The 72,089-nt window shown below is 38.6% G+C and overlaps 2 long non-coding RNA genes across 3 annotated transcripts; both read right to left on the reverse strand.

Moving 5' to 3' along the window:
• Positions 1 to 11,604: 11,604 nt before the first annotated feature.
• On the reverse strand, positions 11,605 to 31,480 carry LOC114261016 (uncharacterized). Of its 2 annotated transcripts, XR_014337018.1 has the most exons (4): positions 31,341 to 31,480; positions 31,179 to 31,253; positions 30,988 to 31,102; positions 11,605 to 12,404 (listed from the first exon to the last, which is right to left on the reverse strand). It is a non-coding gene; the product is annotated as an uncharacterized LOC114261016 (long non-coding RNA). The 2 variants fall into 2 exon arrangements; XR_014337017.1 differs by lacking the exon at positions 11,605 to 12,404 and having other exon boundaries at positions 30,774 to 31,102.
• Positions 31,481 to 34,883: 3,403 nt separating this feature from the next.
• Positions 34,884 to 35,974, reverse strand: LOC145796547 (uncharacterized). The gene is made up of 3 exons (XR_014337020.1): positions 35,866 to 35,974; positions 35,622 to 35,753; positions 34,884 to 35,138 (listed from the first exon to the last, which is right to left on the reverse strand). It is a non-coding gene; the product is annotated as an uncharacterized LOC145796547 (long non-coding RNA).
• Positions 35,975 to 72,089: the final 36,115 nt, after the last annotated feature.

The raw sequence follows: 72,089 nt of genomic DNA on the forward strand, positions 1-72,089 counted from the left end.
CTCCTGGAGTTATGTCGTTGGGGCTCCAAGTCCGCCATGGGAGGGATAGAAGGTAATCCTTCACGCCTTGCACCCCCATCTGGTGTTTGCCCGTCGATGGCGGACTGTGGTAATTCTTCAATGTGCGCCATTGTTCCTAAAGAGGTAAAGCTTGATCAAGAGGTTTTGTCCTGTCTGTTTTTCCCACAGATGGCGCCAATTGTACGGGAAAGGAATAAACCTTCTCGTACAATCCTGTTGATCAAGTCTGCGCTCCTCCATACGTCATTACTTTATCACTTGAAAACACAAACGTGAGTTAGCCGGGGGGTGTGTGCCGGAAACCTCTTCGATGCCTAAGTCAGTAAGCTTGACAAATAGACAAAAGCTCTGTGTATTCAGAAATCAAAGTTGTGTTACCTTTCCAAAGGTGATGTTTGTGAGCTTTTATAGGTTTCGTGTAGCACAATCCTAGTAGGACTTTTACTTCTCCATGCAGAGTCCTCCTAGGATTCATACTCCTGAAGGACAATGCTTATCCTTCAACACCCCCCTCACTGCTTAAACCAAGTGAGATGGTTTTTATCATGGCCGAACTCCAATATAACCGAAGTAATTATGATCACGCCGAGCCACAGAGTAGACCGAACCGTCTTTAGTTCGGTTCTCCTTTTCACTATTCCTTACTTCGGTTCCTCATGTACAAAGAATGGCGTGGTTAGACCGAGCTACCGAGTAGCAAAGTTCTAACCGGTCTAACCACAATACGTCATGACCGGGCTAACTCTGAGACCGGTCTAACTTCAAAGCGTCTTCCAACCGGCCTAACTCCAAGTCGCTTCCGGACCGGAGTAACATTACATTTCTCTCGGGCCGGAGTAACTTTGTACCTCTCTCGGGCCGGAGTAACTTTACGACCTTTTTACTCAGCCCTTCGTATTGTGGGCCATAATGACCATTTCCCAGCTCGGCCCAATTTTCACATAAATTACCCTCTCAATATCATAACATATGTTGGTACATGCATATAGCACGACTTAGTTTTCAAAAAACATTTTACACCTTGCTTAATATTAAATAATGCCTAAAGACACTTGTTAGCATTTTCCTCTTAATAAAGTGCCCCATGATTAAATCTAGAAAGTGGTCTAATTTTTTAGCTTAAATATTTATATAAATATAAATTAAGTTAAAAAGCTGAAAATGATTACAATTATTCAGAGCCTCTCATCTTTGTCTCTCTCCCAAACTGCAAGAAGGTATGTTTTACGATCTGTAACACAAAACTGTCTGATTTGCCTTTTTTTTATCATATGAATTCATAAGATTGATTTTGCCCCAAATTTTAATTTAATAGGCACATAATTTTGTTTATAACTATAATATTTAATAAATTAAGCACAGAATGTTTCCTCAAAAAATTTCTTCCCAAAATTTCAAACGAAATGTCCAAAATTTTACCTAAATTAAAATTCCCTCCTAATATTTTTTTAACAAAACCCTAGCCATCTCACTCCCTCTTTCTCTTCAGTGCCTAACCCTTCATCAATGGACGAGATCACACAAAATGTGACGCGTGCAGTTAAGTCTAAGTTCTCTTCGAAGATTGAGGAGCTAACAAATCGTGTTGCATTCTTAGAGTCACATGGTGCAGGTGGGACTACGAGCCCTAGACAGATGGGGTTACATATTAATTTATTAGCAAATTTATATATATACACATATGAGAATGTTTAAGGCCATTTCCAACGGTTTATTAGAATCATCACCAAATTTGAATTTGGTGAAGAAGGATACCTTTTTGGTTTCAAACGGTTTTATCAAAACGATATCAAATTGAAGGTCTCAAAATTTCACTAAACGACTGGCCAAACGTCCAGCCGGATGTCTCCCGGATAACCACATGAAGGCAAAAATTTATGAAAAATTTATATTGATCCGTCAACCGTCCGATCGACCGCCCAAATGACCCCCTCTGTATCTTTTTTTTGACTTGTACACTATTAGTGCTACTGTCATCATGTTCAACATGTATGAATTGAACACCAGAGACCAAAGTAGCCATTGTTGGGGACTTCAATATGCATCACTTTGAGAAAACCCAGACGGAGAATTTCAATCTCTTATGAGAACACAGCAAAGCTTAAGGAGGCATTGGAAAACAAGGGTTTTCACCGAGAAAATGAATCTTGGCAGGTAGTAGAGATCAACAAGCTACAATTAATAATGACCTATGGTAGAGAAATTCAAAATCAGAGAAAGTTCAAAGAAAGACTAAGAAATGTGAAACAAGCACTAACGCATGTGAAAACACAAGGTGTTCTGGTCGAGTCCTAAAAAAGACTAGGAATATTATGAGCTAAAATTAGGCAAGTGTGAAAGAAAATGGAACAGAGAAACCAAAAGGAGCATTTTTATTTATTTATTTATTTATTGAAATTTGTTGTGATATTCAATGAAACTGTAAAACCTATTGAAAAGTGAGACCAAAAACAAAACAGTAATCAGAGAATGTTTAAAGAAAACAGGAAACCAAAAAGGGCAATTTAAAAAAAAAAAAAATGTTTTGTGATATCGAAACAAGATTGTAATTTCAATTGAACCCAAAACAGGAGTTGAAAGTAAATAAACCCAGAACACAGAAGGACAAAAACTGGTACCAATGATACATACCCATCAATTGAAAAGGGGTTCCTAGTCCGAAGAACAAGAAGAACAAGATTTTAAAGATGTTTTTGGCTTACCATAAAAGAGAAGCTGAAGGTTGTCAGAGATCTTTGGTTGAGACAGAAGAGAGAGCTGAAAAGCAAAGGCACTGCAGCAACCCAAAAGAAGCCAGAGAGAGAGAGAGAGAGAGAGAGAGAGAGAGAGCATGCTCAAAGAACTTCCACAATCACACCCAGAAAAGTTATTACAGATTTTTCGGATTACACTTGCCGGACGACCTATGTTTTGCGGACAACTAAAAATGCACCATTAGAGAGCTTGATATCAGATAGAGGAATTTGTTAGATTTTTATTCAGATTTAATGAAATATTTGGTAAACTGTTGGAGATGCCTTAACAAGTTATATTGATATATTGTAGGTGCCGGATGCATCTAGTGTGCATCGAGAATTCAGCAAGTCTGTGGCTACTGAAGGGGAGTTACTGCATGATTTACAAGTTAAAGAGCAGGTATATCTCCTACACATTGATATATATATATACATACATGCATATTCATGTGCACAATCACACAGGCGGTTGAGGTTAAGGGTGAGCCTATTGAAAACCTATAGTGGTGTTAGGTGGTTGAGGGTAAGCCTACTGAAAACCCAGATATGTTATATTTGTTCTATGAGTTGCTGGTAGGGGTTTGAAAACCTAGATATATTGTTTTATTTATTGTAGCATTACTGATATGACCACTGCTTTATGAATTTTATTAAGTGTTTGTTGATACAAAGCTAAAAAGAAATACTTTATCTTCTACTTTTCTTTTCTTAAATTTGTCTTTGTTTGTGGGTTTTAGTGTTACCTTGTCTTGTTGTTGTATTTTCTTCTAGCTGCATTCTTTTGATTTTTCATGTTCTTCTCTGTTTTTTGTTGAGAAGGTTCTGGAGCTGCCATGATCTTTCTTTTCTTTCTATTCTGGTTTTGTTCTTATACTTTTTTGTGTCTATGTTCTTTGGGTTTCCCTTGAGTGGTGTTTTGAGTCGTTCATGGCTACTAGCGTCCAAGAAATTCAGATGCACTGTGATCGCTTTAGTCTTTTTGTCGCTTATCACGGCTATGAAGGTACGCGAGGGTTGTGAGTGGTTGTTTTGGATGTTTCTACTTCTCTGCTTCTCTTCTTTTCTCAGTTCATGTTTGCTCTCTACCTCTCTGCTTTTGTTGCTACTATATTGGATTGTGTGTTGTTGTTTTGTGTTGGGTTAGTTGTTTATTTCTTTTCCTTTTTTATTTTTCTTTTCCTTTGGTTTTTGGGTGGGTGGCCTGCAGCTTCAGTTAGTTTGGGCTATTGTTGGTGAGTTTATTTAATTCTTTGTTAGCTGAGTTTGGGTGTATTTTGATGGATTTTATTTGTGGATTAAGACTGAGATTTTGATTAACATTGATATTTTTCTACCAATAAAACTCTTATTTTAATTGGGTACTTGGAATTACATATGTTTTTGTTCGTTGGATTTGGATATATAACTTGGTGGAAAAGTATAAAGTCTCATATTTTCAATTGGGATTTTTGAGTGAGATTTCATAATTTTTGATGGAATTTCTTAATTTAAATTGAGATTTTATTTATCAAAAAAAAAAAAAAATTAAATTGAGATTTCATGGCATCTATGTTCTGTTTTGATGATTAATTTGATCTCCTAGCTTTGTAATTGAGTGGACAAGAATTTGCTGCTGGAAACTATGTCTATAGCATAATTGATTGTTGTTATAGAAAGAAAAATATGAATTTGCCTTTACAATAGGAAAACATTGCATCCAAACAAATTGCACAATTGATTGGTAGTGGACAATCCTTTCAATCGATTGTTGAATCGATTAGTGGTGGCCAAGCCATCCAATCAATTGGACAATCGATTAGTTAACTAATTTTGCTAACTTGTAGAAAAATGATCTTTACAGTGCCGGTGGCTATCAATATTACGATAGGATACATGGCCATGTTTGGGATTGAATGAAAGGTGTGTTCGGTTGCTTATGGTTTGAGATTTTGCTCATGAAGATTGCTTTTTTTCTTTTTCTTTTTCTTTTTCTTTTGGTTTCAAAGTGGAATGTCAGGTTATCTCTTTTTCAGCTTCAATGAAAATGATGTTGCGGATCGGGGGCACACCAGGGAACTCAAACAAGCAATAACACACAAGATTTAACGTGGTTCGGCAAGTCGCCTACGTCCACGGGCAGCGGATTCACTATATTGAACAAAATGGTAAGAATTACAACACTCTCTGTAATTCTCTCTCTCTTTGCTCTCTAAGCTCACACCTCTCTGTTATCTCAGCTGTACATCTCAACTCTCCTTAGCTTCTCTATATATAGAGATTACAAATGCAAGAGAAAGTCTTTGAAATGAGCTGGCTGCCAGCCCATTGTTGTGCTTTCGGTGGCTTTCCAGATTGATGCTTCACATGGCTTCTCATGGCCTCATGGCCAACTCACATGGCCTCATGGCTTCCCCACCATGCAGCTGGCTGCCACTTTCCATCACATGGCCAGAATCTGTAGCCAATATTCAACAAATCTCCACCTTGGCGAGGATTCTCTTATCCAACATAATGATCGATCAACACTGCCATGCACCCGAAGGTGCTCAGTTCCGAGAGATGTTGACCAAGTCCAAACAATGTTGGAACTTGATCCCAGAAACTACCTTTGTGAGCATATCGGTCGGATTATCTGCAGTACCAATCTTTTGAAACAGAATATCCCCTTCATTCACAATTTCTCGGATGAAATGGAAACGGACATCAATGTGCTTGGTGCGGGCATGATGAACCTGGTTCTTTGCCAAACAAATGGCACTCTGACTGTCACAAAACACCTCAACGTGCTTCTGAACAATTCCCATGTCTTCAATCAACCCATGTAGCCAAATAGCTTCCTTAAAGGCTTCTGTCACTGCCATGTAGTCTGTCTCTGTAGTAGACAAAGCCATCGTTGACTGAAGTGTTGACCTCCAACTTACCGGCCCTTTAGCAAGCGTAAATAAATACCCTGTTGTTGACCGGCATTTGTCTAAGTCACCAGCATAATCTGAGTCCACATATCCTTCCAAATTCTGCCCGAGTCGGTTATCTCTCTCGAACTTCAATCCCAGATTGACCGTGCCATGTATGTACCTTAGGATCCATTTCACTGCCTGCCAGTGATCTTTTCCTGGATCATGCATATACCTGCTTACCATACTCACAGCATGCGAGATGTCAGGCCGTGTACAAACCATAGCATACATTAATGCACCAACTGCATTTGCATATGGAACCTGTGCCATATGCTTCCGTTCTTCTTCTGTGCGTGGAGACAACGAAGCACTAAGCTTGAAATGAGGGGCCAATGGTGTACGTACAACTTTGGTTTTCCCATTGATGCCAAATCTGTCTAACACCTTTTTCAGATACTGGGTTTGTGTCAGACAAACCGTGCCCTTCTTCCTGTCTCTCTTGATCTCCATGCCAAGAACTTTCTTTGCTTCTCCCAAATCCTTCATTTCAAACTCCCTTGCTAACTGTGCCTTGAGTTTGTCAATCTCCACCTTGCTCGTAGATGCAATCAGCATATCATCTACATATAAGAGCAAATAGATGAAGGAACTGTCGGGAAGCTTACGGAAATATACACAATGATCAAATTGACTTCTTGTGTATTCTGTCTCCATCATGAACCGATCAAATTGCTTGTACCACTGTCTCGGGGATTGCTTCAATCCGTACAACGATTTATTCAGCTTACAGGCCCAATTCTCTTTTCCAGCAATTTTGAAACCATCTGGCTGGGATATGTATATCTCCTCTTCAAGATCTCCATGTAAGAAGGCAGTTTTGACGTCGAGTTGGGCGAGCTCGAGATCAAACTGTGCAACCAAAGCTAACAAGATGCGAATAGACGTGTGCTTCACAACAGGTGAGAATACCTCATTGTAGTCTATTCCTTCCTTCTGAGCATAGCCTTTAGCTACCAATCTAGCTTTGAATCTGATGTTGTCTCTGCCTGGAATGCCTTCCTTCTTGGTGTAAACCCACTTACACCTAATTGCTTTCTTGCCTTTTGGAAGTTGCACCAACTCCCAAGTCTGGTTCTTGTGAAGTGACCCAATCTCTTCATCCATAGCCTCCTTCCATTTGACACTTTCTGCATTATGCACGGCTTCTTTGAAAGTGCAAGGAACATTGTCTTCAATGATTGGAAGTGCATAGGCTACCATATCGGTCATCCAACTGGGTTGCTTAGTAACCCTTTTTCCTTTCCTGATTGCAATGGGTTCTGATTGTTGCGGAGCCTCTGGATCTTTATTTTCATCTGAACTCTCTTCAGAGCTATCCTCTGAGACTTCTTCAGGATGGTTGATTGGCTGACTAGTCTTTGCTGGAGTCTCAAACTCCACCTGCACTGACTTCTTCAATGCTTCCTCATTCTGTTGAGGATCTGGTTGCTTCAGCATTGCAGACTCATCAAAGGTAACATCTCTTCTGATGAGAACTTTCTTTGATTCAGGGCACCACAGTCTGTATCCCTTGACACCGTCACTGAAGCCCAAGAAGATGGCTTTCTTGGCTCTTGGATCCAACTTAGATTCTGTAACATGAAAATATGCTGGACATCCAAAGATACGTAACTGATCATAATCAGTAACTGGGACTCCTGACCATACCTCCATGGGAGTCTTCCCATCTAATGCTGCAGTAGGTAGTCTGTTGACAAGATGACGAGCATAGTTCAATGCCTCGCCCCAAAATGCCTTGCTCAATCCAGACTGTGACAGCATACACCAGACTTTCTCCACTAAAGTGCGGTTCATGCGTTCTGCAACTCCATTCTGCTGCGATGTTCCAGGAACTGTGAAATGTCTCACTATCCCTGCATTCTGGCAAACCTCAAAGAAGGGATCTGATGTATATTCTCCACCATTGTCAGATCTGAGCTTCTTGATCCGTCTGCCTGTCTGGGTCTCAATCATCTTCTTCTACGTAAGAAAGATGTCTAAGACTTCATCTTTGTGTTTCATTGTATAAATCCAAACTCTTCTAGAGAAATCATCAATGAACGACACAAAGTAGTGTTTACCTCCCAACGAAGCATTCTTGGAAGGACCCCATACGTCGGTGTGGACGTAGGCTAGAATCCCTTTGGTACGGTGAATTGCAGTACCAAACTTAATTCTTGTTTGCTTGCCCAATACACAATGCTCGCAGAACTCAAGCTTCCCCGTCTTGGCGCCTTTCAACAGGCCTTGCTTTACCAACCCTTGTAAAGCCTTCTCACCGACATGCCCTAGGCGCATGTGCCAAAGTTTGGAAGTGTCTGATGCATCATCTTCTGAGCTGGAACTGGTGGAGACAGCCACTCTCCCTGTGACTGTAGAGCCATCTAGGAAATATAAATTTCCCTGTCGAGTACCCTTCATTGCAACCAATGCTCCTCGAACAACTTTAAAGACTCCACCTTCCATGGTTACTCTGTAACCTTTGGAGTCTAAAACTCCCACTGAGATGAGATTCTTGGTTAGATCTGGTACATACCGTACATCTTCAAGAATTCTGATTGTTCCATCATGGATCTTCAGTTTAATTGTTCCAATCCCCTTTGTCTGGCAAGCTTGGTCGTTGCCCATCAGCACAACTCCTCCATCGAACTCTCGTAAGCTCGAGAACCACTGCTTGTTAGGACACATATGGAATGAACATCCGGAATCTATTATCCATTCATTAGACTGGCCATATGATGAAACTGTGAAGGCTCCTCCTTCATCATTATCTCCATCTCGTGCAATATTCACCTTCTCTTCTGTCTTGTCTTTATTTGGAATATCTTTTGCCCAATGCCCCTTCTAGCGACAAGCCGCACACTTGTCTTTTGCAAGACGTCTTTTGTCTGAAGGTTTCCCCCTGGATTTTGAGCGAGACTTTCCTCGCCCTGTATTTCTTCTGTTATTTGTTCTGCCTCTGACTGTTAATGCCTCGGATGTTGAGTCCCTGTTTGCAGACTTATCTTTCCTTCTGAACTCATTGTTCACCAAGGCGTTTGCAACATCAATATACTTGATCTTCTCTTTACCGTACAGTAAAGTAGTAGTGAGATGATCATACGAGTCAGGCAAGGAATTTAACAATAACAGTGCTTTGTCTTCATCACCAACTTGATCATCCAAATTCTTCAAATCCGTAATAATTTTGTTGAAATTATTTAGGTGTTCGTTCATCGAAATACCTTTAATGTAGTCGAAACGAAACAACCTCTTCCTCAAGTAGAGCCGGTTCTCAATGCTCTTTGTCATGAACTTATCTTCCAGCGCCTTTCAAAGCTTCTTCGCAATATCATATTCTGTAAAGGCATACTTCTCCTCTTTTGCAAGGCAAAGTCGGATGGAACTGCAGGCCAGGAGATTCACCCTCTCCCATTCTATCTCGTCCAGGTCATCTGGTTTGTCTCCCAGAGTGAAGTGCAGGTTCATTTGGACAAGCATATCCTTAACTTCGCATCTCCACATGCCGAAGTTGCTGCTTCCATCGAACTTCTCTACCTCGAACTTGGCATGGGACACCGGGGTCCAATGCCTAGAAGTGCTTGTACTGGCTGAATTACTTACGGACTCGGTTGATCTAGATTCTGCCATTTTTTAGAAACTTCAATTCAAAAAACTAACCGTACAGATGTGTCCGGAATACTCCAAATAGTTGGGAAGTACTATTGGATCGTCAAAAACGGACTCCGAATGGCTCCGATCTGGCAAAAACACTTTGGACGGGTCAGATCTGCAGAATCTGGTGCGCTGAAATGCACCGGATAGTTTCTCCGGTCAACGGCTCGGTCAACGGCGCAGGTGGCATGGTCAACAGAGGATCGGCGGCACGGTCAACGCGGCTTGACGGCTGGTCAACGCGGCTTGGTCAGCGGCTCAGGCTGACTGGGCAGGGCACGTGTCCGACACGTGGCTAACACGTGGCTGACACGTGGCTGACGTGTCGGCTGACTAGGTCGTCTTCTTCACTGAGCGGCGCGTGGGGCGCGTGTGGCGCGTGGGTTTCACGCGCAATCTTCTCCTGGCGTGTGATGGCGCGTCGAAGCTCCTCTGGGCTCTGTTTTTGCGGTTCTAGACTCCTTTCGGGGAGTTCTTCCTCCTGGTATGGTCAAAAGTGGATTTTGAGCACTTCGAAATCTGGGCACTTTCGGGAAAAATTCAATTTTTCGCAACCCGAGCTCTGATACCAATTGTTGCGGATCGGGGGCACACCAGGGAACTCAAACAAGCAATAACACACAAGATTTAACGTGGTTCGGCAAGTCGCCTACGTCCACGGGCAGCGGATTCACTATATTGAACAAAATGGTAAGAATTACAACACTCTCTGTAATTCTCTCTCTCTCTTTGCTCTCTAAGCTCACACCTCTCTGTTATCTCAGCTGTACATCTCAACTCTCCTTAGCTTCTCTATATATAGAGATCACAAATGCAAGAGAAAGTCTTTGAAATGAGCTGGTTGCCAGCCCATTGTTGTTCTTTCGGTGGCTTTCCAGATTGATGCTTCATATGGCTTCTCATGGCCTCATGGCCAACTCACATGGCCTCATGGCTTCCCCACCATGTAGCTGGCTGCCACTTTCCATCACATGGCCATAATATGTAGCCAATATTCAACAAATGACGCACAGCTATAGAAAGTTAAAGAAAGATTTGGTGCAAGCATCAAGATATACACAAGTCGAACTGGGAGATAGATGCAAAAGCATTTTGAAGAAGCCGCACAAGCGCTGAGGCTAGATCCATGAGTTGACATTGTCGTTATTTGAAAGCTGCATTATTTTATTTTTTTTTGTGCTTTGTGTAAATACTATTACGGAAATTGTTGTTTATTTCCTTTTTCTTAAAAAGACATTAAATAAATTTGTGTATAACCTCTCCTAGTTTTTGGATGTGGAGAAATTTATCTACGTGGGATGTGGATATAATGATTTAATCTTTATTGGAGTTTATGTTGAATGAATTGAATTTTTATACTTGTTAATTGAGTTTTTCATATAATTGGATGAAAATAAAATTCTGAAGGGAAAATTAATTGTTGTTTTCCACAAAATAATACAATGGTTGTTTTTAAGAAATGCTATTAAAAAGATTTCATTTTATTCAATTATAAAAGACACTTAGTTGGACTTGATTTTATGAATGGCACGCACGAAATTGATTGGCTTGTAAATTTGGATTGTGGTTTGTATGCATAATCGATTGAATAAAGTTATATGTACTAATTGATATATCAATTAATGTATTAACATATGATGTGATATAATTTTATTGACTTTAAATTTTTGTAATTTGCACAATAGATAAGGTTCATAGTTTTAAAATTGTAATGTTATAATATATGTTAGTATATTAATTGGTATAGTAATTGATGTGTATAGCATCACTCAAGTCAATTTCAATCAAAACTTGTTTGTATGCATAATCAGTTGTACAATCAATTGACATAAAAAAAAATATATATATATTATGGTTTATAGTATTGGCATTCTTGTCTTAGCCTAATGCAATCTCAATCAATTTTCGAAGAGATTAACCAACATCAAAACACAACCACACTTAATTGATGGACACTAAATATAGGATAACACAAAATACATTAACAAACACAAACAAGATTATCAAAACCCATGTAGCCATTTAGAATACCAATTAAAAAAAAAAAAAAAAAAGATGTGGCAAACTCATTTTAAACAAATCATAAACATTGTCAATACAATACACCTGTTATAAGGAAACAATTGCCAAGAATCACAACCCATTCCGAAAGCTCATCATTGAGGAGTTATGAAGTTAATTTGTGAAGACATGGAACTCGTGCATAGTTACATTTGCAAATCTAAGAAATGACATGAACTTGTGCTTATTTAATGCCCAATTTGATGTCAGCGAGCCTCTTCTAGTGCTCCAACAACCTTTTCGAATCATAATCTTTGATCTTCTTGCATACCATTTCTCTTCATCTTGTTTTCACAAAGCCACAATGATTAAAAATCTAAACGTTTGCTTGATATATTTTGATCACTCTAGTCAAATGTAAATTCCTCAACACAAATCAACCTAGCGCATTCAAGTGTTCTAAGGGTTTTTTCCAATGAAAATGTTTTGAGTTTTTCTAATTGGATTGACTTACAAATTGCAAGCATGATTGGAACTTGGGGCCACTATGTGGAAGACTCAACAATGCATTGAATTGCTTATTTTTTTACTGTTAGAACTATAATCTTCATTCATTTTCTTCAAAATAAGCAATTCATTATAGACTTCCAGGAATTTTTATTCACTCCATTCACTATACACATAATAATGACATACATATAACTACTACTTTCCCTTTTATTTTATTTTCTTTTGAAAATCTAATTCAAAGACTTTTGATATGGGAAAAAAAATAACAAAACAAAGGTTTCGTCACTCATCACTATTACTCCTTTTTTTACTAAATAAAAGAAGTGTAAGGGAAAAAAAATCAAATGAGAAAAAATCGAACAAAGCAAAAATAAAAAGAGACTTGTCAATAAATGAGACAAAAAAGAAAAATAAATAAATAAAACACATGGTAAATAAACGCTTCTCCAAATTGCACTCATGAGTCAAAACTCCATTCTTGAATTCTTTGATCACACTTCACTTCTTTTGGACTGTGACTCTCTTGCTTGGTTGGTTGATTCAGCATCTTCTCGACATGTGGCTAAGACTAGAGATAATTTTGTGAAGATGAAGGTGAAAGTCAGCGATCACAAATTGTACATGGGAAATAATACTTATTGCGATGTGCTAGGAGTTGGCACAGTGAGGGTGCCACTGTCTAGACAAACCAACCTTCTCGACTGATGTGCTTTATGCACCTAATATGAGGCATAATCTTCTGTCTGTGTCACATCTAGATGAAAAGGGTTTTAAAGTTCGTTTTCGATCATCAAAGGTTTCCACTGGGAAACATGGTTGTATTCTTGTATGGGGAAGAAAAATTGATAGACTTTATCATTTGCATGCTTTGATAAATAAACAGACTTTATTGAAAATGTATCAAGATGATACAAAGAATACAAAAACAAACGTAACAGCTATCAGCAAACATAAACCAAAATAGCACTAAACAGCAAGACAAAACAAACAAAATAACTACTAAATCAAATCCTCTACAAAATCAACAAAGGTCAAAACATCAAGGTCCACTGTAAACGATATCCAACTATGTAGCACAATGAACAAACTCCTCTCCAACCATGCCACCGAACGCATCTCCCAAAAAAAAACTCGCCTGTTACGCTCCAACCAAACTAGCCACATTAGACAATGGCTAGCCAACTTCCATGCTTTCTGACGTCTCTTCCCAACCCATTCACTAGCCTAACTTTGTAAAACCGTCCTCATTATCCCTGGTTGAACCCAAGCCAAACCAAATATAGCAACAATAAACATCCAAAGACATTAAGCAACCGGACAACCAATAAGCAAGTGGTCCACCGTCTCCGCATCCCCACAACACATGCAACACCAGTTTGCTAAAATATGCCAACGACGAACCAAATTATCAATCGTCAAAATACGCCCTAATGCTACTGTCCACACAAAGAAAGCAACTTTGGATGCACAACCCACCACTTAAACAATTTTCAATAGGAACAACATCCCATCCCTTCCCGTAAGCATATGGTAAAAAGAAGACATAGAAAATATCCCTTTGGACTTCGAACCATCCCACCTCAAAGAATCCTTCCCAAGCTCCCCAAACCGAAGTTCGTACAAAAAGCCCAACAAATCCAATAACTGGCCCACCTCTCCACTACAAGAAAATGGGGTTTACAAGACGGAAATTTTTGCCACAGCACAACTTGCCGTCGCAAAAAATGTGACTTTTTGAGACGGCACGTCTTGCCGTCGCAAAAATGCGACTTTTTGAGACGGCACAACTTGTCATCGCAAAAAAATAGAGTATTTGCGACGACATAAAATGCTGTCGCGAAAAAGGAGAGTATTTGCGACGGCAGAGATTGCTGTCGCAAAAAAAATAAAGTTTTTGCGACGACACCACTTGCAATCGCAAAAAAAAAGGAGTTTTTTGCGACTGTAATAGGTACCGTTGCAAAAAGAAAAAAAGTAAAATATATATATATATATACATATATATATTGTGGATTTGAGAGGGCTTTATATATATAGTCACAAAATGGTTTAAATAAATGCAACGGCATTTTTCTGTTACAAAAAAAAAAAAATTAAAAAAAACGACATCATCTTACTCTTTTGAACATTTCTCTTTTCACTTATTTTTTCATCTTCCTATCTCTCTGTCTCTGTTTCTGTCTCTCTTCTCTTTTTTTGTTTCACTTATCACTCTTCTATGTCTATTTGTTTTTCTCTCTCTCTCTCTCTATGTGTCTGTCTCTCTTCTCTTTCTCTTTCTCGCTCTCACTCATCACTTTTCTTTGTCTGTCTATCTGTCTCTCTCTCTCTCTCTATCTCTCTCACCCATCTCTCATCTCTCTTCTCTCTATCGCTCTCTTCTCTCTCTATCTCTCTTCTCTTTATCTCTCTCGTTCATCTCTCTCTATCTCTCTCTCATTTATCTCTTTTCGCTCTTTCTTTCTCTTTCCATCTCTATGTCTATCTCTTTTCATCCATTTTTTTTTCATTTCCTCTCTCTCACTCATCACTCTTTTCTCTTCTCTGTCTATCTGTCTGTCTATCTGTCTCTCTCTCTCTGTGTCTCTCACTCATCTATCTCTTCTCTCATCTCTTTTCTCTCTTTGTCTTTTTTGCTCATCTCTCTTCTCTCTATCTCTCTCGCCTATCTATCATCTCTCTATCTCTCATCTCTTTTCTCTTTATGTCTCTCTCGCTCATCTCTCTTCTCTCTCTCTCTCTATCTTTTTCCCTCTATATTTCCCCTATTTTTTTTCCTTCTCTCTCACTCATCACTCTTATCTCTGGTTCTCTCATCTCTCTCCGCTTTTTATCTCTCTTGTTCATCTTTCTTCTCTCTCTCTCTCTGTTTATCTCTCGCTCATCTTGTTTCTCTTTTTTTTCCTCTCTCTCTGTCACTCATCACTCATCACTCTTCTCTCTGGCTCTCTCTATCTCTCTTTATCTCTCTTGCTTATCTTTCTTCTCCCTCTCACTCTCTCTATATCTCTTGTTTATCTCTTTTTATTGTCTCTCTCTCTCTCACTCATCTTGTTTATCTCTCTCTTTTTTTCTTTTTCTCTCTCTGTCTCTGCATCTCTCTGTCTCTCTCTCTCTCTCTCTCTCTCTTTCTCTCTCACACTCATCTCTTTTCTATCTCAATTGTTCATTTCTCTCAATCACACTCATCTCTTTCTCTGAGCCCATTGTTGTTGAAAGAGGAAAAAGTCAAAAAATGAAATGGGTCTCTCTTTCTCTTTGTGTCTCTCGCTCATCTCTCTTCTCTCTCTCTTTCACTCATCTCTCTTCTCTATCTCTCTCATCTCTTTTCAAATATTTATTTTTCAAATATTTTTTTCAATTATTTTTTTTTCTAATTATTTTTTTTCAATTATAATGTGTATGATCCCATCGTCATAAATAATAAAAAATATATATATAAATATTTTAGGCCGAGACAAACATGTTTTTTAGTTTATGTTTTTAAATTTTTTTAAACATTTTATTCAAACCAAATGCGTTTGTAATTTATGTTTTTCTAAAAATAAACAAAAATCAATTTATAAAATTTATGGAAAATATTTTTCATTAAAATATTACCCCTACTTCTACCAAAGTAATTTTTTATTCATTAAAATAAAAATGAAACAAATAAATTTTTAACCTTAATAACTAAAAAAAAATAAAGAATCAAAAAAAAAATTCATTAACCATAAAAAAAATTTATTTTAACAAAATAATTTTTTTTTAAAAAAAGAGCCATTTTGTTATTTAAATATTACCAAAAAACAAAAAAATATTCCCGCTTGATTTTCCACCCTTCCCCATCTCTTGAACCAAAATCCCCAATCTGAAAAACCAAAAATCCCTAATTCTTACGGCTCCGCCGAATTAGAGAAGATCTGACTAAGAGGGTATCCAGGCTCCAATCTGTGGAGATCAAAGCCATGGTCATTTGCCACTCATTTTCCACGATTATACTAATGGTTGTAGCCACGACTACTGCCGGCAAGTGAGGAAGAGAAGAGATGGGAGGCGAGCGTTTAGAGATGGAGGTGCAAAAAGAAAGTGAAGAAAAGGTGTGTAGCTTTGAGAAGTTGTTTTTTTTTTTTTTTTTGGAATTGGAGAGGCAAGATAGAGAGGAATGGTGGTCATCGCCATTGTTGCAATTGCAGAGCTGTATGTGTGTGCGCGCGCTGCCGCGATCTACCTAGGGTTAGGGTTTCGCACCACCCCCTTCTCTCAGATATGCCCTTCCCGTCATCTCCATCTCTGTCTTTCTCTACATATATGTTGTGTTTTCTGTTTGATAGTTGCATCAGACCTTGGTTTTTTATCTGTTTGTTCATTGATATCTATTTGAATCTCTCTGAATCTATATATATATATATATATATATCTTGGTTTTTGTTCTGTTTGTTCATTGATATATGTTACTTTTCTGTGTAGTCTATTTCATATGCTTTCTTAGAGAAGGATGATAATGGTGTTAGGTTGATGATGATAGATCATAGATGCACCATAAGTGCTTATAGTGTCCTTTACGTTTGTGTGTGTGTTTGTGAAGACCATGTAAAGCTTGTTTGAGAATGAAAAGTACTTCAAAGCTTACTATCATTCTATGTTGAATCATTTATCAATGATGATGTATTGCACATGTGCTTGTGAATTATGACCTGTACATTTTTACTCGAATCGCCTCCTATAGCTTTGATGTGCTTCTCTCATCTAGGAGTGAAGCTACTACATTGTCAATTTCTATTGAAATATGGAATGGTGTCCTCTGCATTTGCCGTGCAGCATCCCCTTTTTAATGAGAACAATTGTAGATTTAGAATGTTGGGAACACTGACAGTGTCCATGACTTCACGCTTTATTGTACTTTGATTAGGTTCCTATAGTAGATAATATATGTTCCTTGTGGGTTATTTGGTGCCATTTGAGAAATTTACGACTGGACTTGTAACAAAAGGGAACTTCCAAAGGGAATTGACAACCATTTTTGATCTATTTCCTCTATTGGCTCATGCTACTTCTTTTAAAAATGGTATTGTTAATGCCTCTGTGATATTTCCTCTATCATTGCTAATTTCTTAAAGAGCTATTTGTCACAAATAGCTTACCGAAAAAATTGTCAATTAGGACTAGTTTGCTAAAATTGTTTGTATTTTTTTTAAAAGAGATAGTTGGAATTAGGTATGTATTTTTTTTTTAATACATACCTAATTCCAACAATCTCTGTGGGAAATATGACTATTGCTAGTCAATGTGAATTAGAACGTATTAAGAACTGCACTTGCGTAGCTTATGCTTACACTAATGTGAGCAGTGAAGCAGTGAGTTGTATGCATTGGTTTGGGGATCTCGTAGACCTAAAGGGTAATGACATCAATGGCAAAGATCTTTATGTCCGCATTCATGACTCTGATCAAGGTATGTATGATATCTTGCCCAATTTATGTTCATACATCTATGATTGATTAATATTAATTGAGAATAATTTGATGTGCAGTTGGTAATGGTAAGTTGACACATAAAAACAGAAGTGTCATTGCAATTACAGCAGCTGCCATCTGTACTGGACTGCTTCTTATTTGCAGCTTTGGCTATGCCTTGAGGGGAAGGATGAGAAGCCAAGGTATATTACATGACCGTCTAGGCACGAGGTACTTGTGGGAGAAGACGGGACTCCAATCGGGTTCCCAGTTTGGGAGTTAGAGCTAGATTTCAATATAGGCAAACTAGCTCCTTAAGAAACTTGAATTGGAGGTGTTGACGCCCCAAATCACCAAACGACGTTCGTTTAGCATGAAACTTGGCATACACGACTGCCTAGGCACAAGAGACTTGTGGGAGAAGATGGGACTCCAATCAGGTTCCCGGTTTGGGAGTTAGAGCCGGATTTCACTATAGGCAAACTAGTTCCTTAAGAAACTTGAATTGGAGGTGTTGACGTCTCAAAATCACCAAACGGTGTCGGTTTAGTGCAGAACTTGCCACACACGACCGTCTAGGCATGAGAGACTTGTGGGAGAAGACGGGACTCCAATAGGGTTCCCGGTTTAGGAGTTAGAGCTGAATTTCACTCTAGGCAAACTAGTTCCTTAAGAAACTTGAATTGGAGGTGTTGACGCCCCAAAATCACCAAACGGTGACAGTTTTGTACGAAACTTGGCACACACGACCGTCTAGGCACGAGAGACTTGTGGGAGAAGACGGGACTCCAATCGAGTTCTCGATTTTGGAGTTAGCGCCAAATTTCGGTCAAGGCAAACAAGTTTATTAAGAAATTTGAATTGGAGGTGTTGACGCCCCAAAATCACCAAACAGCGTCTGTTTATTACAAAACTTGACACACACGACCACCTAGGCACGAGAGACTTGGGGGAGAAGACGGGACTCCAATCGGGTTCCTAGTTTAGGAGTTAGAGCTGAATTTCGGTCTAGGCAAACTAGTTCCTTAAGAAACTTGAATTGGAGGTGTTGACGCCCCAAAATCACCAAATGACATTGGTTTAGCACGAAACTTGGCACACACGACTGCCTAGGCACAAGAGACTTGTGGGAGAAGACAGGACTCCAATCGAGTTCCTAATTTGGGAGTTAGAGCCGGATTTCACTATAGGCAAACTAGTTTATCAAGAAACTTGAATTGGAGGTGTTGACGCCCCAAAATCACCAAACGGCGTTGGTTTTACGCGAAACTGGGCACACATGACCGTCTAGGCACGAGAGACTTGTGGGAGAAGAAGGGACTCCAATCGGGTTCCCGGTGTGGGAGTTAGAGCTAGATTTCGATATAGGCAAGCTAGTTCCTTAAGAAACTTGAATTGGAGGTGTTGACGCCCCAAAATCACCAAATGGCGTCGGTTTACCATGAAACTTGGCACACACGACCGCCTAGGCACGAGAGACTTGTGGGAGAAGATGGGACTCCAATCAGGTTCCCCATTTAGGAGTTAGAGCCAGATTTCACTATAGGCAAACTAGTTCCTCAAGAAACTTGAATTGGAGGTGTTGAAGTCCCAAAATCACCAAACGGTGTCGGTTTAGTACAGAACTTGCCACACATGACCGTCTAGGCATGAGAGACTTGTGGGAGAAGACGGGACTCCAATCGGGTTTCCTGTTTGGGAGTTAGAGCTGGATTTCACTCTAGGTAAACTAGTTCCTTAACAAACTTGAATTGGAGGTGTTGACGCCCCAAAATCACCAAACGGTGTCAGTTTTGTACGAAACTTGGTATACACGACCGTCTAGGCACGAGAGACTTGTGGGAGAAGACGGGACTCCAATCGAGTTTTGGATTTTGGAGTTAGCGCCAAATTTCGGTCAAGGCAAACAAGTTTATTAAGAAATTTGAATTGGAGGTGTTGACGCCCCAAAATCACCAAACAGCGTCTGTTTATTACAAAACTTGACACACATGACCACCTAGGCACGAGAGACTTGGGGGAGAATACGGGACTCCAATCGGGTTCCTAGTTTAGGAGTTAGAGCTGAATTTCGGTCTAGGCAAACTAGTTCCTTAAGAAACTTGAATTGGAGGTGTTGACGCCCCAAAATCACCAAATGACATTGGTTTAGCACAAAACTTGGCACACACGACTGCCTAGGCACAAGAGACTTGTGGGAGAAGACAGGACTCCAATCGAGTTCCTAATTTGGGAGTTAGAGTCGGATTTCACTATAGGCAAACTAGTTTATCAAGAAACTTGAATTGGAGGTGTTGACGCCCCAAAATCACCAAACGGCGTTGGTTTTACGCGAAACTGGGCACACATGACCGTCTAGGCACGAGAGACTTGTGGGAGAAGAAGGGACTCCAATCGGGTTCCCAGTGTGGGAGTTAGAGCTAGATTTCGATATAGGCAAGCTAGTTCCTTAAGAAACTTAAATTGGAGGTGTTGACGCCCCAAAGTCACCAAATGGCGTCGGTTTACCATGAAACTTGGCACACACGACCGCCTAGGCACGAGAGACTTGTGGGAGAAGATGGGACTCCAATCAGGTTCCCTATTTAGGAGTTAGAGCCGGATTTCACTATAGGCAAACTAGTTCCTCAAGAAACTTGAATTGGAGGTGTTGATGTCCCAAAATCACCAAACGGTGTCGGTTTAGTACAGAACTTGCCACACATGACCGTCTAGGCATGAGAGACTTGTGGGAGAAGACGGGACTCCAATCGGGTTCCCTGTTTGGGAGTTAGAGCTGGATTTCACTCTAGGTAAACTAGTTCCTTAAGAAACTTGAATTGGAGGTGTTGACGCCCCAAAATCACCAAACGGTGTCAGTTTTGTATGAAACTTGGCACACACGACTGTCTAGGCACGAGAGACTTGTGGGAGAAGACGAGACTCCAATCGAGTTCCCAGTTTGGCAGTTAGCGCCGGATTTCGGTCCAGGCAAACTAGTTTATTAAGAAATTTAAATTGGAGGTGCTGACGGGCCAAAATCACCAAACGGCGTCCGTTTATTACAAAACTTGGCACACACGACCGTCTAGGCACGAGAGACTTGGGAGAGAAGACGGGACTCCAATCGGGTTCCTGGTTTAGGAGTTAGAGCCGAATTTCGGTCTAAGCAAACTAGTTCCTTAAGAAACTTGAATTGGAGGTGTTGACGCCCCAAAATCACCAAACGGCGTCGGTTTAGCACGAAACTTGGCACACATGACCGCCTAGGCACAAGAGACTTGTGAGAGAAGACGAGACTCCAATCGAGTTCCCAATTTGGGAGTTAGAGCTGGATTTCACTATAGGCAAACTAGTTTATCAATAAACTTGAATTGGAGGTGTTGACACCCCAAAATCACCAAACGGCGTCGATTTTGCACAAAACTGGGCACCCATTACTGTCTAGGCACGAGAGACTTGTGGGAGAAGACGGGACTCCAATCGGGTTCTCGGTTTGGGAGTTAGAGCTAGATTTCAATATAGGCAAACTAGTTCCTTAAGAAACTTGAATTGGAGGTGTTGACGCCCCAAAATCACCAAACGGCATCGGTTTAGCATGAAACTTGGCACACACGACCACCTAGGCACGAGAGACTTGTGAGAGAAGATGGGACTCCAATCAGGTTCCTGGTTTGGGAGTTAGAGCCGGATTTCACTATAGGCAAACTAGTTCCTTAAGAAACTTGAATTGGAGGTGTTAACGTCCCAAAATCACCAAACGGTGTCGGTTTAGTATAGAACTTGCCACACACGACCGTCTAGGCATGAGAGACTTGTGGGAGAAGACGGGACTCCAATCGGGTTCTCGGTTTGGGAGTTAGAGCTGGATTTCACTCTAGACAAACTAGTTCCTTAAGAAACTTGAATCGGAGGTGTTGACGCCCCAAAATCACCAAACGATGTCGGTTTTGTACGAAACTTGGCACACACGACTGTCTAGGCATGAGAGACTTGTGGGAGAAGACGGGACTCCAATCGAGTTTCCAGTTTGGGAATTAGCGCCGGATTTCAGTCTAGGCAAACTAGTTTATTAAGAAATTTGAATTGGAAGTGTTGATGCCCCAAAATCACCAAACGGCGTCCGTTTAGCACAAAACTTGGCACACACGACCGTCTAGGCATGAGAGACTTGTGGGAGAAGACGGGACTCCAATCGGGTTCCCAGTTTGGGAGTTAGAGCTAGATTTCAATATAGGCAAACTAGTTCCTTAAAAACTTGAATTGGAGGTGTTGACGTCCCAAAATCACCAAACGGTGTCGGTTTAGTACAAAACTTGCCACACACGACCGTCTAGGCATGAGAGACTTGTGGGAGAAGACGGGACTCCAATCGGGTTCCCGGTTTGGGAGTTAGAGCAGGATTTCACTCTAGGCAAACTAGTTCCTTAAGAAACTTGAATTGGAGGTGTTGACGTCCCAAAATCACCAAACGGCGTCGGTTTTGTACGAAACTGGGCACACACAACCGTCTAGGCTTGAGAGACTTGTGGGAGAAGACGGGACTCCAATCGAGTTCCCGGTTTGGGAATTAGCGCCGGATTTCAGTCTAGGCAAACTAGTTTATTAAGAAATTTGAATTGGAGGTGTTGACATCCCAAAATCACCAAATGGCGTCCATTTAGCATGAAACTTGGCACACACGACCGCCTAGGCATGAGAGACTTATGGGAGAAGACGGGACTTCAATCGGGTTCCCGGTTTGGGAGTTAGAGCTAGATTTCGATATAGGCATACTAGTTCCTTAAGAGACTTGAATTGGAGGTGTTGACGTCCCAAAATCACCAAACGGTGTTGATTTAGTACAGAACTTGGCACACCCGACCGTCTAGGCATGAGATACTTGTAAGAGAAGACGGGACTCCAATCGGGTTCCCGGTTTGGGAGTTAGAGCTGGATTTCAATCTAGGCAAACTAGTTTCTTAAGAAACTTGAATTGGAGGTGTTGACGTCCCAAAATCACCAAACGGCGTCCGTTTTGTACGAAACTTGGCACACACGACCGTCTAGGCACGAGAGACTTGTGGGAGAAGACGGGACTCCAATCGAGTTTCCGGTTTGGGAGTTAGAGCCTGATTTTCGGTCTAGGCAAACTAGTTTATTAAGAAATTTGAATTGGAGGTGTTGACGCCCCAAAATCACCAAACGACGTCGGTTTAGCACGAAACTTGGCACACACGGACGCCTAGGCATGAGAGACTTGTGGGAGAAGACAGGACTCCAATTGGGTTCTCGATTTGCGAGTTAGAGCCGGATTTCCGTCTAGCCAAAATTATTTACTTAATTATCTTTGTAATTATATAGTAATTAATTTTTTATGTTTTTTTGTAATTAAAATATTAACATATAATTATATTGTCGTTAATTATTTTTATTTTTTGTTTTCAGATATTTCCCGAGTAGCAGTTTGCTTTTGTGGAATACAGGCGTTTGAAGATTGTGATTTACTTTTATTTTTGTTACCCACGGAAGAATCATGAGGGAAACTTTTGTTTTTTGATTTACATTATTTTGAATTGTGAACAACATTATGTATTTAAACATTATGTATGTATTATGCAATATTGTGTAGTGGGATAATTTTGCTAATGTGTTGTAATAAATGAATGCAAGAAAATTTTTATTATGGATGAATTGTTATTTTTATACTGAAATTTTTATATTATTATGTAATTATTGGTTTCTTTTTCAATTATTTTTCATTTAATACAGGTAATTTTCATCTTTTTAATAATTTTATTGGATTTTTTTTTTTTTTTTTTGAGACAGCACCACATTGCCGTCGCAAATAATATTGGCAGAATTGAGGTAAAGCCTTTTGCAACGGTACACTTAGCCGTCATAAATACTCTTTTAGCGACGGGCATCGTGCTGTCTCAAATATTGTTTTAGCGACGGCAGGTACCCTGTTGCAAAAAATTCTTTAGAGATGGTTTTTTTGCTGTCGCAAATAACACCTTTAGCGACGGGAAAATAGTGTCGTCTCAAAAAATCTCAAATTTTTCCATATTAATGGCGATGGAAAAATTCCGTCGCAAAAAAGGCAACTTGCCGTCGTAACCTTTTTGCGACCCCCTTTGTAACAACCCAGATTTTTAATTATTCTGTAGAATTTATACTAATATTATTTAATCTCAGTTCGGAAAATATATAATTTATTATATATTATTATGCGTGATTTTGTAAAATAATATAATTATTAAAAGTTTAGGGGTCAAAATAATAATAATAATAATGGGTGTGGTACTAAAATAAATAATTAATTTTATATTGGTATATGATAATGTGTAATTTAATTAAGAATGAATTAATTTACACAATTATATTAAAATATTGGGTCAAAAGATAATTATCTTAAATATCTATTAAGGATAAGAATGAATCTATATAATTATGAATTAAATCTGAGCGAAAGCGACGCGCTGCCACGTGTTGAGCGCCTGTGGCGTCCTCCTCCCTATTTAAGGGAGGAGTTGATCAACCTGCGTGAAGAAAAAAAAAAAGAAAGAAGAAAGGAAAGAAAAGAAAGAAGAAAGAAAGAGAGAAGGAAAAGAAAGAAGGAACGAAAGAAAGAAAGAGATGAGAGAAAAGAAAGAATAGTGGAAATTAAAAAGGTCTTTGATAGTGGAAAGAAAGAGTAAGGTATTAAAGTTAAGGTGAGTTATATTATACCCTGAGTCACCAAAATGTATTTTACGTATGTTTTGACTTACCAAAATCTGTTTTATACAAGTTATGTTTTTAATAAAAGTTATGTTTTATAAAGATTTTAGTTACGTGGTTTTATTTCTGAACCTTATTTGCTTAAAAAGAAACCCATGGATATGTTTGTTTTACTTTTAAAGAATATTTGACTATGACCTTATATAAAATTATGTTTTGTAAGTACCACCACGGGAGTCCCATGCCTTGGGGGACTTAAATAACCATTGGCCTCTGTTTGGTTACTTTGTGGCCCTCTGATCTATTGACCTCTATTCTGTGCGGAGCAAAATGCTGTGTGGAGCTAAGTGTTACACTATTGTGGGAGCCACCTCTAGAATCCGTATGAGCCACCTTTTGAATCCGTACCTCTGTTCTGTGCGGACCAAAGTGTTGTGCGGAGCTAAGCGCTACACTATCATGGGAGCCACCTCTAGAATCCGTACGAGCCACCTCTTGAATCCGTACCTCTGTTTTGACTGTCACTTCTATGACCTCTGCTCTGCTCTGTTCTGTTCTGTTCTGTACCGTGGTTATGGTGATATATTTACATTATATCTGTATTTCAGTTTCTGCCACTTAAATAAAAATAATCTCAGTTTTGCTACTTAACGGATTATTTGTTCTGACTAAGTTATCTTAAATATGTTGGCCTAATTAACTATCCATAGTTATTTCGTGTCCCTTATACTCTTGGTATAATATTTCTCACTCTGCCATGTGCTTATAGTTGTTTACCAATTTTCAAGAAACATGCAATTTAGAAATAGCTTTTGAAAACTCTTAGATGCGGGGCTGCAGAATAGACACACGCAGCACTTTTATTTCAATTTTATATGTAAATATCGGCCTTTTTGGTCAATATATTTTGTAATAAAAATAGAAGCTCCAATGATTATTTTGGTACCCTTATTTAAATATTACTTCCGCTCGCGTTATTTGATTTGTTTAAGAATTGGCCGTAGGTAACCTCAGTTATTGGCCATCACGATGCTTAACTCTTGGGTACGGGGAGCGGGTCGTGACACCCTTTGTTGTGACCCCCCACTTGCCGTCACTAAAAGTCATCTACCATCGCAAAAGACCTTTTGAGACTGCATTTTGCTGTCGCAAAAAGTCAATTTTTTTGTAGTGCTCAATCCTGCACGTCAGGATGTAACCTAACATTCCACACCACCATCTGGCCTTGTACCTGAGCATAAGAAGCCACCGTCGCCTCCCAATCAATCACAAGATGAAAAATCAACGAGAACATCACCTCCAAAGCCATCTTACCATACCACCTATCCATTCAAACCGAACTCTATCCCTCACCCCTACCCTAAAACTAATTCTTTTCCAAAACTCCTTTAGGCCCAACCAAATTCTTTTCCACAAACTACGCCTATGCGATTGTCTAACCTCCTCAATACTCTAATCCCCTTATCCCCAAACCATATTTAGCCTCCACCATTTTCCTCCACAACCACTCCCTCTCTACCCCAAACCGCCATAACCACTTCCCTAAAAGAGCAAGATTGAAGGAAACCAAACTTCAAAACCCCAAACCCCTCATCAGCTTAGGAGAACAAATTTAATCCCATGCTACTAAATAGTAATGAAAAGACTCAGACTTGCCACCCCATAAGAAATCCAGCTGTAACTTCTCTAACTGTTTTGCAACAAACACAAAAATGACATGAACTAGCATAAAATAAGTCGGTATGGTTGAGAGCACACTCTTCATCAGTGCCACTCGCCCCCCTTTCGAAAGATATTGGCGTTTCTAGCCAACCAAACATCGTTGCACCTTGCCTGCCACCCCATCTCACATCCCTTTTGCCTTATACGAAGCACCCAATGGTAACCCCAAATAAGTTGTGGGCAATGCGGCCACCTTGTACCCCAAAATAGCAACCAATATCAATATACATGCCACCGCACCAACCAGAATCATCTCGGACTTCCCCAAATACACCCGAAGCCCCGAAACCGCCTCAAAGCATAAAAGGACACACCTCAAGTAACCAATCTGACCCTTATAAAACAAACCACCAAGCTAGTATGTTGAACCATGCCCACCTTGAAACCTGTCAACAAACCCCTCTGAAACGCACTAGATAACAAATGCCCCAAAGGCTCCATAAACAAGATAAACAATAACTGAGACAAAGGATCTCCCAGCCGTAAACGTCTATTAGTTGGGAAAAAACCTACTGGCATCCCTTTCACTAGGACATACATCCTAACAGTAGATACACAAAACTGAATCCATCTCCTCCATAACTCTCCAAACCCCACCCTCTCCAACATATACATCAAGAACCTTCAGTTCACCTGATCATATGCCTTTTCAATATCCAACTTGCAAATAATGCCTGCTTGCCCCTGCCGAATTTGCAAGTCAACACACTCGTTTGCTACCAACACAGCATCCAAAATCTGATGACCACCCACAAAGGCATTGTAGGACTCTAACACCACCCCCTCCAAAACCCCCCGCAATTTATTAGCCAAGACTTTAGCCAAAAGCTTGTACACACTCCCTAACAAACTGATGGGTCGAAAGTCCCTAGTATCCTTTGCCCCTCATTTCTTTGGAATTAAAGCTATAAAAGTAACATTAAGACTCCTCTCCAACTGTCTTGTTTGATAAAACTAAGCAAACATAGCCAACACATTTGTCTTCACCACTCCCCAACATAGCTGAAAATGGCCCTAGACATCTTCTGCAAAGCCCCTAAAACCTCCTCCTTTGAAAATGGCCTTTCTAATATCTGTCTATCCGCTTCTAAAATAGCATTAAACTGAACACCATCCAACCCCGGCCTCCAAGTCTAACATTCTCCCTGAAATAAGTATGGATAGAAACTCATTATGCCAGCCCCCACCTCATCCTCCGACGATAACACCACACCATTAACATGCATCTTTCCAATCTGATTCCCCCGATGATGAGTGTTCGTCATACGATGAAAAAAATTTGTATTTTGATCCCCCTCTTTAGCCACAAACATTTAGATCTCTATCAATATCTAACCTCCTCCATGTGAGCCACATGACCATACTCCTTCTTTGCCCCTTCTCGGGCCGCCAAATCGTCATCGGTCAAGCTACTCTCAACTTCCTTCTCATCCAACCCCTGCAACACCACTAGAATATTTGTCTTCTAAGTTTCCAACGGACCAAAAACCTCTTTGTTCCACCCTCCGCAAATCAGACTTAAGAAGCTTTAATTTCTAAGCCAAGTAGTATCCTTCCCACCACAATCGAACTATATCCACAAAACCTTCTAACTGCAACCATATATTTTCAAACCAGAATGGCATCGGTCCACTCCGAATCCCACCACTATCCAACAACACTGGCCAATGATTTGAAATAGCACGCTCCAATCTTTGCTGAACTACCTGAGAGAACTGCTCATCTCAATCCCTAGAAACTAAAAAATGATCAAGGCGAGAAAACACCCGACCTCCAAACAAAGTGAAGCTCCCTCCCTGAATCAGCAAATCAATCAACTCTAGATCATCAATCAACAATGAAAAAGTCTGCATTAATCCCACTGACGAACCCAATCCCATCTTTTCCTCTGACCGATGCACCACATTGAAGTCACCCCTTACACACTAAGGCCCCAACCACCGAAAAACAATACTCTATAACTCTTCTCAAAAGAGAGCCCACTTTAACCCCCGCACCGGCCCATAAAACTTCTGTAAACACCCACCGAAAATCATCCTCAATATAGTGAGAAAGACATGATATCGAAAAACCACCCATCTCCTCCTTCTCTTTTTCAACCACCCTCCGATCCCAATATAAAAAAACCCGCCCAGCCACCCCAACAGCCAGCAAATATGTCCAATCCACGTACTGACCCCGCTACACCTCCCTAACCACCTCTCCATCAACGTGCACCATTTTGGTCTCCTAAAGACATACAATATTTGCATTTTCCTTCCTCAAAACGGCCCTCAGCGTCACCCTCTTTCCCCTATCATTTAGTTCACGCACATTTCAACATAAGATTTTTAAATGCATGGCAACAGAGATTGGCTAGCACATTTCGTCCTTAAGGCCTGCCCCCTTCTTGTGAATGCCTATCATAATTAACAATACACTCTAGATTCCCCAATTCCCTTGCACTATTACCCTTTTTCCCAATAACTTGTATCTGTTTCCCTAAAGGAGCACTCCCCCTCCATGATGCCTCAATAGCCGAAAATAGCTTCATTGTTTTATCCTCGTGCCTAACAAATGATACCCCAAGCAAACAACTTAACTCTTTAATTTGCGACAGCACCCAGTCAGACACCTCTCTTGGACCAAAAGGCTCCTCTCCCTCAAAACCAATCCTCGTTGTCTCTCTGTCAGTCCCATACTCAGCTGTATCAAACTGCCATGCCTCCATCGCCAACGGATACAGAACCAGAGACAAATATTCACCCTCATCCGCCCAATGACCTCTTGTTGCACCACAATCCATCCCAAATTCAGGGTCGACGGTACGGTCCGACCTCTGTTCCTTCTCGCTTCGAGCTTCTCTCATCAGATCCAGCATCTAATTAAGTACAAAGGCGACCTCGAACCATCTCATTCCTCTATAAGATTGGGCTTGGAATAGCGTCGCGATGAGCCAGTAGTGGGGCTAGCATGATGTTCCATCAGTCACAGCTTCGTCGTCAACAAACTTTTCTCTTTCCCTACCGGTGAAGACACCTCTATGAAGATCGAGCCTACACTCTGATGTACTAAATCAAAAACCCGCTTCACAAGCGGGTCATCCATTTTAACCGACTGTTACAAGTCTGGCCCAATAGAGTTAAGACCCAGCCCAACCCCAGTGCCTTAACCCAAAATACAATCTTTTAAATTACCTTTTGGCCCCCCTTCAAACAAGCCCACGTGCCCAGCTTCCTCAACCTCTCTGTGTGGCTCGGTTTGGGCCTGAACTCTCATCTCTGGGCCTACTTGGACCAACTGTTACTGGGTCTGTGGTCTTCCAGCAACCCTAAGCCCCTGCCCTTTAAACCCAATCCTCTGTTGACCACCACTCTTAAATTCCCTAAATCACTGAAGATTAGGTCGAGATCTCCTCTGACCTCCCAATCTCTGAGAATGATTTGTCCTTCGCCATCTTCACCACTCATGTCGCCCTAAATTTGCACCTTCCATACACAGCCGATTCTCATTCTACATGGCAACTGACGTGGGAGCATAAACCACCATCGGCCCAGTTTTCGACTAGATTGGAAGTGTGTAATGCTATGAACCCCGTTGGATCAAAATCTCCAACGGCATCCCACTAACCATGCCTTAGACCTTCATCCGAACACACCCTAGCAACTCCATCGACTCATCGACTGCCACAAATCCTCCGCATCTATTTCCAATCGCTCGGTACACCTCAATGCCTCAAAGATGGATTGGGAGGCCCAAAACCTATATCTAGTAGCTTTGTGCCAAAACAGGTACCCTTTTATCAGCACAGAGTGAATCCAGCGACCACCAGCTGGGAATCAGGTCGTGACCAACTATCGTTTACCTCCGACGCACCACAACATCTGCCTCTCGCCTCGACCAGGAGACAAATAGGTAAAACTGGCCACCAATTCGAAAAACCTATATTTCCCCCGATGACTTCCACCATCGATGCACTCAATCGATGACAACCATAGTTTCCAAACCTTTTTCCCCCAATACTGCCACCCTCTCCACTACTGCTTTCCCACTTAAAAGTTTGGGGTAGCTCTGCCCATGTAAAAATTCTAGTACCTAACAAAGGAAAGTTAGATGCAAAATCAATAAAATGCATTTTCATTGGATATTGTGAAAATTCCATAGATTATAGATTTCTTGTTCACCATAATAATGGTTCGGTGGGTGTAATTGAAAGTAGATATACTTTTTCTTTGAAGACGATTTGGATAAAATTGAGAAAATGGTTGAATTGTTTGAAATTACCAAGGAAAGTGAAAGAATACAACCAATTGAACAAGTAATAAAAGAACCTCCTCACAAAGATACTTTAACTAGAACACAAAGAGAAAGAAATCCACCAAGCTATTTAAAAGATTATTATGTTTTCAATAGTGAAGAAAATCCTAATGATCCTGTAGATTTTAATGATGCTATGAACTCAATAGATTCTTTAAAATGGAAAGAAGCAATTAAAGAAGAAATAGAATCTATAGAGAAAAAAAAAAGTTTGGGAACTAGTAGATTTACCGCAAGATAGAAAAGCCATTGGATGTAAATGGATTCTTAAAAAGAAATTTAAATCGGATGGAACCATAGAAAAATATGAAAATAGACTAGAGGCTAAAGGATACACACAAAAGTAGGGAATAGATTATGATGGGACATACTCTTCGGACCAATTAAGTGAAGACATGTCAATATAAATTGAATTTTACATAATATATATATATATATATATATGGGTTTGGTTCTCGAGTTGGTTTCCTATCAGGTTGATGATTTGAAGACCTAAAATCAAACCAATGTACTCAAAAACCAAACCGAACCAACCTAAAGATGTCAGGTTGGTTCAATTCTTCGGTTTACTAGGTATTTTGCACACCCCTAGCGGTGAGAATGAGTATCACTTCAAAACTCTAGGAGAATGGGCGGTTTAGGGAAGGATCTAAAATCTCTCCGACGGCAAAAGAGCAATCGGACCTGTGAAAGTCACATCTTAGACGCGCCTTTTAAAACACTGCTTAGGTTGAATCCCTCATTGGGTTAACTTTCTCCCCCAATCATTAATAATTTTGAGCAACTTGTTAGCTACAAGTTAAAGAACAATATGACTAGAAGCAAGCATTGGGTACTGAAAGAGCTTTTTAAAATACAATATTCATTTCACCAACCCAAAATACAAATATTGAAATTCTATTTAAGTAGAAAAATGAGTTGTACATATTGCATAGTCTTTGGTTTCCCAAATGAAATGAGGAATCATAGATAGAAACAATGCTAAAGAAAACTATTTTAGGCACAAGGAAAACTCACCAACTGACATCCACTCTAGAGGTCGAATTGTGCATTTCCCTCTCTTTTTCAAAGCGACTGCAAGCCACAAAGGTACTTGAGTTTCTATTTGCGGATGAGAAGGGCCAAAATCTCCCTATCAATTTATATATGAACATGAGTGATGTACATGTGCATAAAGAGAGAGTGAGGGTACAAGTTAAGACAAATACACGGATCAAATTGAGAGTGTCCATTCTCATGTTTGGGACAATTTCGATCATTTCGTCTTCAGCTAGAAACTCCAACTTAGATGTCGAAAAATCACGATTAGTAAATCAATTGATAAAATCTATATCAATGCAATCTATACATAGAGATTGGAGAGAGAATACCTCGTCTGCTGAAAATTCTGAGCCGTGAGGATCTAACTGGGTGGCCATATCTGTGAATTCGAGTAGACCTGGGGCTTACGAAACTCCGTAGATTTGATGATTGACTTGATACAGAGTGGGTATGGATGAAATGAGGAGATGCTGATCAAATAAAGTAAGAACCCTAGTTTTCAATGGAGGGAAATGGTGTCTTGGTACTCTATGAAGGAATGTTTTTAGTTTGGCGCTTAAAAACTTAGCTAAGGTTATTCTGCAAATTACTGTTTGGAACCTTTTAAAAGAACAAGTATGAGATACAAACAAACAATAACGCTACGTTTGGATTGAGTGATTTGGAAAGAAAAGAAAAGAAATTGAGAGATATGTATTTCTTTTACTTGTTTGGATAGTCTAAGTGGAGAGAAATAAAATGAAATTGAGAGAAAATCATTTCTCTTATAAGTCTCATTTTCAATCTTCCCAAAAGTGGAGAGATTGGGAGAGAAAAAAATCACTATTTTCATAATACCAATTTTGTCCCTATAAAAATAAAAGAAATAAAATGATTGAAAATATAAAAAGGTTATTTTGGTAATATAACATAAAATAATTTCTTTTCTTTTCTTTTCTTTTCTCTTAATTATTTCTTTTCTTTTCTTTTCTCTTAAAACTTAATGAATCATTTCTTTTCTTTTCTCTTTTAGGTTCCCAAACATAGTGTAAAAGTGGAATAACAATTCTTGAGTAAAGTGCAATAGAAAATGTTGGATAAAAACACATTTTGGAGCATTTTATTATGATATATATAGCTCTAGATAACACAATAGGCAGAATTTGAAGCAAGCACATGTATAAACACAAAGAAAATCGAGGATTAGAGTAGAGATGGCAAGTGAGGAATTAGATTAATAGTGAGGAAGATCCATATAGAGAGTGTTTGGTTGTAGAAAGTTGTGTTGGGATTAACATTTCAAAGGACTTAGTAATCCCCTTTCTTGGTTGGACTAGCATGGAAAGAAAACATACGGAATTAGAAATCTAGTGATAGGATTAATGAATTAAAATATTAAATAAAATGGATTAAAATATTTTTAATATTATTTTTTTTTCAAATAATTTATTTGTGAAAGAAATATTTAAATTTTTTAATAAATACTATAAATATATGATTTTTTTTATATTCAGTGAATTTTTAAATAATTTTTATGTAAAATTTATATATTTTTTAAGTGTCTCTAGATTAAGTGGACTTAAAAAGTATAAAAATAATAATAATCATAATATTAAAAATTAAAAATATTAATTTTATATATTAATAAAATATTATTTATAGTATTACTAATTTGATGGTATACAAACAAATACTCTTATCCTACATCTACAACCTAATATCATCACACCAATAATCTTCTTACTTAATCCCACCATACTCCTAATCCCCTCCAACTTATGGACCCAAACAAGCAAGGCCCTAGAGTCTATGGCACGCGGGCCGACCTACCCCGATTAAATTTCACTCTCTGCTCACTAATCTAGACTCAAACAGGGACCATTATGAACCTCTACAACCCGACCCGAACAGAGAATGATTTGTCCGCCCGATCCCAATCCGCTTGAAGCTAAAAAATTGGTAGGAGAGTGAAAGTCCCAAGTCAAGACCCCTAAACCACACATTGACTCTTCATGAGTATTTGGCAATATATATTTATTTTTCAGTCTATTTATAATTTTAAATCCTAAATTAAAAATAAATTGATAATATAATCATATATTTTTATAATTTTAATAGCTACATTTAATTTAGACATAATTATTAATATATTTATTATATAATTATAACATTATAGTTTGATTCCGGTTGACTTGACGATTGAAATACTAACCCTTAACCCAGCCTCTTTTTTGGTTCACTTGATGGTTTGGGTTTTAAAATATTGACACCCCCGACCCGATTCCTAGCCCCGATTCTCTTTTTCATTTTTTGCAATTCCATTTTTTGCAATTCAAAACTTTTTGTATAAAATATATAGAAAAATAAGTTTGAAAGTATAAATTTGAATTTTTTTTCTATAAAATATATATTTGAAAATATTAAGCTTGACTATCAAATTATAAACAAATAATCTACAAAATATAAATTTTAAACTTGACTATCAAAATAAATCATGCGCAATAAACCATTTGCTTATTTCTCAAATATGTTCAAAATAAAATTACTCATCTATATCTAATACTATTGTTATGCAACTATAACACATTTCTTGTCCAACATCATCAAGCCACAAAGCAAATGAGGAAAAACCTCTTTGAATGAGGGATTTGGTCCAATTGATTATGAAAATATGAAATGGAGTTAAAATCCTTTTAGAACATGAGTAATGATTGAATTAGGGTTCTTGTTGAGACTTGATTACAAATTGTGGGCTGTGGATGTTGTTGTAATTGTGGAATTGAAATTCTTTAATTATGAGTTTTACTGTTCTTTGAAAGAATGAACTGAACTTTAGGCAAATCAAACAAATTACAAATATGCGCACCACATTGCATTTGCATGTTTTTAATTCATATCAGCTTATTATTTTGGGAAGTTTAAAATGTTGAAAGGAGATAAATAACTTAGGGTTCGTTTGGAAAGTGGGTTGGCTTTTTTGGCTATTTTAGTCTGAGGCTAAAAAGCCTGAGGCTAAAAAGCCTGGCTTGGGAAGGACTATTGACTTTTTTAGTTTTTTTGATTTTTTTGTGAGAGAAAGAATGTAATAATTATGGGTTGAATGTGATATTTTGTCTTATTGGACTAAACACTACAAGAAATTGTATTTTTCGCAACGCAACACAATATGTTGCTAAAAGGGAAAATTCGTTAGCAAAGAGTTTTGCCAACACACAAAGCTACGTTGGCAACCCGTAGGCAAAAGTGAGTTGGCAAAAGTTTTTGCCGACGAAATTATCATTGCGTTGGTAAAAGTAATGCCTTTAGCGACGAACATAGTCGTCGATAAAAGCCTTCATCCATCGTCGGCAATTTACCTTGCGTTGGTAAAAGTCATTCAAATATGATGATTGTGTGGCACTTTTCGCGACACAAATTTGCATGGGCAAAAAATATACTTTTACCAACAACATATGTGTCGGCAAAAGTAAACTTTTGGCGACACATATACGTCGGTAAATGTTGCCATTTGCCGACGATTTGTTAATCGCTAAAGCTTTACTTTTGGCAACGACAAATTGGTATTGGCAAAAAATACACTTCTACCAACACAATATGAGTGGGCAAAAGTAACTTTTAGCGACACATTTACCGAAAAATTGTTTGTCGAGAAAGCTTTACTTTTTGACAACGATAAATTTGCATCGATAAAAATAATTAAAATTATTTATATTTTTTATAAGATTTACAGATTTACAGATTTATAAGACAATTTGAAATAACATAAAGCCAACCTCAGCTTTCAGAATTGGCAAACTTTATAACTCATCAGTTGATGAATATGTGTGTGTTTGCACCAGTTGACTTTAAGACTCATCCAACAATATACAATAGATGAAGCTACTCAAGTTTTCCATTTGTCTAAATATTCTTATCAAGGAGCTCATTAAGAGATTAACATATGCAAAAAGAGTTCTATTATTAGGTGATGCTCCGAGACACAGCCCTTGTTGATGTTGTTGAATCTTGCTTTCAGTACAGCCCAAATTTGGTCCGGTAAAATTCGCCATAAGATCTCCAACTGCAAGCGTTCTCATCTCCTCGATGGATGCCAAGCTAAGCACTGCTACTATCTTCAACTTCGGAGTTGTACTAGTATGCTGATCAACCTGTGCAAAATTACACTAATTAATAAACTCTCTGTTCCCAAGAAAAATAAATAAATAAATAAACTCAGTTGGAACAATCTAACTACCAATTTTGGTCTTTGTGTGCTTTCATCAGTCCAGTGATTTCAAGAGTGTAATGTAATGTAGCTCAAGGTTTTAAAAGGGGCAAGGCAAGTTCAAGATTTGTCAAAACATGAAACTTTTTTAGGTCTCATCAATCCAGTATATACAGTACCAATTGATGTGCCTAATTGATGTATAATATTTAAATATACGACATATAATAAATATATAAAATTATGCATGCATTTTTTGAAAATTGCATGTTCGTGCTTCTTAGCCTAAAAACCATTTTCTTAAAAATCCTAGAATAAAATTAAGTAATGTCTAGCTACTTTTTAACACCCCGAGACATAAGAATATTTTCCTGATAATCTTATTCTAACATTAAGAAAGATATATCAAGCAAGCAAGCAAGCCTACCAAATAATCTTTCCTCAGACACTGCTCCACTTGGTTTCTGATATTTGTTATGCTTTCAGTATGATTCTAACTGACACACTTAAGCTGATTCAAGCACAAGATAGACATGGAGTCTATCTCTTCCTTGGTTTCCTGGTCCAGCATCAGTGAATTTGTAAGTTCATAATATTTCCCACTTGAGTTCATTGTTTGATAAATAGAGGGGGAAAAAAATTAAAATTTCATATATAGGGATTTAATTAACCTTAACAGCTGCCGGTGTGTCACAGGCTTTAGCTTCATATTCTGCATTAATGGATGAGGATCTAGAGACAAATTATTCATACACACCATGGCTCGCACAAATTTTTGCCCTGTTCAGGGAGAGAAAGAACATGATAAGAAAACCAAAAACATTTTAAAAAATAAAATAAATAAAAGGTTACTAGAAAATCTGAAAAACGAGGAAACAGAAGACTTACTTTACAGTAGATTCAATCTCTGCAATACTAGTCTTGTTGAGATGGTTGACAGATAACTCTGCCTTTTCCCACTGCTACCTAGAGTAATTGACCATATTTGTACTGCAAATTCAAAGGAAGACAAAATTACTTGGCAGAACTACTAAATGCACTCAAATGTAATGAATAACTTGCAACTTTAGTCCAAAGCTATGCAATACTCAAGGTGCTAGAACTACTTTGCTTCTTTTAAAAAAAAAAAAAAAAAAAAAAAAAAAAAAAAATCTATCCATCTCTGTAATGTAATTTGACTTGTTTTCAAATGCTTTAATTAGTTGTGCATTCTATCAGAAGTTTAAATCTTGTATAGAGCCACGTATGAAGATATTCAAGTGTAACGAAAATAAAACAGATATTCAAATTACAATAGACATGGTTTGATTTTTCCTATGGGGCAAACTTTATGGGACAAGGTCTGGATCTAGGATTTGGGGTGGGATTTGTGGAGGGAAAAGGAAAGGGAAATGTGATAAAAATGTAGCTTCTATTTCATTCATTTTTCCCATACTTTTTTTTTTAATCTCTCTCACTCTCTGCAAATCCCTCTTCAAAGCCTTGATCCAAACACAACCTTACGTAATTTAGCGAAGTTTGCTTCTCTCTACAAAATTACAGAAAAAACACACAAGATTTGTTCATATCCTTAATTAGTTTCCTTGGACAGCCAGATGACTATACACTTGTGCTTTGTTTTTCAATACCCAGATTAAAGTGATAGAGCTTCAGTTCCTTTGATCATGTCAAGTTTATATAATAATAGTCACTATATCCTAGCATATTTAAATTAACTTGTGCAGTAAACCAATTTTTGAAATAAACACTAAAGTATTTTTAATTTGTAACATCTATAAAATTAAGTTCAAAAGAACTATTCAATGAATTTATTAGCTATCATGCTGAGTTGGAATAGAAACAGAACAAAAATAAAAGGCACTTCCCAAACCAAAAAAAATGATGTTCTGATAGATGCTAACAATTAGATTCCATAATAAAAAAAGACATGGGTGCACATCTAACAGCTTTGATGTTACGTGCTTTTGGGTTTTGGCAAATGGTCCTACTCCTCTCACAATTGGACTCCAGTCGACTAGAGAGAAGTTGAGTGTTTGGAAAAAGGGTCTGCCTCCTCTCTAACTTAGACTATAGTCACAGCATGGGAGAGAAGCTGAGTGCTTGCAATCACAGTATATTTGAGTGTACACTAAAAATATGAAACACCTCACAACAATGCCAAGCATCATGAAAGATTTTCAATTATATGATTGTTATTGTCAGAGTATCATTTTTTTTTACTACCATAAATGCTTTAATATCTTTTTAATTTTTGAAGGGCTTTGATTGTTTTTAGCATTGCTTTTTACCTGAAATAAAAAGTATTTCCCAAAAAATAAAAAAATACCTGATAGGCATTCTATTAATGCACTCCAAACTTAAATAGGTTCTTTTCCCACCTATTCTCAGCAACCAAACAGAGCAATAATGAAATTGATTTCTTCTCTAGATTTAGATTTCACAGTAACCTGTTACCAAACACAGTTCAAGACCTAGCAACAAGAACCCCTTGGTATCCCCCATTTAGCTACCTTGGTATCCTCTAGTTAAGTAATCAAATCAAAGAAAATCAAATAGTTGAACCAATAGAGATTTAATCTTTCTTTTTCTTGGAGTAAGAAGTTTCAAACATTATAATACTTCATAATAATGCAAAACCCTTTTTTCTATATTTAATTTCATGCACCCTATTTACCACCAAAAAAAAAAAGGCCCCAAAATCCTTTCCTCATCTTCTCTTATTTTTTTCTAGATCCAAATATTAAATAGGTACTTAGATAGGATACTTTGAATGTACTCAGATCCGAATAAATTATGTTCACACCCAAACACACAACTTAAATTTGGTTGGTCATAAATGACCAGTTTAATATATAACAGCATTTCCTATATAATAATACCATGAACTACCATATATTCCAACTTTATGATTAGATGAGAATGACATTTAAATCACAACTTGGCTCAACAGTAAGGCTAGTCATTAGTATCTTAGTGTGGTGGATTCGAATCACACAAACAACCTCTTCAAAAATGAGGATAAGACTGCGTACATTTTAACGAGAGTCTCTCGAGCACTAAGTTGTCTTTTTATTTTTTTATTTTTTTATTATGGTGATGACCTTTGACTCAAGTGTTTTATAAAATGTTCATGTTATTCAAACCAAGTACTTGGAACACACAAAAGCACCAAAGTTTTTCTTCATCTACAAGCAAAGTTTTTGAGAAATTGCAACAAATCTCAAAAGGTAAAACTATTATAGTGTATAATTTAATCCAAAAGCATGTACCTATTGCTGTGGACAGAGCAGATTGTGAAATAGGTTCATTTAACTAAAATTGAAAAAAGTAAGAAAGAGCTTTGTTGAGTTGATTTAACTTGAAAGAGCTCTCTATCTTGTTGAACTCTACTGGGCATATCCCAAAGGTGCTTCACCAAACAACAAAATCAAGAGGAAATTAACATAGAAAAGTAAAAATGTTGTCTTTATGCTAATAATGAGATTAAGAGTTTTTAACTAATGCCACAAATGATTTGCATATAACAGTTAATGAAAGGCGTTGCAGAAACATATGCATGATTTCATCATATGAACTGTAAAGATACTAACCCTTTGGAATTGATATTCATAAAAACAGCACTATTTTGACTGAGTTCTTCCAATCTTCTTTCTAACTCTTCAATTTTATCCTCAAGATCTTTCTCCTTCTCTAAAAATGAATTTGCCGAGGTTTCGAGTGCAGCTTCCTTCAGCTTTATCTGACCCTGGTTATGAAAAAAAATCTCTCATTGTCATTACAGTGCATTACATAGCATTACATTTCTGCAGATGTTGTCGTGATCAATATATCAAGCAAATAATTTCACGAGGGCTAAACATATACAATCATATTTTGAATGAATTTAAAAATGATGGAGCTAGTGACAAAAAGATTGTCCACCTTTGTTAATATACTACATTAAGTTGCAATTTTACCTTGAGTTGTTTTATTTTGCCTTTTAGATTTGCAGTCTATGCTAGAAACTGAGTACTTGGCAGCTTTCATGGATGGACTCTGGCTGCCATTGGTCTCAGCACAGCGTTCCAAACTAGTGACTTCTGTGTCTATCCCTGAGTCTGAGACAATGTTTCCATTTGATCGCATAGAAATATCGTCTTCCAGGTAACTTGAATTCCTTGTTTCACAGCTGATCTCACTGGATTGGTTGTCAATTTGCTGTAAGTTTGTAGATTTTGGTCTACATTTCCCACCTGGGGAACTCGACTCTGCTTGTTGCTTGTTGGGTTGCCATCTTGACTTGCTGGAATCAGGAGAGGTGGGCGGGCGAGATCACTTCTCCAACTCAAGCTTTTTCTGTTGCAATCTCGGGCTCATAGATCCTACGCTCTTGACTGAGCTTACAGCAATCTCGGGCTCACAGATCCTAGATTCCAGTATCTGAGTGGCCTGAGAGAAAACGATGTAAGATTAACAAAATTAACTGACAAGTTTAACATATGAAAGAGACATCAGCTTTCAGTTCATACGTCATATTTACTAGCAAGAAATGAAGAGACTTGTTCCTCCATGCATCTCAATTGTTGCTGCTGTTGAGAAACTGACCCCAAGATGGTCTTGTGCAAGTGTTTTAAGCTCTAATCAAGCTGTGAACCAAAATTCAGAAGTAGCCCTTGGTTTTCTGCTTCTAATTTATTTTTCTGATCTACAGATCTTTTAATTTTAGTGAATGCCTGAAAGCAATGCAGCTAAAGCACAAGAAAGAAGCACATTAACGCATTTAAGCAAGTACAAGTTCGAAAAATTTGTACTTAGAAGTTATGCTAGAAATTGAACCATGAAATTTGATTAGAATATCCTAGGATAGGGTATTTGTTCATCGATGTCATGACCTTGTGATCTCCAAAACAATGTTACAATATTCTAATTTCATTTCAAGCTATTTCTTGTTTACCATGGCTTTATTACCCCTCACAGACTGGCATGGCAGAAAACAAAAAACTGAATATGTAATTTTTCCTTGTTTTTCAATTGCCTCACTTTCCTATGAAATTTTATTTGCCTGTTTTTGTTAAATAACATTGATGGAAAATTGGTATTTTAATCATCAAACTCAACAAAAAAATGACATTTTAAATATTTTATGTACACCTACATTGAGTTTAATGACTAAAATAGGTGGATGATTTAGACTGAAAATAAATCAAAATATTATGGTTTAAATTGATAAAATTAAAAATTCAATGTTTATTTTGATTTTGTCACCAGAGTCAAACCTTCGGTTTTTTTCTTTTTTTCAAATTTTTTTTTGAATTTCCCCAAAAAACAAATGAATTCCATAAATTGGGCAGAATAAGAACTAGATAATATTTTAGGAGTTACATAAATTCTACAAGAAATGCATGAATATTGTGATTAGTAGAAACAAAACAATAGAATTGAAGGACCAAATCACAAGTGATTCCAACTTACAATCTGGGTAAAATGTTTCCAGCATGCTGGACGAGTTCATAGAGGTCAGAGACCGTACAACCATGTTTATCTTCCTCTTTAAAGAAGATTTCAAGTCTTCTCAATTCATCAAAGGCTTACATATCTGGCACATCACAATAGTAAACAAATAATCAATTGAATTTCGATACAGAAAACAAAAAAAAAAATCAATCGTCTACGATGATTAAAGGCTATATATATAGAGTTCAAAGTGTTTTTGTGGAGATAGTCTAGATGTTCAGAGCTCAGACAACATTTGCACCGAATATTATAGGGCTTCTCTGAGATTGTTGGAGTCCTGATGAACACACGAATCGGAGAATTAGGGTTTTGAATATGAAAGAATTGATTGAAGAAATATTGACTGATAGGTCTGATGAATTACCAATGCGCGATGCATATAGAAAGCAATTGTGTTGAATCCTTGCGATGCCTTCGGTTAACCATTTGTCCTCGTCTTCGATTCCATTCGCGATCATTCTTTCTTTCCTATGAATTGTGAAAGAAGGGTGTGCAAGAGTGAAAATCGTGGAGATTGATGAGGGGAGATCTGATGAGGGGATTTACCTATCCTGGAAAGAAAATAGGGAATTTTGAGAGGGAAATTTCACCGCCTCAGAGGCAGATCACCAAAAAACCAAACAAAAAAAACAACCCAAAATAATTTTTAGATTTGTTTTTTTGGAAAAATTAAAATTAATTTGAGAGCAATATAAATCGAAAATATCTTTTTAGAATTTTAAAAATTATTTATGACCTAAAAGATAAAATTATACAAAAATAATAAGTATTTTTTAATTTTTCACCCAATTTTTCTTTAGTTTTTTAGAAAAAAAATAAATTTTTAAACTAGTTTCTGAAAATAAAACCAAACATATTGAAATTGATAATCTAACCACATTATTTGGAAGAGTTTAAATTATCTCAAATTAGCATTCTGAACTTAAGAGTGTATTTGGACTTGATGAGTTCATTTTGTGATCTAGTTCAATGATCACTTTAATTTTACAATTCAATAACTAGAATATTTAAAACTTTCAAAAGTTATAATAAAAACATAAATTACTAAATCACCTCGTTTTACTAACTAAACTTTTACCAACGAATAGTGTTATCGTCGCTAAATGTTTAACTCTTGCCCACGCCAACTTGTCGTCGCCAGCAGTAAGCATACTAATAGCAACGCTCACTGTGTTGCTAAAAAATAAGACTTGTAGCTAAAATTTATGAAATTTTGGCGCCAACCAATATTTTTGGCGCCTAGTCAATGTTATGTTTTTTTAGCGACGATAGTAAATTGCGTTGGTAAAGGTTTTCCCAACAAAATTGATCACTGTGTCGCTAAAAATATACTTTTGGCTACGAAAAATTGACGTTGCCGCCAAAAGTAGTCGCCAAAAGTGCAATTTCTTGTAGTGAAACAACCTATTTTGTTTTTTGTGGCTAATTTAGTCAAAAAAGCCCCAAAACCCACTTTCCAAACATAGGCTTGTATTCCAGGTTATAAAGCCAAGTTTTGGTAAACAAGTTATGGATTGTATTGGTATCCACGTGGGGAGTCTATGTGCCTAATTGCCCTGTCTTGTGCTTGATGTTGGACAAATGTGGAAAAAGTTTCTGGGTGTCCATTGGTCTGCTGTATTGAGCCAACAAATGTGAAAAAATAAGTGTTTTAGGTGCCCATCGCCCTTCCGTATTGTGAGCCGATAAATATGGGATTATTTTAAAGTATAATAGTCATATGTATGTATGTATGTATTGTGACTCTTGTCTTGGGATTCTAGTGCTTATTTACTACCCTGTGTCGTGTTGGATGAAGTTATTAAAATACTTTTGAACATCATGTTTTAAAAAGAGAAAGCAAAGGTTTATCAGGTGTGGACGCGCCCCCGCGTGAGGGCCTCACCCCACAGTTCGTACTCGATTTGTCACGGTTCTTAATCTGAACCAAAGAGTCCAAATCCGGCAAATCATTTTTTAAAAAAAACAGATTTTTAGAAAAGAAGTGCCAAACATGGACTGCTTTGCCAGATACAGAGTCGCCACCTAAATATTTTTTATAGGAGAATTTAGGAAACCCTAACTCGGTGCCAAAGGCCACGTATCCATCATCACCAAAGTTGCCTCGGCTCGGGAGCTTGGGTATGATTGGGGAAGGTCAGCTATGAGCACCCCCTCTCGCCCGATCCGAAGATCGGCCTCTACTAACCGTGATATCCGTTTTTGAAAACGTTATGTGTTCTTATTCTGGTTATTAGCCTAGGATTACTATGTTATGCGCACAGCAAATAAGTATAGACCAAATCGCCTAAATTGGAACAAAACATTTCATGCTTGTTTTGAAAATGGTTTGCTACTCACAAGTAGGCTAAAAAATATAGATTTCGCCACCCTCAAGTGGGCTTTAGAAAAGATGGTTTTGCCACTATCTAGTGAGCTTAAAACTCACAGTTTTAATGCATTATTCCAATTTAGGTAATTCGACCTCCACCCACAAGCACTCAAGCAATTATATCATATAAGCAGCTAGCCTTATGGTAATCATGCTATTATGGCAACACTCACACGCATGCGGTATGCTAAAGCATAAATGCTTACCTAGTACTCCGAGCCAAAACAAAAGCTAGTTAGTAATCAATGCATGATCCTAGCTCATGTTAAGATGGCTAATGCAACACATACAAGATGCAACTACAATGGGCTCGGCTATTCTAAGATGACATGTGATGATGCTACAACTAATATGTATTCAACTTTGGAATTGAAATACAAATGCAGTTAGTATGATGCGCCGAGCCCGGTGCATGTAAGACAAATGTATGGATGCACGCATGCTATCATATTGTATGCTAATTGAAACATGCCCTAGGCTAACCATCGAAAGCTAGTAAATAAAAGGGAAGAAAGACATGGGGTTGGGAGACATACACATACTCACGCACGCTTATTATACAATTGCCCTCGCTCGGAGGGTTCGAATAAATATTACAGTCCGAATAAATAATATCAAATTAACTATTACAAAACTTCTAATTAATTAACAAATTAAATGCAGAAAGAAGGTGGCCACAGCCCCGCCTCAGGATGCGTGAATGATGCATGCTTGACTCGTCTCGCCCGGAAACTCGCTGCCATAGCACTACTGCCTCTGTTAACACTGCCTTGCTCCTCTGAGGACTGCCAAAGTCCAAGGGTATGCTCTTTGGATGCTGGGGGATACCACTGACCAAGTAGAAACACCACCGGCCGAAGGGGATGATCACCGGCCACTGAATAAGCTATCAACCACAAATTCCTGGCCGGTCCGCACTGTATTTAGCCGACTGGCCAAAACTTCCTGCAGAACCTGCAGTTGACAGCAGCAGAGGGCAAGCAGTGTATGGCATGGAATTTTTAGGCAAATGTATGCATGGACACACTCCCTGTCATGTAATGGACTCAAGGGAGCATGACCTTCGACCCTCGGGCCATCAATTATGCATTTTGATGCATGATGGCCTAAGAGGCCAAGTTAGCAACTTAATGTAAATGCATGCAAACAAAACACATGAATGCCAACGCCCTATCATGTTGAGGTCAAGGGGGTCGGCGACCGAGGATCGAGGCGCGTTACGTCACTTTGAGTACGAACGCATCTCAATTCTCATGTTTGGTTTGACACCCCAAACCAAACAATGCAATATATGTATGCAAATGTGGCTCAACTATGCAATATGAGGCTAAATTACAAGGTATGCCAAATGCAAGGTAACCTAAACATGCAAATGTAATGTACTAAGCATGCGAGATGCAATGCAATGCAACCTAAAATGTAATGTAAACATGGCACAATGCAAGCATGCAACTAAAGGTAACAAGTCAAGCATGCAACCATATACAAGAGTGGACTTAGGCTGAAATGGGAGGCCCCAGCCACACCCCAAAATAGTGGCCAAAGATGCCAAAATGATGGACAACAAGCATACCAAACAAGCAAATCAAAGGGGCATAAAGCTAAGGCATGGAGGGCTATTCACAAGAGCACCCAAAGGTGAGGTACATGGATACCAAACACTCATGTTAGACTCTAAAATGCATGCAAAAGATGGCACCAAAACATGCTAGGAAATGGATACAAAAGAGGAAGCATTCAAGGCCACTAAAGAGAGTATCCTACTACAACCACCCCAACCACTCATGGCATGCACTTTTCAATACAAATCAGAGTTTCAATATGTAAAATGAGCCCCCAAAATCCACTGGTATGGCAGCCTAAGTGACTTAAACAAAATGCATGCACCAAAGCTCATTTCTAGGCATAAAAGGACACATCCTCAGAACATGAAAGAGGTGATGAATGCAAGCATACAAGCATGGTTTGAGGACTGAAATGACATATAAAATGACTCCAAATTACTGAAATAGACTCAACAAAACATGCTCATGCCTCACACACTTAAAGCTCATAATGTCAAGATGCAAGGAGGTCATACCAAACATGGCAAACATGATTAAATCAGTACGCCACAGACCTTAAACATGGCAAAATATGACCAAGGACTTCACAAAGCAAGGCCAAAATATGAGAGCATGGTGGTCTAATGGTATGATGCACTTTTAGACAACATAGAGGAATGTAAAGCAAGTATAATATGCATGCAATGGGTCATTAATCCGACCAAGACAGAGGCAACATATGACCTAAACAACTCCCAAAACATCTGATATGGAACCGAAAACAAACCAAACATACATGTTACCCTTATGAGCCAAAACATGAACAAAATGAGAGACCAAGGGAGAGGGGTGTCCCTCCCCTATGCAAGGCCTCAAACCCCCTTCTTCACCACTGAAAATCCACTGGATTTCAGTGGTGAGAAGGCTAATACACTAAAGAAATCAAAACTTAATAAAGGAAGCACAAAAAGGGGCCAAACAAGGCCTAAGAGGGGGAGGTCGACCCCCAATGCCAAAACAACCTTAATGAGATATCTTAAGCATGCAAATACAAGACTTTTTTCAGTTATACACAAAGTCTAAAACAATGAGAAAGATAGGAAAAAGTCTAGTGCAAGATTGGGGAATCTAAAGTAAAAGAGTTACCCTTGAAGAACCCTTGATGAACAGCAAGTGCAGCCTTCTTCTTTTGATCAAAACCAGTCCAAAACCTCAAGAACAAACCTTCAAAGCCTCTCAAATTCAAAGTATGGTGTAGTAGTGTGTGTTTGTGTGCAAAACTAAGGATAAAATACACCTTAAGGCCCTCAAACACACACAAATGATGAGAGTGAGGGAGATATAGAGAGAGAAGGTATATCTCAGATGTATATATGTATATCCCTCTGGTTTTTTTGCTCAACCCCCAACAATGGAGGAGGGGGGCTCTATATATAGACAAAACAAAGGTTTGAAGCTTCTCAAAGAAGCTAAACAAAACGAGGGGTCAAAGGGGGCAAAGGGGGCAAGGCTTCCTGAGGAAGCTAGGACAGCTGGCAAGCTTCTTGAGGAAGCTTTGACAAAGGGTCAAGCTTCCTCAAGAAGCTTTGACCAAAAGGGTGCAAAAAGGGCAAAACAGCCACATGTATGCCCCGGGGCAGGTTTGGTGCATTCCAGTTGGCACAGCTAGCATGCACCATGCCTGAAAAAGATAAAAAGGTGCTACCGGCCAGAAAAGGAGGTCACCGGCCAAACAAATGGCCGGCCGGCCATACTGAGTGCCGACTAGCCAATGGTATAATTCACCAATGGCCGGTAGCCTCAAAACATGGCCGGTGGGTGTTAGGGGTAGCTAACAAGCTACTTTCTACCCTCAGAAGCAAAAACACAAGTGTTTGGTGCAAAACCAAACACAGAACAGTCGAGTTGAGAGATCCTGAGGCAAGGCGTGTAGCCGAGACCTCCGGGAACTCAAAACGAAACACAAACATGAGTAATCACCGAGTGTTCGAGCGATGATGTCCAAATCTTGAGGACGGTCAAAAATGGGGTGTCTACATCAGGGCACGTGCATAATATGATCATATTCATATCAAACGTTTATATACTCTGTTAAATGTGTTTTGTGATGCCCTAAAAATTGTGAACTTCAGAAAATATATTATCAATTAAATATAAGGTTTATCTAAGGTTAAGAGTCTAGGAAACAACACTAATGAGTCCTATTGCCAATAACCGAGTAAGATCCCAGATCGCCAGAGGAGTCAAGTTAGCCTCCCTTCTAAGTCCAGCTTTCTTAGGTAGCGCACTACCCTTTTGACAGATCTTAAAAGGCATTGACGCAAGGTCTCATAAGCAACGTAGAGATAGGCATAGGATTACAAGATAAATAATAATTACAGCGTCTCAAATTTTAAATTTACAAAACAAGTTCGATTACTATTACAATCCAAAAAGAATGAATAAAAGCACAATTAGACTAATGAGCGAAATGGTTCCAAACTTTCTCTAAGGAAAACTTAAGTCTTCAAATGTCTTTGACTCTTCGTTGGCTTCGTACGTTTCTTTGATACCTGGCATGAAATGCCATGAGCTTTGAATGCCCAATAAACGCACACACACCCCATCCCTTTTTCTCAATCCAATACACCATCACAATTATAACAAGCAAGTAATGAAGCATGATAATCATTCAATAATAAAGGATTACAAGGTTAGATGTTAGAAATCTAGAAATTCCCCAAAGAGACTTCGTCCTCCCAACCATAAGAATCGGACGCAGATTATTCGGTATGTCCCCTTTTTTGCTGCTTTGTTGCAGAACTAACCTCGGATGCTTACCAACGGTTATATACCACGTAGCACCAACCGCAGGGCCTCAAAAGAGACGGTAATAATGGGCCTTGCCCAAATCCCTCCTTACACCAAATACCTAGGGTCCAAATACAACCGCTCCGTTCTAGGGTTCCAAAAACCACTTGCGCAAGATTTTAACTTCCAAATAGGGAACGCCACCCGTCAACCAATCAATATCTTAGTAATCTTGTCCAAAAATTCGTAACCCATTACCACCCATTAAGTTTCCCGTTTGAGTTAGATAATTTAAGTCAGAGGTAGGACATGCTCTTGAAACAACATCTATTGCACAAGTTTGAAGAACTAAATAGTACAAATAGAAGGAAATAAGGTTTCAACACATGAGATTCACATATGAAGATAGGCACAAGTAGCTCTAGGCATATTCAAGTAGTTAAGGGAATAAATTCGCACATGAATAAAATTTCCAGATTTGCATAAGTGTGAGCACCATCGAAGGATTAAAATAAAATACATAAACCTATGACATGTGAAATATCATATCGAGACACAATCATAAATTAATAAGCATATTCATGAACACAAGAGCATGAAACACTAATGAAAACAGAATTTCCAGATTCAGTACTATCTAAAGATTATACTCAAAAGGGCTATTTCAGATTTATCCAGAGCCCGGCCTTCCTATGGTTCGTAGGGAAGTTTATCTAGTTTTCGGAACATTTTTCGAAAATGGAAGTGCTTTTCTAGATTTGTAGTTATTTAAAAAATACTCCAGCTCTGTCCAGATTCTTCGACCGTTACGAAAATCGGATTTTTTCACAAACCGCTCACTCGTTTTTAATGAAACCAATTTTCCTTGAAATATAACTCTTTAAGAAAGATTTTGACATAAAATGGAGGTCCATAATATTTTTATACATTTTCTACAATTTTCGTAAGGTGGCTGCAAAACAGATTTTTCTAGCACAGTTCTTGAAAATAGAAAGTTGGTGAGAAAAGAGGTCCGCTAGGGGAAATTTTCCACTTATCTTGTGATGAAAACATGATAAATAATATGTATTAAACTCAGAAATTTAAAGTGAAGAGGTGCCTTTGAAAATTTTGAGAGATTGATAGGGAAAAATGTAGTCTTATACCGATTAAGAAAAATAGAAGAAATGTAGAATCAAGGCTCAACTCCTTTCATTTTTAACACAAGAATACCATTATAACACATCTGAAAATACAATTTTAAACTTCTAATAACATGTATTTGAAAAGGAAAATGGAAGAGAGAGTTGTGTTGTGGCTTACTTGAGGGTTGTTGGAATTGCTAGCAAACTTCTTCTCCTATCTTCCACCAAGCTCACCCTCATCCCTCTCTTCTCTCACTAGAATATAGTGTGGGTGTGTGTATGGGTGTGTATATGTGCTCAACAAATGGGTTTAAACTTCTAATAACATGTATTTGAAAAGGAAAATGGAAGAGAGAGTTGTGTTGTGGCTTACTTGAGGGTTGTTGGAATTGCTAGCAAACTTCTTCTCCTATCTTCCACCAAGCTCACCCTCATCCCTCTCTTCTCTCACTAGAATATAGTGTGGGTATGTGTATGGGTGTTTATATGTGCTCAACAAATTGGGATGAGTGGTATATTTATAGAGAATTTGGTGTGAAAAGTCCCAAATGCCCATTGGTTCCAATTCAATTGAATAGTGCCTTGATTTAGTTTAAATGTAATGGAATGAGGGAGAATTAGAACCTTAATTATATTTAATTATGATCTAGTTAGGTTTAGGGCTAATTTAAATACCTTCTAGTTAGAAGTACACACATATATATAGCAAATCTTTATAGGTACCAAAATCATTATTGCTCAAAGATTTCAAGGGATTTGTTTATACTAAAGTACAATGATTATAGCCTATGAGGTATGATGGCTAGCTATGTGATGGTAAATTAATGAACTTGTTTTATATATATATATATATATATATATTTTTTGTGTACAAATCTTGGAAATTGTAAACTATAATGTTAAAAAAAGATTTTAGGGTACAAGTGTATATATAAATATATAATGGTACTTGTTTGGGGTCAATTTGTGATTTAATAAAAATGTGAGGGCTTGGACTCAACTGAAGTATCTATTTCAAGTGTAGAGTTAATAAATTAGTCTTAGGAAAATTAATTCGGTTTGTATTATCTTGCTTTGAATTTAAAGGAAAATAACCGAACGAAGACTGTGAAAACCAAAAGTTAAGGTTTAGAGCAATTAATCTAAAATTTGAGAGTTAAATAATTAATATTAGAGTGTTACAAATGATTTCTAAGCTTCCAGGGTCGATTAGGGTTTGTATGGGTTCGTCTATGATATGTTTTCGGTTCTAAGGTTTAATTTGAGAACAATAAACGAATTAAGGGGCTTTATTATAATAACTCAAAAATTTAGAGACCTAATAAGGTTTACAAAAGTTAGGGGTCTCACATGTTTCTACTACACAATCTTGCTCATTCCTATCCTGACAAACATTTCAGGACGTTGTGATATGCCTCCACCTAAATGAAGAAGTGGTAAAGATTTTTTATTGGAGCACGAAGGCTCATTTGATGTTGTACACGTCAAAGCTCTGGGCTACTATGTTTTGGGACTGAATAATCAAGGCACTTGCCTTGAAAGTTGTAAGCCGTTAGAGCATTTCATATATGTATTTCTCTAACTCCTTGAACTATACATGTGCTTGGATTGTATTTATTTTGGGAAGAATATGTAATTGTTATTGAAATAGTTCAACCAGGAAGAGATATTTTTTGTACAAGAGATAATTGAATCTAAACGAGTTTCATGTGCTATCATTTATATTGAAATTTCTCGATATATATATATATATATATATATTACAAGTTGTTAATTATAAATTGGAAGTGTAATTCGACTTAAAATATCGGGGTATTACAACTTGGTATCAGAGGTAATCAGGTTTTGAATACCTTGAGCTTATGGGATGTGGCTTTTACCACAATGGGTTTACTATGCCAGAATGGGACACTTGTTTATTTGCATGCTTTATGTGATTATGTGACTAGATGGGTATGGGATTAAACTCTTGAAATGTGACTTGTGCCTATAAAATTCTTAGAATCTTGTTAGGAGGGCACTTGATCAATGCCATTCTAATTTGAATTCTTTGAACGCTTGTGAGACAAATTGACATCTAAGGAGGGTAATTCATATGTGCTCTATGTGATTATGTCCTTATGCGGTTTGTCTTATGCGGTATAGACATGTGTATAGGTTTATGTTTAACTCGTGTGTGACGTGTGAGATGGTATGAGAAGCATAATCATGTTGTGGGTTTAATCCTCGTAACGCCACAAAATAATTACTATAAATCATCCACAATATTAATTACGCAAGAACCTATGATGAAATAGTTATCTTTCATTAATCCTAATTTCCTGTACAAAGAGTAACATATACAGATATACATTCACAAGTCTAACTCCGAATCTATAGCATGTGTTACAACAAGAGATAAGATATGAAAGTAAGCAAACAATAAATACCTTAAAGGCTTGCAACTTTCCAAGATAGTACTTGGTTATAACAAAAGTGGAATTTAAATCCAATACAGATAAAGGCCCTTGGCCTGTACAAAACATATACAAAAAAATCAACGAAATGAAGCTCTTGCTCCAAGTCTTCCCAAGTTATTGCCTTGGCGGAAGCATATCATTAGCACCTGAAATGTTTTCCCACATAGGGTGAGCCAAAGCCCAGTAGAAATATTCCAACATAGTATATGAATCTTAACAAAGCTACAAGGTGAATGCATATGCAATGTGTGTGTCAAAACATTTTATATCTCTTTCAAAAACTATGCAATGCCAAGTTAATATCATGATTCATAAATCATTTCTTTTACAATAGAAAACAGGGTAGTGAATCACGCTCTGGGAATCTCAAACAAATACAACCTTTCACGGAAATTTCATCCATGAGAAACTGTGAACCGGCACCCATGTAAACGTAGGCTATACAAACACTACTATTGCCATTTTACAGATATTTCGTCTGTGAGATCGGCACCTATGTATACACGCAGTTTTTAGGACTTTCACCATGGACACTCAGGCCAACTTATTTCAATGAGACAATACATGTTTCCTAGATTCACCCATTTTTCTCAAAATGATAAACATTTCTAATGTATAAGTGTGAGATAATGCTCAATGCAAATGAATAAGAAAATGGTTTCAATTCCCCTAATTCTCATGCAATTTCTACAACAATCATAGCTATCCTTTACCGATAGCCCAAAACAGACATTTCTAAATAGATACCTAATTCTCATTGGAGATAAACTTTCTAAATTTTCAAGATGTGAGTGATAATATATATTCAACTCCACCATTCTCATCAAAACCAATCCAATTTCATATTCCCAACACCAATTTCATAATTTATATAAAATCAACATTTGACATTATTAGGGCAAAACCCTTTTTTCTTCCAATATCAATCCCAAGTATTCAAATCAACAATTTTATCACAACTCAACTTTATTTCCAACACCACAAACATTTCCAAGAAACCATTGTGAAAACTCCTACTTTGATCTTTAACCCAAAACCTTAGATTTGTTTCAAAAATCCCCAAATTCACTATATTGTTTAGAAATTGCAAATAACTAAGTTAAAAACTCATAGAAGATGTGAAAAATCCCTATTCAAATTTAGAAGATAAGAGAGAGAGGGTAGGAAACTCAAAGACGCCAAAAACCAACTTTGCGCTAATTAAAACAAAGCCCTCGTCGAGCTCTATCTTTTTAACAATGGTACACAGGTAAAAAGATCAACGGATCTAAGCGGATTTGGGTGAAATAGATGAGTTTTAGAGAGAGAGTGAGAGAGAAAATAGGGTTTTGAAATGTTTAGAGAGAGAGAGATGAAAAAGTGACTCAGAAAAGTGACTTTACGAACTGATATATGCACAGCTCGCTCGAGTGCAGAATGTGTCGCTCGAGCGACCAGACACAATAAGTTGCACCGCTCGAGCAAAAAAAGCTTTGTTCGAGCGAAGAACACAAACTCTTAGAAGTTTTATAAACAAAATACCACCGCTCGAGTGCAAGAAGCTTCGCTCGAGCGAAGAATGCCAACTTCTAGTAGTTTTGCAGACTTGCAAAAATACTGAGAATACACAAGGACTGCTCAAACACAAGAAGTGTCGCTCAAGCAAAAAGGCAAAATCCTGGACAACAATAGTTTGAAAAATAAGCTACTAACCAGTTCCAAAAGCAATCAACACATCCCAATAGCCAACTCAAAGAGAAATAAGGGGAAATAATACATGAACAACTATATAAGATAATGAAACTAGGATCCAAAACATCAAATGGTTCAGATCTAAACCAGAATCACTATAATCTTGTTTTTATCTTCGTACAGGATGTCAGGTAATGGTGGCAGAGGCCGTGGTAGACCTTGCTGGTGGTCAGGGTACTTCAGCCTAGGAGGAAATTCCTTCCCAAGAAAAAAGGGTCAGAACAATGTAGCTGAACAACTAGGCCAAGATGCTATGGAAGCACTAGCCCGAGAGATGGCCAGGACTCTTAGAGAGTCCATGGACATACTTAGAATCGAGCAAGCGGCTAAGACAATTGAGGGAGAGACTAGAGGTTTATTTATGAATAAAGAGTTTTTTTGCTCTAATCCCGCTGAGTTCCATGGCAAATGTGAGGCCCTTAAATTTTGTAAACCCTATTAAGGCCCCAACTTTTGAATTATTACAATAAAGTTCTGAGTCCCTCATTTACTCTCGAATTAAACCCTTGTTTTCGGTTATCGCTGTTTTCGCTCGATTATTTACTTTTTATTTTAAAAGCGAAGTAGTGCAATCTGATTATCTCCATATCTCTATTTTAATTAATTTTATAATTGAAATAGGTATTTTAAATTATAAATTTAGTCCATACTTCATTAATATTGCAATGTAGCCCTAATTTCACTATTATATATATATACACACCTCATTATAATAAAATCGACAATATTTTAAGATGTATTTGTACAAAAAAAAATGTGAAAACCTTCAAAATTGGAGCACATGGCCGGCCACCCCCCATGGAGATTTTGTGGTGTACTTTTTAGATCACTATTCATGGATTCATGGAAGAAAGTTCGACAAAGACCCTAAATTATGGAGTTATGTCTTGTACTAACCATCAATCTAGTTCCATTCAAACTAAAAAAGGACTAAATCATGATTTAAATCATACTTAAACCTCCTAATCAACCTCCATTTCATTACCTTCCAACTAAATCCAAATCTATTCCATTCAATTCTAACCAAGGGCAATTAAGACCTTTCACCACCTTTTGCCTATAAATAGAACCTTTCCTCAAGCATGATTTACACATTTAAACACACACCACCACTACCCATGGTTGAGAGAGAAATAGAGAAATCAAAGTTTGAGCTTGGAGGGGAGAAAGAAGAAAGGGAGGAGGTCTTGTTCAATTCTTAGCAACACCTAGCAGGAAAGTAAGCCACATAAACACTCTATTCTTTTTTTTTTCCTCTTCTAAATACATGATATCATGTGCCTAGAATATAGATTTCATGTGTTTATATAAGTGTGATTGAATATTCATGAATAGCTTTGCTTGTGTTCAATCTATATTGAAGTAATTCTTTAATTCTAACTTATTTAGTGCATCTTTTAAAACACTTCTTCAAACTGAAATTCTAGGTCTGTGAAATGTTATTTGACCTATTTTATTACATGAGAAGTGTAGAATTACCCATGGTTATCTCTTTTTATTTAAAGTTTTGAGCACAAACAACCAGTATTTACAGTCAACTTTCAAAACTTCTAGAAAAATTTAGAAAAATCCCCCTAAGTCAATTTATGAATCAAAATCTTCCTTAAAGTGTTAACTTTCAAATAAAATTGGTTTTAGTGCAAACAAATGAGTGGTTTGAGAGAAAAATTGATTTTCGTAGCAATTAACGAATTTGGACAAGTCTGGAGTATTTCATTTGTAACTAAAAATCTAGAAAGGCTATCCCACTTCCGTAAATTGATTTTGAAACTAGACAAAATTCTCTATAAACTAGACCATTAAAAGTACCTCTTTGATAATTATTTTCAAATAGATTCAAATATGGAAATTTGCTATATTTAATATTCTCATTCTTATAGTTGGTTAAACGTGCCCTTTATTAATTGATCAAGAATTGATATATCATCTATGTATATTTGTGGTTGTATTTCTTTAAATTTATATCACGAAATGCTTATACTTGTATAGTAGTTTTTATTTCAATAACATGTTCTAACCCAAACATAACACACTTAACTCAACGGGAAACTTAATAAAGGTGGTGTTGGATTTTCGCTCACCATAGTAATTTTTATGAATTAGTGATGCACTGACTTTGTGAAATAAATGGTGGGAAGTGTTCCCTATTCAAAGATTAAGTCTTGCGCTATCAGTTGTTTCAGAACTCTTGAATGGATCGGTTGTATTCAGATCCTAGGTTGGTATTGATATTTGGTGTTATAAGGTTAGGAAAGTTTTGGGTGTTGACTAGGGCTGCAAATGAGCCGAGCTTTGCTGAGCTCAAGCTCAGCTCTGTAACATGCCCAGGGAGTACTCGTGTGCATTAAACAGTTCAGACCCTTTGTCTCTTTGATCTAGTCTCACAAGTGCAATGTGAAACGTAAACGAGAGTCTACATTTGGCAACTTTTAGAAAATCCATTTTATTGCAAAAATATTTGCCAGAAATGGACTGCCTCATCAGATCTCAGAGTCGCCACCTAATATTTATTTTAGAAAAATTAGGAAACCTGTGACTCGTGCCAAGGCTACTGTTCGTCGTAACCAAGGATGCTTAGCTCGGAACCTTAGGTATGAAAGGAAAAGGTCATTTATTGAGCACCACCGCTCACCCGATCAAAAGATCTGCCTTTACTAACCATGATATGATTTTTATTTCCTTTATGTGTTCATATTCTGATTATTTAATAAATCTTAAAAAATTATTATGTGAAGCATACAAGTATAGACTATGTCACCCACTTTGGAACAACTTGATTTCATGTAGTTTTGAAAGAGTTTTGAATATGTACAACCCAAATAAATTGAGTTTACAAACATGAAAATCAATATTATTCTAAATTAAGCGACACAACCTTCATCCACTGACATTTATATAAATATATCAAATAAGCAAATAGCCTTATGGTAAGATACTAAACATAGTAAGAAAGACACACACAAGCAGGATGCTAAAAGATAAAAACTTACATATTTACCGACGTCCCGCGAACAGCTACAAAACAAAGTTAGCTAAAATGCATGATCTTATATACAAAATCCTAATGTAATTCACACATGAAATGCAACTAAAGATTCGGCTTTTAAGATATGACATGTGAATCATCTCAAGAATATGAGGTAGTGCACATAATTACATAGGAATTGATTAAATCCACAAATGCAAAATTAGCTAAATCAAAATGCATGAAACATGAATGTACAGCAAGGATATACTTTTAAAAAAAAATACAAAACAAAACATGATGCATATCCACAAATAAGGAAAGCAAGTAAAAAAATGGGATAAAAAGAAGTGGGGTGAGAAATTATTACAATACTTTGAATAAATTATTACAAACCAAATGTGTGAGAGAGAGAGAGAGAGAGAGGGGGGGGGAATATTACAATAAAATAAAACATAACCTCACAAAACACTCAAAATAAAAATAAACAAAATAAAAGCTACATGTTCCTTGGAACCGTCGGCGAAAATTGGTCAACATTGGGAGATTATGCCATCTTGTCCAAAAGAAACTAATCGGCCGGCTGAATAAACCAGCCGGCCAACTAGACCGAGCAAAACCAATTTTGTTGCAAAATCAAGAAAATGAACAAACAAGAAATATGTAGGTGGCTCAACTAACCACTACCGGTTAGCTTACAACACAACTAATATGAAATAAGAGCAAACAAATAATAATAATAATAAATAATTATGAGCTAAACAAACCACTTTGATTATAACAACACACTATGAAATATAAAGTAAGAAAATAAATATGAGATAAACAAATCACTTGGATTATAACAAAACACTATGAAATAAGAAGTAAGAAAATAAATATGAGATACATAAACCACTTAGATTATAACAAAACACTATGAAATATAAAGTAAGAAAATAAATATGAGATAAGCAAACCACTTGGATTATAACAAAACACTATGAAATATAAAGTAAGAAAATAAATATGAGATAAACAAACTATTTGGATTATAACAAAACACTATGAAATAGAAAGTAAGAAAATAAATATGAAATAAACAAACCATTTGGATTATAACAAAACACTATGAAATAAGAAGTAAGAAAATAAATATGAGATAGAAAATATAAGAAAATGAAAGACTAGAAATTCATATTCCAAAGAAATATTGAATCCAAACTTCCTCTTGATCACCCTCAAGTTTAGGATGTATATTCTCAATCTTCAATTCGAAACTAGAATGGAGTTTTGGATGTGTGGTAGAAAAGTAGCTAACTCTCTTATTTTTCCTCACTTTCAACATCACTCATTCTTTCCTTTAATCAATCACTACTGAAATTTAGCTATTTTAAAAATTTTGGAGCTGTTTTGGGTGTATAAAATGTGGAATTTCAGTGTGTATAAGCCATGGAAGGTGTATATGGAAGTTGGAAGTGTTTTTAGCTCAAAACTTGAACTTTTTCTCTTTTTTCTCTCTTTTTCTCACTTTTTTCTCTTTAATTTCACGGTCCTTTTTCTCTTACAATCTGATCATTCTATATAGGCAATGAAGGAGAGTTAAGGTCAAGAAGGTGGAAGACAAGAATGTGATAAGAAGGCAAAGTTTTCAAGATGGTTAAATTGGATCATTCTTTTATGGATGCAAACAAATTTCTTTTTGATAATGGGAGATGATTAGATATGTATTTAGTGATATATTGGTCGGCCAATGGGGTAGGCGAGTGTCCTATACACACAAAAAAATGTAAAAATACACTTTCTTTGCTTGCTGGTTTGAAATGGTCAAGTATTATTTGGGAGGAAATATAACACAATGTGATACTTTTGCAAAGTGGTTAAGACTTAGGATGTGAAGTCTTAGGTTGAAGGTTTAAACTCCTTCACTAGCATTCTTGTTTCTTTTTTTTTGGGTAAAGACATGTCAGCGCCACATCATCAGCAAGGATCAATTCAGTCATACTATGCCAGCAAGACTACCACGTCAGCGACACAGTCAACATTTGACGGAATATTCTGTATATAGACAGAATATTCCTTGACTTAAAAGAATATTCCCTCACATAATAGAATATTCCCCGAGTTTTGAAAATTACAATTTGGCCTAGAAGTTTCAAATATTTATGCTGTAACCCAGATTTCAGGAGAAATTTTCAGTGAAGCCCCTGGAAGTACAGCGAAGGTTAATCCTAGCTAAACGAACCATTCTGGATGCAACCGTGAGGTCAGAATATTCCCTTGGAGAGGTAATATGTGGCTGTTTAGGGTTGGAAACAGGGCTCAAATTCTACGTTTTCTTATTGAGGATTCTGTAAGAAACACCTTCTTGTTTTGTGATCATAGGGTAATCAAAAGAAAGTGCCCAAGTCTTATGATCGGTCAAAATGGGGTTTCTATAGGCTCGTTTACTTATCAAGCTCATGCTCGGCTCGATAAGTAATTGGGCTCGAGCTCGATTCAGCTTAGCTCGCTAATATTAATGAAACTCGAGCTCAGCTTGATAATTTTTTTTAAATATTCTTTATATTATTTAAAAAAATATTTAAATAAAAAATATTATTTATATTATCTAATATATAAATAATGTATTTATATTATAATTTATATATATTTGTATATTATTTAATATATAAATATATTTGTATATATTTAAATAAAGATAAACAAGTCGAGCTTGATGAGCAGAGCTTATTCGAGTTCGAGCTCAGCTCGTTTACTAAACGAGTTGAGCCAAGCTAGCCTATTCGTGAATACCTCAATTCATTTGAAGCTCTAATGTTGACCCATGTTTTACCATCTCTTTTGAGATTCTCGGTTGGCGCTACGTGGTAAATAACCATTATAGGCATCCGGGGTAAGGTCAGCAAAGCAGAAAAAGAGGGGGTACCGAATAATTCGAGTCAAATTCTTGTGGTCCGAAGGATGAAATCTCTTTGAGGGATTTTTAGCACACTAACACCTAACATTGTACTTCTTATAACTATTGACTTGAATATCATACTTGTTGTTTATCTTAATTACGATTGTGTATTGGACTGAGAAAAAAGAATGAGGTGTGTATGAGTTTAATGAGCATTTCAAGCTCATAACGTTTCATGTCAGGTGTAAAAGAATACTATTCGAAAAACGATGCTGCGGAGACCTTTGAAAACGTATGGTTTCCTTAAAAGAATTATAAGACTTATTTTATCCAAGCCTATTTTGTAATCATGTTGTGGTTATAATATTGTTGAATTCTACTGAATAACAACAAAGTAAAGGGTTTATAAATGATATCCATCACAAATTCAAAAATTAGAGTTCATATCAGAAACAGATTCAGATTCACATACTTATACAAAATTCATAAGCAGTTATACGTGGTACATCTATTAGCTCTAACAGATCAGATTGGTCATAAAGACCCATGTGTGTAGTCTGTACCTACGACCATAAAGGTCAACATCTTTGTGCACATATAGCCATGGTATTGTTACCCCTATGTGAGGGCCGCGTGAACATAAGTCGAGGTATTGTTACCCTCGAGTAAGGGTTATATGAACATAGACCACGATATTATTACCTCTAGGTAAGGGCCATGTGCATATTAGCCACGGTATTGTTACCTTCGAGTGAGGGCCACATAAACACTTGATGCTAAGGATACCACGAATACATTTCAGAAAACTGGACAATCATTCATGATTCACAAATAGCATTTCAGAAAACAGGTCATATCACATTGTTCAGAAAATACTTAAATTCAAACATAGCTTTACAGAGTCGTTACTCATAGATTGCTCTAGAGGTTGAACAGATCACTTGAACAAAGCAGATCGATTAGGCGGGTGTTAACACGTGACCTACACAAACACGTGACAGATACATATTGAACACACGTTCCAAAGGTGCTTAACTTATCATTCTTCTTTCTTAGCGTGTGTTTCTAACTTTTGTCATTATTATGCTTAAACATGGCCTAGGAATGCCTAGGATACAATGATAATGCAAAACTGTACTTTAAAACACTCAGCCAAATTTTGAAAAACAGGGCAGTTTACTAGAGCAAAGCTTTGGTCACTCAAGCGGTTTGCAAAGTTTGTAAAAGTACTGGGAGCTCTTATTTTACGTTCGAACCAACTTTTGGTCGCTCGAGCCAAGTTTGAAAATAAAGGGTGGTCGTTTGAGCAGTCTTTTGGTCACTCAAGCTAACCATCAATCTTTGCAAAACTTCTGAGAGCTCGAATTTTAAGCTCGAGTGGTGCAACCAAATTTTGGAATTTCCAGATTTCATATTCAAGTTCAAAACACAATCTTAAGGCATCAAAACACATTCTTTTGGGCCAAAACTTAAGAAAACACTTGTAAACTCATAGAACTTCATGAACTAAAGGTCATTTCGCAAAATCAAAGCTCAAAAGCTAGTCAATTATGCAAACCAAACTTGAAACTTGAAATATAACACATGCAAGAATTTATATGCTATCCTTCATTCCAAAAAATGATTAACTGAGATGTTTAGCACAAAAACATGTTGAATTCTTAAAACATAGCAAAGATAAGAACATGCATGTGAGAATTATTTGAAAACAACTTCAAAATGGAATGAGATAGGCCTGTATGCATGTATTTGTGGACGCGCCCTTGGGCTTTATGCTTTTCCATAGTTCGGACTCAAGTGTCACGGTTCTTAATCTGATCTTGCAATATCCAATGCAAGACTGATAAATCACCAAAGAGTCCAAATCCGGCAAATCGTTTTGGAAAACCGATTTTTAAGAAAGAAGTGCCAAACATGGACTGCTTTGCCAAATATAGAGTCGCCACCTAAATATTTATTTTTAGGGGAATTTAGGAAACCCTGACTCGTTGCCTAAGGCCACGTGTCCGTCATCACCAAAGTTGCCTCGGCTCGGGAACTTGGGTACGATTGGGGAAGGTCAACTATGAGCACCCCCGCTCACCCGATCTGAAAATCGGCCTGTACTAAGCATGATATCGAGTTTTGAAAACATAGGTGTTCTTATTCCGGTTAATTAGCTAATCTTACTATGTGATGCGCACAACACACAAGTATAGACTAGGTCGCCTAATTTGGAACAAAACATCGCATATTTGTTGTTTGAAAAACGATTGAAGTTTGCTACTTGTAAGTAGGCTAAGACACGGGTTTCGACGAATTATTCCAATTCAAGCAACCCAACCATCACCCACAGGCATTCAGGCAGTTATATCACATAAGCAATTAGCCTCATGGCAAGCATGCTGTCATGTTAACACTTACACACATGCAAGATGCTAAAGTGTAAACACTCACAGTGTACTCCGAGCCAAAATAAGGAACATGTTAGTAATCAAATGTATGATCCAAGTTCATATTAAGATGGCTAATGCATCGCAGGCAAAATGCAACTAGAATAGGCTCGGCTAATCTAAAGTGGCATATGAGATGCGATAATTTGATACATGTATTCAAGTTGGAATTTAAATACAATGCAGTTAGTATGATGTGCCGAGCCCGGTGCATGCAATGCAGATGAATGATGCAAACATGCATAGCATAAGGATGCTAATTGAAACGTGCCCTAGAACTAACCATCGTAAGCGGTTAAGTAAAAGGGAGAAAGAAGTAGAGGTTGGAAGACATGTATCACACACCAACGCACACTTATTACACAATTGCGCCCTCTCGAGGGAGGGACCGCAAGAATAATACAAATTAATTAACTAACAAGATAATTAAATATTACACAACATTTAACTAATTTAACAAATTAATTAAACTACGAAAGCAGTAAAGAGGCCTTGGAAAGAGGGATGAATACGTGCACGCTCGGCTTCGCTCGGAAATCCATCGCCATACTCATGCTGCCTCTGTTTACACTGATCTGTACTTCTGAAAAATTCACAAGTCCCAATGAAGCTTCATAATCACTCCCTGAGTACTGTGGAATGTCACCGACCAAGAGGAAACACCACCGGCCATGGAAATATGGTCATCGACCAAAAATGGATCACCGGCTGGATATTGGTAGTCGGCCGGCACTGAAGATGGTCGGCCGACCATCTTTTCTTGCAGAATCTTGTTTTGCTGCAGCAGAGGACAGACAGAGCATGGCAATGCATTTTCAAGGAAATGTTTACACCACCACCCTCCTTATCATGTTTGAGACTCAAAGGGGTATGGTTCTCGACCCTCGGGCCATTAATCACACATTTCAATGCATGATGGCCCAAGGTGCCAAGTGTGCATTCTAATGTCAAATGAAATGCACACAAAACAAATGAGGGACTCCCAACCTCTATCATGGTTTATAAAGGGGCAAGGAAAGCATGCTTAAGGCTATGCAACCTAGGCATGCGAGCAAGCTAATTCAACATGAGCATACAAGAAGCAATGTTACACAAGGTAATTAGCATATAACAATATGCAAAGATAAGCATGCAAACAAGCATATGACTTCATTCAATCATGTAACAACACGTGAGGCAAACATGTAACAACATGTTAAGCAATGTAAAACTAAAAGAATGCATGTCGAACGCACTACCGCTTAAGCATGCAACAACATATTAATAAGCCAAGTATGCGACAACATGCAAGGCAAGCATGCAACAACATATGGGAATGGTCTTAAACCGAGATGGACAGCTCTCTAACAGGTCCAAAACGGCGGCCAAAATGCTAAGGGCATGAGGGCAAATGCACATACAAACATGCATGCTAATGGCCCATCACTTTAAACACAAAAGGGAAACCTTTAAGCACACTTAAAAGGAATGGAAAGCATGCAAATGTGACAACATTACATGCTCTGAAATGAAGCTAGGAGTGATGCCAAATCACATAAACAAGTCAAGCATGGCATGCTCAAGACTGAAACCTAAGACTAGTCGAGGGACTTGAACTAAAACTACACAAAACAAAGAGCATATGGCAAGTATGACCCAAAAAAGTCCTAAATCATGCTAAAGTGAGCCTAAAACATGCAATGACCAAAGCCAAAACAAGCTAAAACAAAAGGGAAAAATCATGAGGCATGCAAGGCCATCAACGAGGTGTTACACTACACCTAATACAACCAAACATGGCATGATTTAAGCAATCCAAAACAGAGTTATGACATGCCAAAATGAGCCCAAAAATCCACTTAGATGGCATCCCAATGACCTAAGCATGATGGCATACACAATGACACATTCATAAGGCATCAAACACAAACTCTTTAAGACATTAAAGGAGTGATAAGTGTAAGTTTATAAGCATGAAATATGGACTAAAATAACATTCTAAGTGATGCCAAATCATTGAAATGGTCCACATAGAGCATGCTAGCAACTTGGACACTTAAAGCTAACAAGCTAGATTGCATGGTAGCTATACAAAACAATGCAAGCATAACCAAAACAATGAAAAACAGAGGTTAAGCATGCTACAACAAAGCAAAAAGCTTCATGGAGTTGAGCCAAAATCATGCTAAAAACACATGTTACAACACGACGCATGTTAAGGCCAAATTATGGGATTACAAGAAAAGTGTATGAAGCATACATGGCACATCTAAACCAACTCAAAATAGAGGTGTATCGTGGCAAAACAAAGCCTAATACATGCTGAAATGAAGCTAAAACAGACTAAACACACATGCTACCACATAAGCCATTTATGCAAGCATTAAAGACAACAAGGAGAGGGGATGACCCTCTCCTTTTTAGGACCTCAAAACCACCTCTCCACCACTGCAAATCCTTTGGATTTCAGTGGTAGAGAGGTCATGCAAAGACCAAAACAATGGCCAAAAGTTATGGCCTAAAACAACGCCTAACAAGGCCTTGGAGGGGGGAGACAACTCCAAACCTTAAAGTGACCTTAAACAAAGTTCTAAAACACACAAAATCAGAACTTTTATCAGTTATAGTCGAAGCTCAAAATAATAAGCAAAATAGGTTAAAAGCTTGTGCAAAAATGGGGAATAAAGAATGTAGGTTCTCACCTTTAAAGAACCTCTTCAAGAACACCACTCCAGCACCTTTCTTTGGCAAAACTAGCCCCAAAACCCTAACAATAACCCTCTAAGGCCTCAACAACCCAAGGATGGTGGAATGCTAGGTGTTCTAGTGTAAAAGTAAGACAAAACTCACCTTAGGGCACAAAATAAGACCAAACCAAGAAAAATAGATACAACACTATATCTATCCTCTCTAATCCTAATTTTCTGAACCTTTGAGGAGGGAGGAGGAGCTCCCTCTTTATAGAGGCTCAAATCCTCAAGCTTCCAAGAGAAGCTAAACAAGAGGCAAATCCCTCCATACACGTGTATGGAGGGGAATAATTGTGCGTGCCAGCTATGTCAGCTGGCACTAAATATCTACCAAAAGTAGATGGAAAGGGGTCGGCTGGAAAATATGGCCGATTGACCAAAAACAATGGCCGGCTGACCAAAAACATTGCCGACCGACCAAACAAATTGGCCGGTAGCAATAAAACAGGGCCGGTGGCCTCAAGCCACGGCCGGTGAGGTGTGGGGATGGCCAACAAGACATTCCCTGCCCTCAGAAGCAAAAACACAAGTGTTTGGTGTACAACCAAGCACAAAACAAACAAGTCGAGAGGTCTTGAGTCAAGGCGCGCTACCGAAACCTCCGAGAACTCAAGATGAACATGAACATGGATGATCACCGAGTGTTCAAACGGTGACGTCCAAGTCTTGAGGACGGTCAAAAATGGGGTATCTACAGTTGCCCCTCTTTGACAGAACTCAGAAGTCATAGCAATGACGGGAGTGAATATCAAAGCCTAGAGACGACCCATTTTTGATAAGGCCGAAGACTTAGACAAAGCATACAAGCTAGCAAGATATGTGCTCGTAGGTAGGGGCAAGATGCAAAGAACATGCATGATGCCGAACATAACTTATGGTCATTCAAAGAGAGCTATAACAAAGCAAATACATACAATAAATGCAACAGCTTAAGCAGGCGGATACAAATCTAACTACATTACATGCAGAAAGGATGTAAGAGAATTATTCAATTCTCCCTACGTCTCACGCGGAGAATACAATACCTGTGCGGTTCGTCTAGTCGTCCCAGCTTCAAATGAACCGTACATACAACATCGTGCCTGAAAAAAGAAAGAAAACTTAACAGGTACAGTATTGTTAGAAACATGCATAGCGATGCAAGTGGGAAGTGCGTAACAACGCAAGTGAAGTGTGCATAACAATGCGGGTGGAAGGGGTGCATAACAACGCAACCCGAGTGTGTGCATAACAATGCGATTTGAAACAAGCATAACAATGCTATGAAGGCACAAAAACATGTAAGTAAAGCATACGCGACAACGTATACAATGTGTGAAGGTGAGGCAAAGTATACACATGTAAGTAAAGCACACGCGGAAGCGCATGCAATGTGTAAAGCAAAGAATAAAATGCACACATGTAAGTAAAGCACATGCGACAACATGTACAATGTGTATAACAATGCGATTAGGGGAGAAAAAGGGGTTAGTAAGGGTTAGTTACGTCCACATACGGCACGCGAGTGGAGAAAAGTAAGATACGTCCACACGCGGCACGCGAGTGGAGAAAAGTTAGATACGTCCACACGCGGCACGCGAGTGGAGAAAAGTTAGAGTTACGTCCACACGCGACATGCGAGTGGAGAAAAGTTAGATTTACGTCCACACGCGGCACGCGAGTGGAGAAAAGTTAGATACGTCCACACGCGGCACGCGAGTGGAGAAAAGTTAGATATCAGAACATGTTCCGAATGCTCTAACCCAAAGAGAGAGAAACATAGGGACTTGTCCCGGTGTTTCGGAAAAAGAGAGAAACATAGGGATGTATCCCGGTGTTTCGGAAAGGAGAAGAGAAACATAGGGACGTATCCCAGTGTTTCGGAGAAGGAACGTGCAAAACAATGCAAGTTAGAGGGGTGCAAGACAATGCACATGAAATATGCAACAATGCGAGAGATTGACATGCATGATAATGCAAATGGAAGATGCATGACAATGCGAATTATTGAAATACATAACAATGCATATACTGAATTGCATGATAATGCAAAAGAGACATGCATGACAATGCATGATAAGGAAATGCATGACAATTCAAGAGAGATATGCATGACAATGCATGATAAGGAAATTCATGACAGTGCATGATGAGGAAATGCATGACAATGCATGAGAGATATGCATGACAATGCATGATAAGGAAATGCATGATAATGCAAATGAGGTGCACATGACAATGCGTGACAAGAATGCATGACAATGCATGAACTGAAATGTAGATGAAAGATGCATGACAATGCGTGTAATTGAAATGCATGACAATGCATGATTTATTGAAATACATGACAATGCATACTATTGGGATGCACGACAATGCAAATGAACTCGAATGCACGACAATGCTTGTTTCCTTTTTTGAAACGCATGACAATGCAAATGAACTCAAATGCGTGACAAAGCACATCCCTTTTTTTTGATATGCATGACAATGTAAATGAACTCAAATGCGTGACAACGCACGTCCCTCTGAAATGCATGATAATGCACGATAAGGAAAATGCATGACAATGGATGCAAGATGCGCATGACGATGCGTGATAAGGAGCTGCATGACAATGCAAAGTAAGGAAATGCACGACAATGTATGTTTAAGGGAATGCATGACAATGCGAATGAAATGCGCATGACAATGAGAGATAAGGAAGATGCATGACAATGCATGTAAGGTGCGCATGATGATGTGACCTAAAGAATGTGTATAATAATGCAAGTATGGCGTGCACGACAACGCACAAAATGTGTAAAGCAATGCAAGTGAAATGATGTATAACCAACACGCGCTCATAACAAAACGTTGTAATGCAATGCATGTAAAGAAATTTCCGAATTCCTCAAGAAACAAAAGGATACGAAAAAAAGGATACACCTCGTATGTATCAAGTGCCACGCACAGAAGACACGACTCGAGGTCAACACGGAGACTGGTTAAGCTTTGAAAATGCACTTTCTTGCACTATAATGAAGGTTCATAACCACATAAATGACCCAAACAAGGGTGTAGGAGATGCACCAGCCACCGGGGAAGACCACCGGCTATCCATTGACCACGAAATAGGGTCACTGGCCAAATATTTGGCCGACCGGCTAACAATTTGGCCGACCGGCCAAAAATTGCTGTATCGGGGTAGTTTTATCCTTTGGCCACGGGTCTTTAAATATGGGGTTCCAAACCCCATATTTCCACCTCCTCTTTGCTCGAAAATCTCTCCCCTCTCTCTCTAGGTGATTTTCCAACCCTCGGTTGGAGTTTTTACAGTGTTTTAACGCCCTTTTCGTCGTTCGATTCGTGAAAACCTCCTCGTTTCACACGTTTTGAACCCGAACAAATCTCAATTTCGGTGCACTTTTCTCGATTTCCACCACTTGGGGTTTGTTTTCCCCGAGTTTACCTCGATCTTTGTGCCTTTTTCGGACTCCGACCTTTCTGCCCATTTTTCACCCTCTCGGGGTTGACTTTTGGGTTAACTTTTCACATTCTTGCCCGGTTTTCACACTTTCGGCTATTTTCACACTATTCTTGAGATGCCAGACGACATTCCAAGCGGTGGGCTCTCCTGGAGTTGGACATGGACCCTGAGGCCGAGCTCCTGCCTCTTCACATCCGGTCGTTCGATCCGGTAGCCTACAGGTCGGTGATACACATGCTTCCTCCTGACAGCCTTCGCCACTTCCGGAGCTATTCACGAGGTGCGCCACCAGAGCTTTTGTTGCGCGAGCCAGAGTCTCATCTATCCTTCTGCGCTTCTAAGGTACATTGTTCTTTGTTTCATTTTCTGCAATGTGGAACACATAACTGTGATAGTTGATTCTGTTCTTTAACTGCTTACCTCATGTACACTAGTACATTACATGCTATATTTGATTACGAGCACACCCGCACCCGATACTTGTTTGAATCTGAACACATGTACACACGCTATATTTTCCACTGAACCACTCAAACACACTGATACATCATATGCTGTAGTTCACTGCGAGCACACCCGCATCCGATATCTGTTTGAATTTGAACACGTGTACGCACGCTGTACTTTCCACTGAACCACTCAAACACACTAATACATCACATACTGTAGTTCACTACGAGCACACCCGCACCCGATATCTGTTAGAATTTGAACACGTGTACACACGCTGTATTCTCATCAATTCTGATCACATTCAACACTGTATTTGTAACACTGCTTCGCAACTGTTTATTTTGATCACAAGGAGATTCCCATGCCTTCCGGGGGTATGGGAATACTGCCGCCAGAGGTTGGTACATGGAGCTACCTGACGCAATTCGTCGCATCGTTGACCGAGCTGGCTTTGGGACTTCTTGCATGGGACTCTCGCGCCTCACTGCGAGTAGGCCCCTCCTTGCTGCTCTGGTGGAGTGGTGGTGGGACACCGCCGACTTCTTCCACCTTTCTGCCACCAGGGAGATGACGATGACTCCCTTCGACTTCTCCATGCTCACAGGCATCGGAGTGGGGGGTGATCCGATCCCCTTTGATACAGACATGGACGAGTGGGACGTTGCTTAGCTCTACTTGCTTGGCACTCAGCCACCTCTCGTTTGGGCAGGGTTCGTGCGATATTCATGGTTCGAGGGCCATTTCCGGATCCAGGCACCTATTTCCCGGGAGAAGGAGGAGCAGTACGCCCGCGGTTTTATTATGTTCTTGCTGGGAACCACGCTCTTCGCCGACCGGGGGAACACCGTCGCCCTCTACCTGCTGAGTGCGCTTGTGGATGTGACACAGATCTGCCGCTACGACTGGGGTGGCACGGGCATGGCCACCCTTTACGGGTACATGCGCTCATCTTCCTGCCTCAGCGGTCAGTTACTCGGAGGCTACTAGCGAGCCTGGGAGGTACATGTTCCCTTTTCTATCTTTTCAGTTACTTTTACATTATCTGTACTCTATACACCGCGTGCACGCAATCTGTTCTACACTGACTGTACATTGCACACACTGCACAACACACTGCACACATTGCACAGTACACTGCACATTGTTCTCTGATTTCCACTTTTATCTGTATACTGCTTTATCTGATAAGCCTACTGGTGTTTGCTCTGTTATACTTTTGCAGTTGTGGGTGTATGTTTACTTCCCGAGACTTGCCCCAGTGCCAAACGAGAAGGTCTTTCTCGGTGTTCCATTTTCTCACCGCTTCGACGTGAGGTGCGAGCGGAGACCACGGGAGTCCCTCATGTTCTTCCACCACTACTTTGATACAATCACTGTAGCCGAGGTATGCCAAACATTACAGTTCATTTAAGCTTCGCTTTACATTGCTCTCATTATCAGCAGATAATAAACTGTGCTTTACTTGTAGATCACCTGGCAGCCATGGGCTCTGTTGCCTGATGCTGTTCGGGAGCGGTACGTCGGTGCTCGGGAGACTGCCTGATTCAAAGTTCTGCTAGAGGGCCCAGTCTGCCACGCTTGGTACTTGAGTGAGTGCTTCTTGCGGCAGACCCTTGGCTTACTGGAGCAGGTAGTTCCCGCACCTCCTTCTATGACTATGAGGCAGACCCAGAGGTACACCCCGTAGGAGATAGCCGATTATACGATTGGTTGGGACTCGGAGGGCTTTAGAGACGAGGGCGTCTACACCGAGTTTATCTAGGCCTATCTGATGCCGCCTCTGAGTAGTGCTCGTCGAGTAGAGATGGAGAGGCCTACGGCGCTAGCGGCTGGAGCAGGAGCACCGAGGGCACCTAGGGCAGCGAGGGTACCTACGGCTCGAGGCAGGAGTGGGCCCCGGAGAGGGCAGAGAGCTGGGTGGCCCGAGCTGCCTACCATGATGACGTGCCGAGGGCAGGGTGGGGAGACTTACCAGATCCCCATCGCTCCCCCTCCGCCTGATTACGAGCTAGTCGGATTCTACGGCTTGCCTCCGGTATGTATTACTGCATTTTGCATCCTGTACAGTCAATTCGTTTTATTTCTCTTGATGTTCCGCAGAATACTGATGTTTCTAACACTCTTGTAAACTTTCGCCGAGTACACTCGCCAGTCTTTGGAGTTGACTGCCTCCGTGATGGGGATGCTACAGCGGAGCCTCGACCTGCTGGCTATTTACAGTATCCCGGTAAGCTCTTTCAACCACAACGTCAAACTGCGCATAATCTGTTTCATACATAATTTGATGCATCGCACTGTCAACATGGCACTTGATACACGGCCCTCACGGCATTTGATACACTGTAACCCACAGACTGCTCATAGCATTGATCACGACATTCATACACTGCACTTAGTCACTGCATTCTGTTCTGATGCATTGCTCACAACATTCATACCCTGTACTCATACACTGCATTCTGTTCTGATACACTGCTCGCAGCATTCATACACCGTACTCATACACTGTATTCTGTTCTGATACACTGTTCATAGCATTCATACACCGTACTCGTACACTACATTCTGTATTCATACTCTACTTTGCTGATGCATTTACCATTTGTCCTTTTTAGCCCCCATTCTAGATACCGGCTGCAGGGGGTGCTCCAGCAGGACCATCTGTGTCAGCCTAAGGAGGAGGGAGAGCAGGGCGAGGGACCACAGTACTCCCCCGCACCAAAGCGGGGCGCACTCATGTTAGGAGCAGCTCGCGGGCACCGATTCCAGATGATGATGAGTCCGAGACAGAGGCAGAGGCAGAGTCGTCTGAGAATGAGACTGGAGATGACTCGGGCTCGGACTCAGATGGTGGGGCTGGTGACGATGCTCCTGGACCTTCGTCTAGGAAAAGGATGAGGACAGACTCTCATGCCTGAGACTAGTTGCCGTTGATCTAGACTTTTGCTGCTTTTCTTTCTTTTTGCTTTATTTTCCTTTTAGCTAGTAGTTTCAGCACTTTGTACTGCCTCAGACAGCTTTTATTTTCCTCAAAACTATGTACTTGAAAAGATAATGGAGTGTAACAAGCTTTTTGTTTGAAAAAAAAAGTTATATTTGTACATTTTATTCATCGCATTGCATCACTTTACACAACAATGTATCGTAATAACCGGGTGGTAAACCGACTAACAACAAAGCAACTCATACAACATACTACTTATTCTCAACACACGGCTCATAACACAGCACTGAGTTCATTCGACATACAGCTCATACACACAGCTCATACAATGCACTGCTCATTCTGAACACACAGCCCATAACACAGTGCTTGGTTTATTTGGCACACAGCTAATTCTGAACAAACAGTTTAATCCGAACAGACGGGATGCAAAGATGGGATTGGCAGAAGTTGAAACATACTCAGATGCTCCAAATGTGGAAGAACAAACGTGGAGAATGGCACAGCACTCTGAGTATAAAATGATTCATTTTGAAAATCAAGAAATGAATTCTCAATCGGGTATTGAGCCTATAACTGAATACAGCGAAAAAGACTCAACAACGGAAAACAAAAGGTAAACAACCTAAAGACAAACACAGACACTTGAAACGACTCAAGACAAGAATCAAGACAAACAAAAACAAAAGACACGACGCTCGGACGTGTTACAAAGGCGAGAGGCCCCTCAATTTCGTGAGGAGCCAGTTTCTTCGGATATTATTTCCCACCCTTTCTCATTTGTGATTCTCACATCACTCTGGCACTCAATCTCTGTTTTTCTGAAAAAGCCATTTTCTCACTTTTTCTCAACGCACATCTCTCTATTCTTCAATCTCTCATTTTTTTAATCCCTCCCCTGGTTGGTTGATGGATAAACGGGAGATTGTGGGTTCATGCCCAACATTACCAGCTCGTGGCTATTTCTTCTGGTGACGTCTAGTCGGTGTCACGGATAAGGGAGTGGAGTATCTTGATCCATTCCAATTCGCGCTTCGCGCTTGGCTTGACACCTCGCTGCTCAGAGGATACGAGAGCTTTCGACGCTTTTCTGTTAGCTTCCGTTGTGCCTTTCTCTGGCAGGTAGAGTGCCCTTTCCAACAAGTATGTTGACAATGGGGAAAAGACAGAACACTTGACTCAACTGTGCCCCTAGTTCATCATTTTGACCATTCTTTTGTTTTGGTTTTCTACTAAAACAATTTTGACAAATATGAAAGTTAGATTAACATACTCGTTCAACTTTCCGATTTAAAATCATGCAAGTTAGGTTATGAGCACTGAAAATTTTCCTTTTTGGGTCCAAGAAAACGGTCCGGTTTTGGAAAAAATGAATAATTTTCGAGAGAATTAGTCAGCCTTAGTAAAAATTCTCAAAAACTATTTTTGCAAACGGCCACTACTCAACGAGCACGGAACCTGCTTTCAAGATGCGCGACCTCGAATCGGAAGCAATGGAAAATTGCCCCTTGTGTGAAGGAAACTGCACGGC

Source organism: Camellia sinensis, chromosome 8 (assembly GCF_055761805.1).
Source record: "Camellia sinensis isolate YWXY chromosome 8, ASM5576180v1, whole genome shotgun sequence".
Taxonomy (NCBI): Eukaryota; Viridiplantae; Streptophyta; class Magnoliopsida; order Ericales; family Theaceae; genus Camellia; species Camellia sinensis.